General features: G+C 35.8%; 3 protein-coding genes across 3 annotated transcripts; all 3 read left to right on the forward strand.

Moving 5' to 3' along the window:
* Positions 1-22766: 22766 nt before the first annotated feature.
* On the forward strand, positions 22767-26196 carry LOC133323581 (calcium permeable stress-gated cation channel 1). Its single transcript, XM_061532495.1, has 3 exons — positions 22767-23763; positions 24754-26083; positions 26117-26196. The coding sequence occupies exons 1-3, from the start codon at positions 22780-22782 to the stop codon at positions 26194-26196; spliced, it is 2394 nt and encodes a 797-aa protein (XP_061388479.1). The 5' UTR covers positions 22767-22779.
* Positions 26197-34954: 8758 nt separating this feature from the next.
* On the forward strand, positions 34955-39151 carry LOC133323586 ((Lyso)-N-acylphosphatidylethanolamine lipase). Its single transcript, XM_061532500.1, has 2 exons — positions 34955-35048; positions 37916-39151. The coding sequence occupies exons 1-2, from the start codon at positions 34980-34982 to the stop codon at positions 39149-39151; spliced, it is 1305 nt and encodes a 434-aa protein (XP_061388484.1). The 5' UTR covers positions 34955-34979.
* A 3430-nt stretch (positions 39152-42581) lies between these two features.
* LOC133323580 (lysosomal aspartic protease) lies at positions 42582-43849 on the forward strand. The gene is made up of 2 exons (XM_061532494.1): positions 42582-43528; positions 43599-43849. The coding sequence occupies exons 1-2, from the start codon at positions 42598-42600 to the stop codon at positions 43838-43840; spliced, it is 1173 nt and encodes a 390-aa protein (XP_061388478.1). The 5' UTR covers positions 42582-42597; the 3' UTR covers positions 43841-43849.
* Positions 43850-72089: the final 28240 nt, after the last annotated feature.

The following is a 72089-nucleotide window of genomic DNA, read 5'->3' on the forward strand; positions in this document are numbered from 1 at the left end:
TGAGAACGGACCTCTCAAATATGGCCTCTTCGGATTAGGAAGAGCCTTACCAGTCGAAAATTGTTCGTATAAACGCTTAATGGTGTTCTTAGAAGGCGCACTTCTCACATTTTTGAATGTTTTAAAAGCACGTTGAGTTTTCACAATTGACTTCTTCTGTTGATTGTAAATTTCAACTATTTCAGAGCGCTCGCGTGGCGTGTATTGGTTCATCTGGAATCTGCTTGGACTGACGCTTCAAACGCGGTATGTCATTAAGCGATGTGACATCTCTGTCAAAAGTTATGGCGTTGCCAGATGGGTCCGTCGAATATGGGCAACCCTGTATTTATACAAACACGGCCATCAAAGCCAACGAAATTAAAACTCATCAGAAAAAGTGATAAACATAAATTGTTCTACAATATCCAGTTTGTGGGCATGTTTGTGCTTAGCCTGCAGTTATTCCCAATATCTCCTACCATGTATGTTGTGACAAATTGGGCGACTCCACATCTAGAAAATTGCGATAAATAATTAAATACCAGTTGTCGGTTATATTGAATCGATTTTTTCATTATTTATTATTTTTTTAACAATTAAGTCAGTAGGTTTAGTTGCAACAGGTTGTGGTTTGACTTAAATTCAATTAAAATAGTCTCGTGTAGATCATTAGAATATCGTCTATGGATGTTATTTAATTTTAAGTTTTTAAGTGGCCATTAAAGTATTAAGAAAAACTGGTATAGCTTCTGGAAAATTGCCCAACAACTACCCATGCAATTGTGCAGAAGTTGGCCACGCCCCTCCATTATATTTGACCACAGTAAACAATTATCTGATGCAAATTAATTGACAATTAACACCGCATAAACCACGTTATGCAATTTTCTACAACACAAACCGCATTCTCATATTTTTTTGCCATCACTGTCAATGTGACAAAGAAAAGCCTAAGAACACCCCAATTAGATGTTTGATGGACATTTGTGGGTTTGAAGTATTTCCATCCGTTCTAAATGAAGTTGTTTTCAGTTTCATTGCGGCGCCTCAAGCTGTCTTTTCTGTTAAACTGTCACTGTCGCTTCCTGTCCCCCATTGACACTGTTGAGATTTATTGTGTCATTCATTCACCACTGGGTCTATTGTCTATCTCATCACATTGTTGTGTTTACTCTTCAAGCTCCAGGTTGTAAGCTTACAATTTCAGTATTTGTGTCACTTGAATAAACTGTTTTGTGTTGCGGTTTGACGAATTGATCCGCATAAGTATTCCAAACCACAAATTACCATATGTCAGCTGTGTGTCACCTATCTAGAGGGGATGACAGACAAATTCCATTGCAAAGAAATTGGCGTGTGGTTGACAAATTTTGAAAATAGTAGAAATCAATAACAAGTAAAAAAGTAGATGAGTTCGACCGGACCGACATTACCTACCTTACCTAAAATCAGTATGAGGGGCTAAGCCATGGTAAATCGCTGCCAAAAGAAACGAATTACCAAAATACAACCACCTTACTTACTTAGCTGGCTTTTGACAGAACATTTGTTCCAAAGGCCGAGCTTAAAAGAGATTTCCAGGTGTATCCGTCTTGTGTGCAGCTCTTCCAACTTGAAAGACCATTGTAAGAAGAAGGGAGACGCATTGTTGATGAATGTTTCTTTAACACTGATTTTATTTTACTTAAGTGTAACACTGCCTAATAATGCCTAGCTTATTTATTCTAGACAATGTTATTATCACCAAACTCTTTCATTTTCACACAACCCCGTGTGCGTTGGAGTTTCCCACCATGTTTGTCATAATTTTCACAACAATTATCTGGAAGGGATATCATCCGATGCAATTGCCCCCAGCTGCGGGTCGTAAAATCCGGCAGATTGTGTGAGCCTATCACACACAGTACCTGTTCCATCTTCCAACAGTATAATTACTTTCTTAGCTGTCTTTTGACAGCTAAGCCTTGTTCCAAAGGCCCAGCTTACAAAATATTTCCAGGCGCGTCAGTATTGTGCGCAACTCATCTAATTATAAAGACCATGTTCCGAAAATTTGTCTTCCACTTGATCTTTCCATCGAATTCGTGGTCTTCCTCTTCTGGGTGAATCGTCAGTTGGCTCGCTTTAATATGCCACTTTTGAGCTGGGGCGTCCTCGATATCTCTGACTATGTCGATGTCCGAGAATATATGGTAAAATTTATGGTTCATTCGACGGCGATATTTACCGTCTTCCCATAGATCTTTTTCTCTCAACAATCCAAGAGTTGCCTCATCTGCGCAAGTACCCATGCTTCAAATCCATACAACAGCACGGGTTATATCAGCGTCTTGTAGAGTGTGAGTTTGGTTTGGCAAGAAGTGGCCTTGTTTTTGAAATACTTATTCAGACCATAGACATGGCTTTAAACACCTCTGAACGGATAGGCATGTCGAATGCGGCTTTATAGTCGACGAATGGGTGAAATGTGTCGATGTGGTTCTTTTCAAGGATTTGGCGCAAAGTGAAAATTTGATCAATGATGGATTTGCCAGGATTGAAGCCACATGGGTATGGTCCAGTAATGTCATTAACCATTGGCTTCAATCTTTCTCAAAGTACCCTGGATAGCACTTTATAGGCGATGGGAAAGAGACTAATTCCTCTATAGTTGGCACATATCGTCTTGTCTTTATTTTTGTGCACGGGACACAGGATGCTGAGGTTCCAATCATTGGGTATGTATCCCCCTAGCCAAATTGTACTAATCAATTGGTGCATAATCCTGACCAGCATCTGACCACCGGTCTTGAATAGTTCGGCTGGTAATCCATCGGCAGCTGCTGCTTTATTATTCCTCAGCCGACTAATTGATATTCTGACCTCATCTTGGCTAGGTGGTATACGATTTATAAAATCATCTCTTATTGATTCTGGGGTATCCTCTTCACCGTCACCATTTGGCACCAGAAGCTTTTAAAATGCTCCTTCCAGATTGATTCTGGGGTATCCTCTTATTGATTCTGGGGTATCCTCTTATTGATTCTGTGGTATCCTCTTCACCGTCACCATTTGGTACCAGAAGCTTTTAAAAATGTTCCTTCCAGATCCTTAACACGATATCTGTTCCGAAATGTTGTCTTCCACTTAAAATTTCCATGGTATTTGTGGTCTTCCCCTTCTGTGTGAACCTGCAGTTGACTCGCTTTTATATGAGTTTTGAGCTGGGACATCCTCATCCATTCTCACAACATGATCTAGCCAACGTTGTCGCTGCAGCTCGATACGGCTGACTATATTGATGTCCGAGAATAGATGGTACAACTCATAGTTAATTCGATATTCACCGATATCCTAGAGATGACTCATCTGCTTGCGCAAGTACCCATATTTCATATCCATACAACATAAGCGTCTTGTAGAGCGTGAGTTTGGTCTGGCGGCCTTGCTTTTGAGTTGCTTACTCCGACCATAGTAGCATCTGTTGGCCAACACTATTCTTCTCCGGATTTCAAAGCTGATGTTATTAGTTTTGTTCATAGCGGTACCGATGTATATAAAATCGCCGTAGGCAAATTGGCAGACTCCTTCTCAATTTGTTCAAAAGTGGATGTTACTGCTCGCAATGTTCGGCCCGATTATATCGATTTTTTTCGGCGTAGGCGATTAACGTGTCTTGTTTGGTGTACATAGTGCCATTTCTGTTCGCCTTTGCCTCTCGTATGACCTTTTCCAGCAGGAAACTGCTGACCTTGTGCCACTTAAAGTTATCCTGCATAATTTTGCTGAATGCCAAACGCAGACATGGCTTTAAACACTTTTGAGCGGATTGGTCTGTAAAATGCGGCTTTTTAGTCGACGAAAAGGTGTATGTATTTTTCGTGGATCATTTCCAGTGTGCAAATCTGGTCAGTGGTGGATTTGCCAGGTCTGAAGTCGCATTGGTATGGTCCAATATTGTCACTGACCATTGGCTTCAGTCGTTCACACAGCACGCTGGATAGCCTTTATATGCGATGGGAAGGCACATATCGTCTTGTCTCCTTTATTGTGCACAGGGCACAGGATGCTGAGCTTCCAATCATTGGGCATATATTCCTCTAGCCAAAGTGTACTAATCAGCTGGTTCATGTTCCTGACCAACATCTGACCACCGGTCTTCTTCAGCCGATAATTGTTATTCTGACCTCATCTTGGCTAGGTGGTTACAATCTACAACGTCATCTCTTATTGGTTCTGGGGTATCTTCTACACCATCGCCATTTGAGACTAGGAGCTTTGCAAAATGTTCCTTCCAAATCCTCAACACGCTGTCTGTATCTGTACCAGTTTTCCTTCTTCATCCCTACAGGAGAATGTGCCCGCACCAAAGCTGTCGGTTTGGTAAAATTTCCGGATCTCATTCTGACTCCTGTACATCTCGATTTGCTCACGCGCACGTTTTTCTTGTTTTTCTTTTTCTGAAAATGCGTTTCTCCTATCTCCTTTTCTCCCGATAATTCTCTCTCTCATTACGTGCTGATAATGCCTGCAGGGTTGCCCTATACCAGGCACGAGCAGAGCGTAAAAAATCGGTTCTAACGCATTTGTCTATGTGTGTGTATCAATGGGTTTTCTGTTTGTTCAGTTGAATGTGTGTGAGAGAACAATGATATTTGCTCTCGCGAGAGTGCACGCGTGCAGGGGTTCGCCCAATACTGTCCAATACGCTGCAATCTTCAATGGGCAATTCTTTGACATGTGCTTTTATATTACTATCGGGACAAGGAGTGCTTTCGTCAAGCTGGTAGGTAAGTTGAGAGAAGTAGGCTTCTGCTATATGTAGAGATGGTATTTACCGGGTAAATACCCAAGGGCGGGTAAATACCCATTTGCGGTTATTTATTTGAGTATTTACTACAGTGACTCGGTAATACAACATCTTACACCCTATTTCCGGGTTTCTGTTATCAAATCGATTTAGAAAGGATAGTTTTACGATACTTTAAAGACGTGGGTAAATACCCGAGTTTTTACCCAAAAATTGGGTATAAACTCATTAACTGCTGAACCATTAGACATAGGCGGCCAAAATTTTGCACACATGTTTCTAATGTCAAAGCAAATATAGAAATCCACCATGGGGTCCCTGGGTCCAAGTTTTGATATAGCCCCCATATAATTATATCTCCCGATTTAAGGTATTTTTTGTCTATTAGACACATTTTACAACCAAATTAGCTGTAATTTGGCACAGAGTGTTCTTTTTGAGTACAAACTGTCCATGCAAATTTTTATGTATGTAGGTCCACGTTTACTGGCAGCCCCCATACAAATGGTATAAACTCATTGAGTATTTACCCAAAAATTGGGTATAAACTCATTAACTGCCGAACCACTTGACATAGGGGGCCAAAATTTTGTATACACGTTTTTAATGTCAAAGCAAATATAGAAATCCAACATGGGGTCCCTGGGTCCAAGTTTTGATATAGCTCCCATATAACCCAAAATTTTATTACTTTCCTGCTCGAAATCCAAAAATCGAAGAAAATTTTTCAATTTCCATCAAACTTTTTTCTGACACACAAATTGTCTTTTAAATTGTACTACAGAAGTATTTGATATATTTTATCTGTTCCCATACTGCAATAATCTTTTTTTACTACGATAACGAATGTTCCTTTATGATATCGAAGAAAATAGTAAAATCTAGTAGATTCTTGCAGTACGGGAATAGATAAAAATGCAGTTGCCCCAATATCTTACATCCCACTACTAAATATTTGAAATAAAACTCAATTTTAAATTACAATATTTTTTTCTATTTCATATTATTGTGATATCCAATAATAACTAATAAATTGGTTCCGTTAGAATTACAGGGGGCTGTGGCGGTATCTTCCTGCTGCTGTTGTCTTGCGGCGAACGTAATATTGTTGTACTTGCGGATCCCAATCCATTTGGTGGTGGTGTCAATGCAGATAACAGGCGATTGAATAAATTCAATGGACCCGATAAAAAGAAACCATCGGCGGGGACTAATGAATTTCCGACAATCAAAATAGCCATCACAACTATAAAATTTAATAATTTCATAGCGCCACCGTTCTCTGCAAATTGAAACTAAAAATTACGCAATATTTGAAAGACAGTTTTGAGCTTTTGTACTGCCAAACACCCAAAATGGGAAACATTATTCGCCTTGTCAAAAATTTCAGATAAGATATAACAACAGTAATTACACGTTATTTCATCAAGCAAAGCTATGCAGTGAGAACAAAAACTGATATAAGCAGCTCTTGTGTTTTGTTTAATCAAAAAAGATATCTGATGCAAAAAAATGACAATATTTTGAACCACTTTCTGAAATCAGTGATGGATCTAGGTAGTTGCATTAGCAATCTCGGCCGAACCGAACTTTTTATACCCTCCACCATGTGGTGAGCATTAAAAATACCCAAGGTGATGGCATGGGGCTATACCAAAACATGGAACCACATTACAAATTGTCTTCCACCAAGAACCCCGAATGCTGAATTACAGTCATTTTGGTTGGAAAATGCACCTAGACCCATTAAAACACTTAAACTGGAGAGGGATTTTTATATGTAGGTCAATCCATAGACTTAAAAAAAATTCAGAGAAGTTTTTTACCCACCAAGAACAATTACAGTAATTTTGTTTAGAAAATGCATCTAGCCCCATTAAAATTTTCATTAAAGGGCTATGTCAGAACAAGGACGTACATTGAAATCCGAAATGCCAAAATACAGACACTCCGACTGGAAAATGCGACAAAAGGAAGCGGCAGAACTTCTACATACAGCTGCCACTTCCTTTTGTCACATTTTCCAATCGAAGTGTCTGTATTTTGGCATTTCGGCAGAACTTCTATAAACAGCTGCCGCTTCCTTTTGTCGCATTTTCAAATCGAAGTGTCGGTATTTTGGCAGGGATATTGCCAAGCTCACGGCAAAAAATAAGAGAAGTATCTGAGGCATAAATGCGAGAACGAAGGTTGCTTCTAAAATTAACCCCGATCTTCCCGCTACATCCTCGAAGCACCGAAGGTAATAAGGTCTCCAGAAGAGCAGGCGAATGCAAAAACCGCAAATACAAAGAGAAAGATAGATTAATTCCAAGTCAAAGCTGAGTCTAACATCAAGATGCCGTAAGTACGAACGAAGGTAATCAGAAAGCATTACATAGACAAAGGCGGAAAATGACCAAAATGAATCGTAGAAAAAAAATGAAGAGCAGATGGATAATCCACGGAACCATCGAAGAGGATTAGGTCTCCAGAAGAGCAGGCGAATGCAAGAACCACAACCACAAAGAGAAATATATGTGAATCCCAAGTCAAAGTGGCTGTAGTATCAATAAGATGAACGCCGCTTCGGAATATTTCATAAAGTTGGGCGACGGTTGCCAAAAAGGAGATCAGCAACTGCAATTCAAAGCTGGCTCTGTTATCAAGAAGACGAGACTTGGAATCTTACGTAGAGTCTGTGAATCCCAAAAGAAAATACAAGGCAGCAAAATGACAGACAGCAAACAATGACAAGGAGCCGCAAGTGTTTGTGGGAAAGCATTACAGAGGGGGGCTCTGCTACGCAGTAATCGACGATAATATTACTTTGAACAAATTTAAGAAGGAGATCGACATAGAAGTCAACTACAAGATCATATCGTTTAGTACAGCTGTCATGCATGAAAACAACATCCTCATTGCGACTTTTCAAGAACCGAAGCTGACCAACACTTGTACCCTATCCTCCTTCGAGAATTACAATATCATTTGTGGAGACAGGGATAGGGACTATGGTGAGGATCTCGCATGGATTATCTGGCGGCTTCTTATATGATCTTTTCCTAGATGCATCCGAATTCTGGTATTGAAATTGTCAATGTTTATATTCCATCCGCCAACAGCATTAAGGAATGTTATCAATCAAGCATTATCCATCCGTGCATAATCAATCTGTGTGAAATCGCCAGATTTCAAGCATAATCCATGCTTGAAATCTGGTGATTTCGACGCTCATCATGCTATATGGGTTTATCAACTTCGGTATTCTTATTGCGAACCAGATAGCCGCATCAGATTTCGCCTCCATTAACATGCTCTCCGGACATTACTATTGTCAGTTCATCGCTCCATCCATGTACCTCCTGTCAAATCAAGGTCGCTTAAAATTCCGACCATATTCCCATCCTGATCACTTTAGAAAAACTCGAGCCTGGAGCCCGACCAGCGTGCACTCATGAATTATAATAAAGCCAACACGCTTCACAAAATTCATTGTGTTCTAAAATTCATTATGTTCTATGCAACACCTGTGCCACCATGTGTCAGAAAAGCGACAAAACGCTTCGTTCCTGCATGGGACCAAATTATCCAACCAGAGCACCTAGATTGGCACAGCAAGGCGATCAATTTCTTGCCGAAAACCCCGCTGATGACAGAATACCGCAGCTAAGCGCTGACAAAAATGCTTTAGTCCTTGAACATAGGCGCTCTAAATGGATAGAATACGTTATCCAGAGATCCAAGAATCTTAAACACGACTTGCAACCCCTATCACTCACAGCCAGCGAAAAAGAGGCAATTATTTCCAAATCCAAGTCTGCAAAGCCTTAGGTCCAGACGGTATTTCCACGTTCATATTAAAGAAGCTTGCTGCAATAGGGGTGGGTTATCTGAACCAAATCCTCGAATTATTGATTTCACAGTTTGCAATTCCTGATATTTGGAAAGATGCCCGGATTAGTCCAATTCTACAACCTGATAAATCCGCTACTAAGGGGGAATCCTACCACCCGATTTCTCTTCTTTCATCTGTAGCTCTATTGCTTCCGTCCCTGAAACACCATTTCGGTCTTGCTACCCACCAAAACACAGTTTCAGGAAGACGATGGCTTTGGAAGAAATTATTTTCAAGATTTCGAATGGCCTCAATCAGCGACGAATTCCTGTACAGACCATTGTGTCCGTAATATCTGTCCAAGGCGTTCGATGTGGTCGATCATTTTGAACTGATATCCAACACAACAAATTCCACCCTTCTAAGAGATATCAAGCGTCGGCCTGCCGCTTACCTTAATGGTTGGCAAGCCTTCCTTGAGTTCCTTGAGAATGAGATGAGAGTACCGCAAGTCGTTGTCCTATCTCCCAATTCATTAAATATTTATTTTGCGAAACTAGCCATTCCTCAGTGGTGTCATAAGCCAATGACTGTACGGTTATTTCGTCCGGGCTTAACATTGACGGCGTATGTGCAACAATTTCCAACTACTTAGCCACCATCATCAACTTTTCCGGGAGCGCAAGTTGATAACTTTATCAACTGTGTTACTTTTCACTTCATGGACGCGAGAATTTAATTTAGAACATGACGTTTCCATCAAAAGTAGGCGTACACTCAACGTCCATAATCCAAAAATCATTGGAGTGGACTTTGATAACCTCATCTTCTCAACCAGAAGATGAAACCTAGGAATAAAGTTCTAAAAGCTTTGGCTAGCACCTCATTGGGCAAGGATAAAGAAATGTTGGTAACGACATACAAGGGCATCGATTGTACCATCATTAATTATTTTGCCAGGGTCTGGACAAATTCCTTAGCAACACACAATGAAGATCCTGGCAAACTACTCAAAATAATGCACTCCGAATTGCAACCGGGAGTGTGTAGATGACGAGTGTCGATCACATCTTAACTAACTAGAAAGCTCCTGCTATCTGCCATGTCATCAGATTTCAGGCACTATCGTGATGGCATCCATGAAGCCATTCCATCGGTTGCCAACAGCTCGTCGATAGCCAACACGATAAAATCCGTGCATTAACAGGCTGTCTCCTAAGCCATAAATGGCTATAGATGCAACAAAGTCCTACTCCAACATTCTCCTGCAATTTCGGACAGTGAGAGGCTTCTTCCTAGGCAAACCAGTTCGGTACTCTCACAACAAAAATCCGGTTATAGCAATGTTCTCAATTCGAATCGAGAGCGGATTGTCGCCGGAATTGTAAATAGGTATCCCTTCTGCCAGCAAAGCCCTCACGACACACTCCATCTATTCAATTTTCCGCCCAAGCCTAGAAGTATATTGTCCATAGACTTATTGCTAAAAACAATAGATGTGACATAATTTAACCGGCTACCCTCTTCAAATCCTAAATCAGGAAAGAACTTTCGCCGAGAGTTTACAACAATTCTTGAGAAATTCATGACCTAAAAGACATGAGGGGGACATAAATGAAAAAGACTGAAGAACTTCGTGAAAAATACAGAATTCCAAGAAGTATAAAGAGACGAATCTCAAACTTTCATCAAACTTTTTCCATTTTTCACAGTCCAACTGTTGGACATCTGTTCCCTGAGTTATTTCATAATTTATATAATTTTAATTTCTATTTCTTTTTTTAATAATTTCCTAGTGGAAAATGTTTTTTTTTTTTTTAATTATCCAATTAAAATTTCAAGTTGTTAGCATTTTTTTTTTAATCAAATAAAATTTATTTTAATGGGGTTTTCTCTTCAACATTAGTTTCCTTTTCCAAATTCTCATAGTACGAAGCAGGATATTTGGGTGTTGGGACAACTTTTCCATTGAACATATCCACTTGAGGCTTGTTCACCGTTGAAAGTACCACCGGAATTTTTGATGGCAATTTTGATGGAATTTTATTCGCCAATTGTTGGCTGAATGTCAGCTCAATGGGTGCGACGGACGAAGTGGGTTTCTTCGATGGCGGCGCTGGACGATTAGCAAGATATTGACTTAATGGTGATCCGACGGGACGATTAATTTGTATAAAATTTTGACGTTCTGCCGTGGGTAGAGCTACAGCCATGCTAACAGCAATGGCAAAGTTGAAGACTATAAAATTCAATTTCATTTTGACTCAAATATCTGCAAAGCAAAAAATGGAACTGACAAAATGGCAGGGTTAGAATGAGGGTTTATATAGTTTATATTTGATGAAATAAACAAAAATTCGATGACATTAGAGAAATTATCAAATGATTATTACTTTTTGGGGGGAAATATTTCAATTATCTCACAATGGATGTGTTAACTTTTCCAATCGATGGTTGTAATTTCGTAAATTCGCACTAAGATAAGATATAAGTTAGCAAGCTGATAGGAAATGTTAAAGTTTTGTGATCGGCTTTCAATTAATAGAGAATACACTGGCATAAAAAAAGAACGAGATTTCTTCACTTAGAAGTGGTAATACTAATAGGCAAATTATTGACGAAATATTGGTAAAACATTATGAGAAGAAACTTAGACGGTGTCTAAAGCGAAACGTATAGCTGTTCGTATTCCATTGCTGTTAAAATTGAAGCAACAGCTATCAGTAACATCTATATCCGCTAACCAACACCTATTTCATGTAAGCCTAAAAGTATGCAACGGTTAAAGGGCGCCCTCTATTAAGTATTACATACCACATATTTCATTGGTTGTAATGTAAAATTAGTGTTGTATATGTAACCAAAAACAAAGACATAAAATATATAAAAAGATAGGACATTTGATAGTCGAAGTTTAAATGAAGATGTCAGTGTGGTATAACATACTGTTAATATTTGAGTGAAATTGTGTTGTTACTCTCTGAAATGCAGTGTAATTTTTGGGAAAAGCTAGCTTTCAGAGTGTAAAAATATTCTCTCACTTGAGGAATGACTGAAACAGAAACATATTCTTGATGCATAGACCATAGACTAATGAATGTATAGACCAGTGTTGAACAGAGCTAAATTGAGAGTAAGTGTGGGAGAGCGCAACTGAGAGATCATCATCAAAAATGAATGATCTTCATTAGTCTATGTTACAGGTCTTTGATTATGTTATGTCACGATATGGTGACATAACCATAGACTAATGAAAATATAGACGACCAAATGCTCTCACCAGTCCTCTCTGAATTGAGTCTGATGAATGCGCTACTCAATTTTTAATGCTAATACACATATAAAAACATGAAAGAAAATTAGGCAATTTTCCCCAAAAAACGTCTTTAAAAATTTTTGAGTTTTTTTATTTTGAGTCACTTGACCGCGCATTTTTTGAGTATTTCGTCGTCTATATCTTCATTAGTCTATGCATCAAAAATATGTTTCTGTTTCAGTCATTCCTCAAGTGAGAGAATATTTTTACACTCTGAAAGCTAGCTTTTCCCAAAAATTACACTGAATTTCAGAGAGTAACAATACAATTTCACTCAAATATTAACAGTATGTTATGTCACGATCAGTGTTGCCGAAAATGGGCATTTATGCCCAAAAGTGGGCATAAATAATGTAAAATTTACGACTTGAGCAGATTTTGGGCATTTTTTTCGTTCCCGGCACATTTACATTTTTTTCTATATTTCTACATGCCCTACACAAATATGTTGTGAGAAATTTTATTTTCCCAAGAGTTTGTAAAACAGCGAAATATTACTCCAAGACCACCGATATATTTCGACTAGCTGATTCGATTTACACATGTTTTTCCCCCGTCTGTCCATTATAATTTGTATTTATGGATTAATGGCCATTTGTATGTGAATTCGGTTCTACTCAAAGACGACTACTACACTGCGTATCATAACTATATATGAACTTTTTATTCAATTGGTATGTTAGTTGATATATACAATGGACCCATTAAGTTATTGTACACAATAAAATCATCAAACTCTCCCTTATTTTGAATAAGTTCAAAAATTCTGCCCATCATACTGTCTATCAAATTTTGTTCGCAAATATTCATCAATAATCACTCCTTTGGTTTAAACACAGTTTGGTATTGGTGGTTTTCTGCATCGACACGAAGAGTCAAGATTCCCCATATGTTCTCAATCGGATTCTGGTAGGAAGTTGGAATATTTTTTGATTTTAACCATTAAGTATGGCGACTTTTATGAACTGACGAATTGCCCTGCTGAAAAACGAGTCTTTCCAAGACTTAAACGTACTCCATTGAATTCATTTGACAACTAGGAAATGCCAAATCAAAATGCTCCCATGACAATTAAAGAATCGCCACTGAAATTTTGTTGTATGGAATATCGTGGTTCCTTCCGTAGATCTCTCCAAAAACAATTTTAACCATCTGGGCCATCAAGATTGAGTCTGTCTATGGTATAACTCATCGAAATAGTCATTTTGGACCCTATATAGTAGACATGTCCGCCTTTCTGATTACTAGGCTCTAAATGAGTTGAGAGAGATCGCCAAAATTTTACATAAATTTGTCTTTTGCCTGAAGGCAGATCAAGTTCCAAAATGGGTTATATCGGTCTACGTTTAGGCATACCGCCTATATAAATTTCGGTATAATGCCTTTTTACCAAATACACTGTAATTTGGCACACTGTGTTCTTATTGAGCACCAAATCTCTCCAACAAAAATTATCAACATAAGTTCCGTCCCAGAATCTAGACCTGGCAAATCCATCATTGACCATACTTTCACTCTGCGCCAAATCCTGGAAAACACCCACGAAAACATATCGACACATTCCACCTATTCGTCGCATATGAAACCCGCATTCGACAGCCATATCCGTTCAGAGGTGTATAAAGAGATGTCTGCGTTTGGCATTCCTGCATTCTAGCAGTAAATGGCGAGAAGGCCAAGCTGATGGCATCAACGCGCAAAACATCCAGTTGGCTCGGACCAACTATGGATCTTGAGTACTACAGCCTCGATGTAGTCAAAAATGTTATATATAGAAGGATAGTGTTGGCCAACAACTACTACCATGTTCTGAGTTAGCAGTTCATAGACAAGGCCACCTCATGCCAGACCAAACGCACACTCTACAATACGCTGTTACTACGCGTGCTGTTATATGGATCTGAAGCATGGGTACTTTCGTAAGCAGATGAGGCAGCTCTTGGAGTGTTTGAGAGAAAAATTCTCCGAAAGATCTATGGGCCGATCTGCGTTGACGGTGAATATCGCCATCGAATGAACCATGTGTTGTACCATATATTCTCGGAAATCGACATAGTCAGACAGATCGAGCTACAGCGACTACTTTGGCTAGGTCATCTTATGAGAATGGATGAGGATTCCCCAGCTCACGCAGAATGGGGAGGCCACGAATTAGATGGAAAGATCAACTAGAAGAGAACATTTCAAAATATGATCTTACAAATTGAAATAGCTGCGCACAATAGAATTGGCTGTAATTTGATATGTTGGGTTCCTTCCGCCAAAAATTATCAATATTGGTCCAATAATTCCGGTATTTTGGTATGCGCCAAAAAAGACGCATCCGCATTTTTTTTACAATGAAAGTACGCATTTCTAATTTTTCCGTTGTAAAAAATTGCCGATGCGTCTTTTTTGAACACCTGTTTTTATATGAAGGAGTTGCCGGATCGAAATAATATTTAACAGGTGTTCATAACAGAGATGGAAGTTTCCAAAACACTTAACTTTTTCCTGTTTATACCGCGCTTTCTGTGCGAGGGTAAGAACTTTCCGAACTGCCTTCCTAGAATATCCTGTGAATGAACTATCCTACTTGAACCAAACTTTGCACAACCTAATATTTTCACCATATCTAAGTAATGTTGTAAGATGGACTTATCCACTCCTTTTAGTATCTCCTCACAAAGGGTCAACATTTCGAAGACTTGTAGGTCGCATATGGATGACACATGGTAATGTATTTACCTTACATGGATCAAGGTTGAATATGGTACCCGGTGGTCCACTGCTTCTGGTACCTTCCCCGAAAATTGTCGTTTTGAAAATCTGTTAATTCAGTATCAAGATAAAATTATGTTTGATTGATTGGTTTTCCAAACCGACCTAAAATTCTAATGTGGGGTCCATAGGGCAACCTTATCTGGAACCTGTCCAAACTTTATATACAGGGAACAATAAAAACACAGGTATTATTCCTTAGACATACGCCTCCAACCATAGGCTGAGGGAATATATCTGTCGGCAACACCGACTGATACTATTTTACATGTTGTAGTAGTTTTTGATAACGTTTATGCGTTGTGAGAAAGTTAAGCGATCCATTTTCGTCAATTGGTCTGTTCCCGTGTACTGCAAAAAAAATCTACTAGATTTTACTTTTTTCTTCAATATCAGAAAGGAAAATTCGTTTTTTTGTTTTGCAGTACGAGAACAGACCAAATGTTTGACTTTCAACTAAAAAAAAATAATTGATTTAACATCATAATTTGAAAGATGTCGAATTTCAGTCCCATACTTTTAAAACCACGATATGGATAACCCTTTACCATGATTCCAATTATTATTTTCAACGATATTTAAATCCCTTTTTAAATCATCAATAATAACGAACCTTTCATTTCTAGAACGTTGGCACACAACCGGAAAGCACAATCGAAACGATTAATCGATAACAAATTCCAATTAGAGCCATGACGATAACAACATTCTACTTTGCTTGCCTATTTAGAGCGATTAGTGTAACTTTGACAGCCACTCTATACAAAACAAAATCAGCCAGCAGCTGTCATGGTCGGGCCAAAACAACAACACACACTAGCGCAGTAGTAGTGGAGGAATAGAAAAAGAAAATAATAAATATTTAATATAATGAACTAATAAAAAGTGGTGGTAAATGTAATTAAAAAACAAAAAAAGAAATAACGACAACAAACCAAAATAGAAATAAAAAAACAATTTAGTATATTTTTGAATAGGTAAGAAGAAGAGCAAGTGAAGAAAACATGAAATAATTAATAATAATTATTTAAAAAAGAAATGGAAATTACAATTCATGCAAAACGACAACGACGTTTTAACTACTCTCAACTAGAAAAGGCAATGTGAAGAAATCATTATCGTGTAGTCAGTGGCGGCGACGACGACGACGGGCTGTTTTTTGAACGGGGTGGTGGTGGTGTTGGTAAATATTAGAGTGAATGATGGATGGTGGTCGGTTGGTTGGTTGGTAAAAACAAACGTAATTTTGCACAAAAAACCAAATAATTTGAAAAAAAAATATGAAATTGTGCTGCGTGGCAATTTTATCGTTTGCTTATTTTGATGTGAAGTGGTGTTTTCTACAAAAACTTCATATAAAAAGGAAAACTCTTTGAAGTTGAAGGTTTTCCCTGATTTGAAATTCTATCTATCAATAGTCTGTGGTTTTGCAATGCAGTCGGTTAAGAACCCATAGCTACAACAACTACGCGTCTAATTAACGATAAGTTTTTTTGTTGTTGTTTTGTATTCAAACACTTCAGTGGTTGTTGGTGAAGTGTTGGGGTGCCCTCTCCAACTATAGGTTCCCCATTGATTTTCCCATTTACACATGGGTGAGTGACTTAAAATCTGTTTGTGACATATGTAAACGATTCCCCCTTTCCTGTTTTTGCTTTAGTTAGCCAACCGCGGAGACGCCATACGGAATGAGATTTCCAGACCTACAATTTTTTCTATGACAGGCAATGCAAAATTGGAAGATTATTGCATACTGTTGGCATTTTTTTATTCTGCTACCTATTTGTTTGTTGTCGCTGTTGTCATTTACCTTGGTTTGAGCCAATATATGAATATAAAAAGCCATAAAACCAGTCTATTTGTTGTCTGTGTTCGGCTGTGTTTCACATCCCCATTGCCCCCCTTCCTTCCATCTCTGGCAACTTCAGCAATTCATTTTGTTAGATGATTCATCTTTTTTCATATTGTTGTTTTTGTTTTGTTTTCGAAACGCTAAATATTTTTATTGTGCATTACAAGATTTTGTTTTTTTTTTCAACTAATATTCGATGTGAATGTACGATTATTTCATTGCATGGTTTTCCATCTTCTTTTTTAATGGTATTGCAAAAGGAAAAAAAATTTTCCACTTAGACTCTTCCATACATCCACATTTCTTCTTTTTAGTTTATTTTTTCAAATCATTTGCTGGCAACTTCTTCTTGTGCACTTGGTCATTTATTTATTTATTACGAAAAAAATATATCGTGGTATATTTGTTGTATTTTTAAACATACTGGTCATGTGTCGCATTTCCTTTGTTGTTGTTGCTATTGTGCTACTTTTTTTGTTCTTCAATTTATTAATACCTCATAATTTCTCCCCAAAAAAATAACGACATTTAAATATCAAACAGTGTTTTTTGTTTATCATTTAATTGTGCTGGCCTTCTTTTTGTCGGTGTGGGTATTAGGAGGCGTTAAGATAGTAACACTAATTTCAATTGTATCTCTCCAGGGTTGTCGTATGGCATTTAATGTTGTTGATCGGCAGTTTGGATGTGATTTGTCATAGAGATATGATATATTAGATTCCAAAGTGTAGCATAGTTTTAGGAAAATTTTAGATTTTATGCTAAGTTAGGCTCAGTCGACATAATTTTATGTCTTCCGGGATATTGCAATTTTTTTATTTAATCCATAGCATTCTGCATACTATGGTCGGATTTTTATACCCTTTACCACACTGTGGAACAGGGTATTATGTCTTTGTGCATATGTTTGTAACAGGCAAAAGGAATCGAGATAGACACATGACTTCGTCCGATTTAATGTAAATAGTCCATATATATCTTTCGTTTTGAACAAAATTTTGCATAGTGTAATGAATTGAGTCTTGAATGGCGTGTGTTATGTTTCGTGAAAATCGGTTGAGATTTAGATATAGATTCTATGTATACTTTCGTCCGATTTTATGTAAATGGGGCACCAAAGTCCCTTTAAATCTATCGGCTGTATCGAATTTTGGTACAGCGCACTGAATTAAGTCTAGAATGATGTTGAGATTTAGATATAGATCTCATATATATTTTCGTCCGATTTTATTTTAATATATATATTATGTAAATGGAAATGGTACACTAAAGACCTGATTTAGATTAAAGGGGGTTATATGGGGACTACAACTGAAAGCGAGCGAATATTAATAATTTTTGGTAGAGGGATTTGTTACCATATGCGAATACAAAATACCAAATTACAGCGTATTCGGTTGAAATACGCGCTCAAGAACCCAAAAATAACGAAAATTGAAGGGTACGCTTATATGAGGGCTACAATTGACCTATATTTATAATTTTGGAGTAATTTGCTAGCCATAAGGTACAAAGAACCGCCTCGATTCTAATAACTGCCCTTAAGGCCTATGTGTCTCAGCATTGTCAGGCAGCGCATAGTGCCCTAAGGCTGCATGAACAAAATCTATGGCGAATTTGTACCTACGGGCATGGATGTATCCTGAACGAACTAGGTATAACATTGAACCAACGCGTAAAACTAAGCGACTATATATCAGCAGTCCTGAGATTTGACTATATAGATGTCGTTATCCTCAGTAGAGGCTACCCTTGAGCTTACCTACAAGCTGTAGTGTTTTCCTAGTAAAAATCTTCGCGATTTGGAAGGCAGTGGAATTGATAACAAGCCTCGATGCAGAGATCGTTGAACCGGTGACTATATTTGTGGATAGTCAGGCGGCTCTTAAAGCCATCAAATCCTGTAATATCAAATCTGAGGTCGTCCTTGAGTGTAGAGCAGTTTTGGAAACACTCACTTACATCTATCGGCTGTGTCTTGGCTGGGTACCAAGACACCGTGACATCGAGAATAATGAAAAAGCAGACGAATTAGCGAGACGAGGATCTCAATTTACAGATCTAGCAATCGATTGCTCAATCAAACCACCAATCTGCAGTCTTTTTCGAAACTTTGAGGCGTTCTTCGACAAACGAGCTAATAAAGTCCGGCACAACGAACCTAGGTTCAATGTGTCAAGATCTATCTGGCCGACTCTGTTAACCAAGAGAACAAACTCACTGTTGAACCTGTGTAAAGCTAAAATCAGGGCAATATCAGGGCCTTTACCAGTAAATGGAACCATGATGTTACTGATTACTGCAGACTCTGTGCTGACGAGGAAGAGACAGAGACAATTGAGCATCTCCTGTGTCGGTGTCCAGTTCTGGCATGGGTGCTCACTTTCCACCGTCTCTAAGCTTATTTTCAACTATGGAACCTGCTTTAATCTACAACATCATTAGAAACATAAAGTGGTTAGGAAAGTGCAACCTTAGCACGTAATATATTTTCTGTCCAATTTATATATACCATCGAAACTATTCCCACCTTCCTCCTAATACTTTTTATTAGCTATATGTTATGTATGTTTTATCTACAGGATATTGTACATATAGCTAATCTTGTATGTACCCAAAATGGTGAATGGTATCATATAGTTGGTACCGTCCAATTTTTTAACTTTCCTTACTGGTTTATAGTTGATTTTCTCATCTACCAATTGTTACAATGTTTATCGTTTAATTTTTTGGACAAACTGGATAACATGTTTACCTTATCTGGCCTTACCTAGACTGGTTGTTTTACAACATTTGTTTAATGTAGATAAACTTGTACAAGCATTTTACATCATGGGAATAATATTTTAACATAATGTGGATGCTGATGGAATATTCATTTCCTTCAATAAAATTTGAAATTATTTGTTTTATTTATTTATTTTTTCTAAAAACGCTACAAAATATCATTTTCTCTATATCGTAAAATGATAGACTTAATTTTGCAAACATTTATATGGTCATTGTTAGTCCAATTACTAATTATTTTAGAAGATTTTACCCCATTCAATTTTACCTAATATTTGTCATATTTGAACAATGATAATATTTACCCATTGTCACTTTCACAATAACAGTCCAATTGACCATTGTGTTTGTCCCCCTCTCTCTCCATCTCTCTCTCTCTCTCTCTCTGAAATAATTTTTCTAATATATAATATTACTATAATTTCAATGCAATCATGTTAATGCACTTATATTCATGCATTTCTAATTAATTTCGACCTAAATTGATAACACAATAAGGAAAAATACAATAAAATATATATGTAAATAAAAAAATTGTTTTTGTAAACATTCGGTTCCCAAGCATGCAAAATTATTTAATATACACACACCATTGTCACTTGGCGGAAAATTGCAGCAATAATAAAACCATCAACAATTTTTTATCACTTTCTTTGCTCCAGAGTGCAGCAGACATGTCGGCATAATTTCAATACAAAATAATAGATACTCTACTGTTGTCGTCATCGGTCAACAAGAAATCTCATCGCATGTGGAATGTCGGGTTGCGGCGCTGACTCTGATCAAAAAAAAACATGAATGTGCCGGGGTATTATGTTTACGTTCTTATCTCGAAGTTATGAAATTTATTAGAGCATCTCTCATTTGGTGTCATTGGTTGTTGAGACAATGTAGGGCCATTGTTTAGAACAAAAAATAGGAACTTGATTTTTCTTTGTATAATTTTGATGCGAAAAATTGAAGTAAAAATGTTATAAAGTTAAAACTTTAGATTAAAATGGGCTCTATTCCCGGAATAACATAACAGCAGCTCTATTCGCCGATCTTCCATGTATTGTTGTCTGTGAGAAGAGAAAGAAGGAAAGAAGAGAGTGTGGGGTTATTTTTGAGGAACAACACACCATTTAAAAGAGGAAGAATTAGTCTTCACTAACATCCGATATGGAAATACGATTTATAATCCCGTACCTTTTCCAAGATGATTTCCATTTCAACTTGAGTCTTTAAAGTTAAATCTCCGCTCAAATAAATTTCTATATATTCTGTACCCAGATATTTTATACCTGACCAAAAAATTTACCTCACAGAGCTGTTCTATTTATACTCCGCGACATGATTGTCTTAAGTCTATCGCTATATGCGCGGCAGAGGCAGCACTCAGATTGTATTAATCGGTTGAAGAACAATAAAGCAGCAGGTGCCGATGGATTACCAGCCGAACTATTCAAGACCGGTGGAATGATGCTGGTCAGGAGTCTGCACCAGCTGATTAGTACCGTTTGGCTAGAGAAATGCATGCCCAATGATTGGAACCTCAGCATTCTGTGTCGCGTGCACAAAAAAGGAGACAAGACGATATGTGCAACTATAGAGAATTAATTAGAATTAATCTCCTCCCCATCGCATATAAAGTGCTATCCAGCGTGCCGTATGAACGACTGAAACCAATGGTCAATGACATTATTGGACCCACATCGACACATTTTACCTATTCGTCGACTATAAAGCCGCATTTAACAGCCCTATCCGTTCAGAGGTGTTTAAAGTCATGTCTGTGTTTGGCATTCCGGCAAAATTAATACGGCTATGCAGGATAACGTTAAGTGGTACAAGGTCTGCAGTTAAAGTCGGAAAGTACCTCTTGGAGCCCTTCAATACCGTATGAGGATTCAGACAAGGTCAGAGTTTGTTGTTGTAGCAACCCTATTGCTTTTACACAATAGGCTGAAGTGACAGACGTTGGCCGAGTAAGACTCGGGTCGTTTCGGATCGTAGACCCCTCTATTATGGAAACGGGTGACAGTTTGACCTGTTTAACATCCTGCTGGAAAAGGTCATACGAGATGCAAATGTGTGCAAAAAATGGCACTCTATACACCAAGCAGCATATGTTACTCGCCTACGCCGACGACAGCGTCGAACGAATTTGAATGAATTAGGATGGAGTCTGCCAAAGTGGGAGTGACAGTAAATAGCGAGATGACCAATCTGATGGTACCAAGCGCAAAACGTCCAGAAGACTAGGACCAACTGTGGAACTTGAAAACTACAGCTTCGATGTAGTGAACGATTTTATTACCTCGGTACCGCCATAAACAAAACTAATAACATCAGCTTTGAAGGAGGAAAATAGTGTTATCAAACAGATGCTACTATGGTCTGAGTAAGCAACTCAAAAGCAAGACCACCTCTCGCCAGACCAAACTCACGCTCTACAAGACGCTGATATTACCGAGCAGTCGTATGGATCTGAAGCATGGGTACTTGCGCAAGCAGATGAGGCAGCTCTTGGAGTGTTTGAGAGAACATTTTCCGGAAGATCTATGGGCCAATCTGAGTCGACGAGGAATATCGCTGTCACATGAACCATGAGCTATACCATCTATTCTCGAACATCCATCGATATAGTCAGACGGATCGAGCTGCAGCGACTACGTTGGCTAGGTCTGTTGTTTGACTCCGATAAAACACTTGCATGAGTAGACGAAGATTCCGTTATTTTTCAACAATTCCAATTGGAAGATGTCACAATGTCCAAATGGAATTTCAATGGTGCAAGTTTGACTCCGATTTATGTGATCTGCAGTTGTAAACCCCAGATTTGTTTACTATGGTTGTTGTTGTAACAGGTTGGCTGTTGACGAAAGTTCTTTCCTGAAAAATGTGATAGAAGAAAACGGAAGAAGGAAAAGGAAAATATATTAATTAATTAATTAGGTGAGAAAACCTCTAATGGCTTTAGCCATGGACGATAGTGTGAAATGGTATGGTGAAATTTAAAGCCTATTAGTGAAAATTACTACCTCGGCTTCGAGATTTACCCATAGACCATTGCTGTGACACATTCTGACTATTACCAATATTAATTTTATGGTTATCATCATCTACGAAAATTTTTACCATAATGTAAACTCATCTTCAGCCGCTCCTCTCGGAGACATTTAAAACTTTATTTACAACAGAAAGGAAGTTAGACTTATTTAAAGTCACGATTGCTTCCTTTCCCAGCTATCCCATTAGCTCCAATTTTGTAAACTTTTATAATAATATTTTATGACTAAATATTAATTAATATTCTTATGATTAAAACATGATTTAATAATATTCTTTTATTCTAATTAATTCCCATTTTTTCTTCATTTTCATTGCAGTATTTGGTGAATCAACAGAAAAATCAATTCTGAAGAAAGAAAAAAACTCCGCCCACAAAAAAAAAACCAAACCAACAAACGAACAGAAAATAACTCCAAACAGCCATGGAGTCATTTTTCAATTTTCGAAGTTTTGATGATGGCTCAAGCTACAATTGTTCGGTGACCAATAAAACAACAGTTATTACCAATGCCTACAATGGTATACCCGAAACATTAATTCTAAACGTATCGGCCTGGGTCCTACTTATAATTCTATTCACTGTGTTACGGCATCATGCTGGCGATTATGGCCGTTTGGCATTGGTTAACAATGGTGGCAATCGTAAACGATGGACTGAAATTTTCTATTCACGTGGTACCAGCCTCATTGAACAACCTCACACGTCCAGTAATGGAGCAGCAGCACACAGAGATGATTCGCAACCATCATCGAGTACCAATGCTAATGGGTTGGATGAACCCCGTGGTAGTATTACCTCACATTCAACAGCCGACTCAACACCATTATCACCCATTAGCTATGATCAGGGTATATTCTCATGGATAATGATAACACTGAAGTTGAGAAAAGAACAAGTTCTGCTGCACACAGGACCCGATGCTGTCTACTATCTGTCGTTTCAAAAACATTTAATGTTGGTTATGGCCATTATAACGGCAATTTCATTGGTTGTCATACTGCCGGTGAATTTTCTCAATGGTCCGGCGAATAATGTCAACGATGTTAATTCATTTGCTCGCACAACAATGTCAAATATACCACCCGATTCGGCATGGTTGTGGGTACATGTCATTGTTGCGATTATATATGTACCTCTGATTGTTTTGATAATGCGTCGTTCTTCGGGTCGTAATGCATTTAAGAAAGCTGCCACACGTACCATAATGATAACAAATATATCACCCAATGATCGTAATAAGACGGTGATTAGGAATTATATACAGGAATTGTTTCCTGATGTTAGCATCGAAGATGTCCAGGTCGCCTATAACATATCGAAACTTTATGTCCGCAATGCTGAATATGAAAGGGTGTGGGATGCAAAAATGTATTGTGAACAACATCGGGATCGTGATAGTTTGGTGGTGAGTAGAATTTTGGGAAAAATATTTTTATACCCTTCACCACACTGTGGTGCATATGTTTGTAACAGGTAAAAGTCCCTAAATATCTTTCGATTTGCCCATATATATTTTCGTCCGATTTTACATAAATGGTGCACTGAAGTCCCCAAATATCTTTCAATATAAACGAAATTTAGCATAGTGTACTGAATTAAGTCCATAATGATGTGTGTTAAGTTGTGTGAAAATCGGCTCAGATTTAGATATAGCTCCCATTTAATGGTGCGCCAAAGTCCCTAAATATCTTTCGATTAGCACGAAATTTGGCATACCGTACTAAAATAAGTCTAGAATGATGTGTGCTAAGTTTCGTGGAAATCGGTTCAGATTTAGATATACCTCCGATATATATTTTCGTCCGATTCAAGATAAATTATGTGCCAAAGTCCCTAAATATCTTTCGATATGAACGAAATTTGGAGTAGCGTACTGAATTGAGTCTATAATGATGTGTGATAAGTTTCGTGAAATCGGTTCATATTTAGATATGACTCCCATTTATATTCTCGTCCGTTTCAAGGTAAATGGTGCGCCAAAGTCCCTAAATATCTTTCGATATGAACGAAATTTGGAGTAGCGTACTGAATTGAGTCTATAATGATGTGTGCTAGGTTTCATGAAAATCGGTTCAATTTTAGATATAGCTCCCATATATATTTTCGTCCGAATTAATAGAAATGGTGCACCAAATTTCTTATATGACTTTCGTTCGATTTCATGTCAATGTTCTTTCGAAAAGGCGACGTCTGTTAGGAGAATATGTAGAATATACGCAAAGTGGTGAAGGGTAGCATATAGTCGGCCCAGCCCAGAAAAATATTTCCCAAGCTGAGTGCAGATTTTCTGCTCTTCTTCGTTTTTTTTTTTGTATTGTTGTATAATTACCTCTATATTCAAAATATCCCCATCCTTATTCTAACCATTTATTAATTACCCCCCAATCTCTTTCAGGTGCGCACACAAACGTGTTCGTGTAAAACCGAAAATGCCTACGAATATTATCAACGTGAAGAACGTGCCTTGCATGGTGATGTTTGCCGGCTAAGGGCTGCTGCCCTAAACGAACCACTGGGCATTGCTTTCCTCACCGTGTCCACAGTGCAGGAAGCACAAAATATTGTTGCACATTTTACACCGGGAACCTATAGACAATGGCATCTATCCTTCGCACCCTCACCTAATGATTTATTTTGGGAAAATCTTAATGTTAGTCGTGGTCATTGGATGTTGAAATGGCTCACGGTGAATATTATCTTGTTTGTGACGCTATTCTTCTTAACCACTCCCGCCATGGTGGTTAATCTTCTGAACAGTGTGGCTTTGGCCAGAGATAAAATCTTCACTCTATCACCTTTAGTATCGGAATTTTTACCTACTCTTATGCTGTGGATTTTGTCCATTCTGATGCCGGTCATTGTTGCGTTCTCCGACAAATGGATGAGCCATTACACGAAGTCGAAACAGAACTATTCCATAATGACGAAATGTTTTGGTTATTTGTTATTTATGATTTTGATATTACCCTCATTGGGTTTAACATCAGCCCAAGCGCTATTGGAATGGTCGGTCAGCGATGAATCGCTACGTTGGGAATGTTTCTTTGTACCCGATCGCGGTTCGTTCTATGTCAATTATATTATAACTTCGGCTTTTATCGGTACCTCATTGGAATTGCTGAGATTCCCCGAATTGATTGTGTACATTTATATGTTGATAACGGCCAAGTCGAAGGCGGAAACACCCTATATTCGTAAATCTATATTGCTGGAATTTCCCTTCGGAACCCACTACGCCTGGTCAACATTGGTCTTTACCATTTCCACTGTGTACAGTGTCTTCTGTCCCCTGATTATGCCCTTCGCCATGGTCTATGTGTGCTTTAAACATTTTGTCGATCGCTATAATCTCTATTTTGCCTATGGCCCGTCGAATATGATCTCACGCAATGGCGGTAAGATACACTCAACCGCTGTAACAATGACGAAATTTTCGGTGGTGATTTTGTTGCTAGTTATGGCTATGATATCGGCAGTCAGAGGCTCAGGCATGGCTAGAGCCATAATTCTAAGTATAACCTTAATAATAACTTTGACCTTATTTACCTTTATGTCACCCATAAAACGTTGTACACAGGCACGAAGACCCAGCATTGTTGAAATTGCTGGTCCAACTCCGGTCTATATACCGGATGTTTTAAAGCCTAGAAATGCCCACAATGCCACACCAATGGGACCACATTCATATAATGGTTCGGGTACAACATCAATTCCCGCGGCAAATAGTTCGGGTGTGGCGGGTGGTGCGACTTCTGGAGTTTTTGGAGGTTATGGTTCAGATTCAGTGTCCGATTTTGATGCCAGTTCCCAGTGTAGTGTCAATAATGTAGATGCTTAAACGGAATACAGAAGCTTGTGAGCAGATTGAACGAACACAACAATCAGACCAGTAAAATAGAGACCTCAAAATAGAATACTTTTCCTCTGGAATATTTTGGTTTTTTCCCATCGCTCTAAAAGTCGTTTTGATTTGATTTTAACATGACTTAGTCAGCAACGGGGCCAGAAGTGCAATTTTGAAAGTATTTCGGTTTGTCCTACCAGTAAACTAAGTAGAGCTGTATTACGGTGTCCTATCTTTTCAAAATTTTCGAAAGCAGACACTGCAAATTTTCTTGAAAGAATTCTAAGTTTATCGGGTTTTTTCTTCACTAACTTCCTAAATTTTAATAATCTGAAAACAATGTTGATGGTCGGAATTGTCGAAAACAGATCTGATTTGATTTTTCATTAAATAAGTCGGATGATAGAGAAAGTTTCATTAAAAAATCGAAGTGAAAAACATGTACTCTCAGTTTTGTAATGTACTTTCGGCTTCTCTATTTGATAACTACGGCATGTCTCATATTTTTTTTTTTTTTTTTTTTTGTCATTACCTTTTCTACTGCAAAATAATCAAATTAAAAAAGACAATTACTTCATATTAACCCGTCAATTTCTATAAAAAAAAACATGCTGAACAGTTTTTTCTTAACAACTGGCATCATAGGCTCCCTTGTGTTAAATACTTATATATATATTTTTTAATATAACATTTACTTAACTCTATACTATAGTTTATAGTTAAGTAACCTAGATCACAAATTAACGTTTCGGCAGAGAAAATTACACATTTTATTTAATTTTTATTTTATATCTAACATCAATTAATTTGTTGTGGCCTCAAAAAAAGTGATTATATCAAAAAAGACTTTAGTTCTGATTTGTCTCGCCTTATATTTTTTATAAGCCCATATTTATTGTGTTTCCCTTTGCGGTTGAAAATTAAAAAAAAATGTCAACCAAAATTTTCTATTTCAACTATTTGTAAATACTAAAAAACAACTGAACTCTACTTTTTAAGCTTTTCTCTCCTATATTTAATTATGCTTACATCTCTTCCTATTTTTTTTCGTTTATTACTTTTTTTAATTAGATAATTTAAGTGAAATTGTATATAGTCTACATTTACATACAAACACAAATATATATATGCGTATATGTATCTTATAATATTTTTTCAAGATATATAAATAAAGAATATGCTTAAGAAAATGTTGTTTTAATTTTTTAAAGATGCTTTGACCTCTATATAATGGTTTATCCATTTCGTGGTTTCAAAAGTATGGGATTTAAATTCTTTATCTGTGAAACGAAGTTGTTAAACCATTTTTTATACCCTCCACCATGGTGTTTTTCTGTTTGTAACTCATTTAAATAATCATTTCCGTCAATCGTCAAAATGTGGGAGAAATTCTATTCCTACGGAAAGCATTTCTCTCGAGAGAAAAATCCAGAGAACAACAAAGAACTTCTACAAGATTGTCAAGAAGGCAATTGCGAGATAGTTCCAATCCTCTTGAATTGACAAATCATTGTAAGTGCATAAAAGTTACGTTTTTTGCTGAAGGTGGATATCAAACTGGCTTTGGAAAGTTTCTGATGTTAGTATGGCACTATCAACATTTAGTTCTATCCTCTCCTTTGTCCTAAGTGGATTAAGTATTCACTGCGTCTCTTCATCAGACGATTTAATTTCAATAAGATTATAGATAGCTTCTTCGGTGCTTGATAATTGTTTCTTCTTGTTTGGGCCGTCTCCTGTTCCTGTTTTGTTTTTTGACTTTTTTGTCAGCCTAAACCTATTTTATAGTACGTTTACATTTAACCAGGGGGGCTACTCTGTATTGCGATGCGTGAGAAAAATTGTAACGCATCGCGTAATTGGTACTCTCTAATTCGTTTTCGTATCTCCTTTCGCATCTACTTTACGCAAATGTGGCATCACCGCACTCTGTAATACGAAAACGCATGTCAAACTCGTTCGTTAAGCGCAAATATCTTGCGTTAACAAAATAGCAAACGCAAAGGAAGCGAAACATATAAGTAAGCTCCATTAAAGGTTTTATTTACAGCAAAAAAGTCACAGTTACAGGCTCAGCAACGTCAGTTCCTAATTTCAGTAGATTTTATGGGGCAACACAGTGATTTGGCAAAGGGACAGTTGCAGAGTTCAAATACGAAACAACGCGCCAACAATTTGTGGACAAAACTGTCTGATGACCTCAATTCAAATTGACCTCCTGTAAAAGATGTCGGTGGTTGGAAAAAGTAATATATTATTTTTTTTATATAAAATGTGAAACTATGTGTGCATATTTATAGGTTGGTGTTGATAACCACCTTGTCCAAGCAATTTCAAAGCAGCGGCCTCTTTTATTGGAGTTGGAATTGTTATGGATATATTTCAAACGATGAGCGTTTAAAAAATACATAAACGAATCTTTATTGAGACATTTTATATAAATCTATAAAAATTAAATATTTGAAAACATTTGTCACATAATAAATTCGTACTTATATTTTCATACCCGTGGTCACTTAGGGAGAGTATATTTGATAGATCTCATAAAATTCTTTTTTTTTTAATTCGTTCACTCGTACCACACAAAAATATGTTTTCATTTACAATTTTTTGACGTTTCCTTTTGTCATTCTTCGTTATTGTTTACTTTGTGGCGACAGTGTTGCCCTATTTTCAATTTAGTTTGCGAATGCGTTTGCGTGAACGTTACAGAGTACCAAATTGTACTCTTAACGCATTTAGCTTTCGCATCGCACTTGCTTTCGCAACGCAATACAGAGTAACCCCCCAGATTTCCGTAACCCAGTGGGTTTCAATTGGGTTGACCTATTTGTTTGCATTCATCTAGCCAAATTGTGCTAATCAGCTGGTGCATGCTCCTGACCAGCATCTGGCCCTCAGTCTTGAATAGTTCGGCTGGTAACCCATCGGCTCCTGCTGCTTTGTTGTTCTTGAGCCGATTAATTGATTTTATGACCTCATCTTGGATAGGTGGTATACACTCTATACCATCATCTCTAATTGGTTCTGGGGTATCTCTTTCATCGCCACTATTTGATACCAGAAGCTTTTCGAAATGCTGTCACCAGGTTTCCTTCTTCATCTCTACAGGAGGATGTGCCTGCACCAAAGACTTCGGTTTAATGTTTTACTAATAAAATTTCCGGACTTCATTCTGACTCCTGTACATTGCTCACGCTCACGTTTTTCTTTTCTTTCTTTCTTTCTTCTTTTTTCTGAAAACACGTTTCTCCTCTCTCCTTTTCTCCCGATAATTCTCCATCATGTTACGTTAATTCTCCATCACGTATAGGGCAACACGCAGACAGTAGCAATGTCTGCGTGTTGCCCTATACGCTGCGTTTTTCACATCAGTAGCATTACGACACTCCTGATCGTACCATGGGTTTCTTTGTGGTGGTTTTTGGTACCCAATTGTTCCTTTTGCTGCAGTTTGTAGGGAGTAGGCAATTCTTTGCCATTGTGCTTCTATACTATTATCGGGACAAGAAGTGCTTTCTTCAAGCAGATGGGTAAGTTGAGCGGAGTTGTGTTTGCAGCTTTTCGACGTCGAGTTTCCGTGTTGTATTAGATCGCACCTTTGCTGCAACATTAAGACAGGTGCGTACCTTGGCTGCCACAAGGTAATGATAAGAATCGATATTCGCTCCTCGGATCGATCGGAGGTCTAAAACACTGGATGAATGCCTTCCGTCTATCACATGATCAATTTGATTTCTCGTTACTTGATCAGGAGAGATCCAGGTGGCCTTATGTATATCGAGATGCTTGAATCTGGTGGCTGAATTTTCCGACGGTGGGGCCAAAGATATTTTCCCTCCCAATTTTTGCATTAAAATCCCCTAGCAGATTTTTAATGTCATGGCCAGGGCAACGGTCATATGCTGTTTCTAGGCGCTCGTAAAATATGTCTTTGGTCTGTTCATCTACTGGAGTGAATCTGGAGACAAGGTCTTTTATTCTCCTGGTAACCATAAATCCGCAGCCAAATTCATGTCTCGTTTCATGAGAGCTATAATACAGGGCGTAATCGTCTGATTTACTTACGCCTGTCCCTTTCCATTGCATTTCCTATGGGGAAATAATACCGGCTTTGTACTTCTTGAGTATATCCGCCAAAGCGAACATTGCGCCTGTTCTGTACAACGTGCGCACATTCCAAGCGCAGATCGTAGTCCTTTATACATTTGCGGGGGTCGTCAACATTATGGGGGTTTGGTTTTCTTTTTCTTAGCTTTATCATAGGGGGGCAACTAACCCGACGCCTCAACCCATTTTTTTACAGTTCTTATGGGTGGACTCGCGGCTCATTATTTCATCGTGGGTGATGAGAATATCTCCCCAGGAGGCATCGCAGGGAGGTCAGTTTCCACAATTGAGATTAAAGATGGACCAAAATAAGCCTGGACTTCGCCATGTTAAAGCCAATTAGAGCCGTTACTTGGTATCTATCATCCCCTACGCCAACCAATATAATATAAAAAAACAGCATGGCCAACAACTTATATTAACTTATATAACAAAACAATTCAAACAAAGAATAAACTAAATAAATTAAAAATACATAACAGTCAATAACTCTACAAAATGAAATTTAATGCAAACAGCTAATATAACAAATTAAAAAAAAAGAACCCCAATCCACCGCACTTTACCTAACTTTCGCTAAGAAAAGTGGAGGGGAAAGAAAGCATAAGGAATCCTACATAAAATAAACTATATATCCCTCTCGAACCCAAGAGCAATACTAGAGCAACACACATCATGTATGTATAAATCTATAATATAAATGCAATTGAACTTAAATAAAGGTGGCTCCCCAGCCAAGAATTAGAAAAAGGCAAAGTAACACTATGCAACCTGTAATCAACGATTTCTTCAAAGCCAACTTCATCAAATACGAGACAAATGTACAAACAATTCCCTCCTATACGCAAAAGTAGAAAAGGTAAAGGCCATTGGTGCAAACACATTGACAAAATTTTTTATGAAGATCCAATCAATTTCACAGTCAATAGAAAATTCTACATCGTTTCATTTATTTGATCCTTAAAACTGAGAAGTGATTCCATCATATCAAACGTCGAGTTCCATCGAGTGATATTATCAATTGGTGGCAAACGAATATCTACAGGGCATCGACCGCTTTTTATGCTAGTCCGTAAAAGTTTTACAACTTTTCTACAATCTTCCAGTTTACATTGCATGTCCTTAAAACAATCATTAGCTGCCTATTGGATAGTGTATGCTGCGCATCGTACTACTGTCATTACCAAGTTTAGTCGGCCGTGTACCAGCTCGTAATAATTATTCTCATTGTCAGGTATTAGGTGTGTCTGGTTACTTTTCCAGTAACATTTCTTCAGTAAGTTCTAGTTCAGAGAGTAAGTCTTGATTTAGATTAGGCGAGTTTACTTGCGGCAAGTCTTTGTTTGTAGGAGAGAGGGGCAAGGGGTATAGAAATGAAAATCAAATTGCTCGTACCGACAATTTTCTGGCAATTCGTTTTGTGTATTTCGTATTTGTTGACATTTTATATATATTTAAATGTGAAAAAACAACAAATAAAAAAATATTTTGGAAACCGAATTGCCTTGTATAGACGCATGGAGCAAGTTCAAAAGAGAACGATAAAAATTGCCGCAAGTAAACTCGCCTAATATAAATCAGTACTAAGCCTTTTTTACTTTCTTTTGCGATAATACTGAAAAAAGTAAACATACAACATTTAGTAAGATTTAGCAAATAAACAGCTAATTCAAGAAATCATTTCATTTGCGCCAAAATAAACAACAAACAAAGGACGAACACAATTATTTGTATTGGATTTAATATTAAAAATAAAATGAATAGTAAAAGAAAAATTGATCTGGTATGTTCTCCGGGAACCTGCATCAATACATTGCCCTCTATTTGAAACTTGCCTAAACATATATAATGAATTAGTTTCTAATTTAATGAAACTCTGGTAGCAACATGCGAATTAAATGACAAATGTCGAAATTTGACAAATTTGAATTTAATTCTCATATGTAAGTTTCGCACCAGGGCGGAATAAATACAAGTTATCAACGTACGACCTTTGTAAAGCCACATGAGCCGCTTAACCAACGGCGAAACGCGTCGCATAATGATGGTGGGTACGTAAATTCTTCTCCTGGCTTTCCTTTTAATTGCAAAACTTAGATCATCAAGCTCGACTCGAAAGAGTATAAATAATCACTTAAAATTTTTAATATTGTTTGAAAAACAATTTATTCAAATGAATTCGCAACACATTTATAAGAGCCATCAACACAATTCCAAAACGGCTGCGCAAAAAACATGTGTATACCAGAAGAAATTTAGGTGTGTGATTTGCTACAACAAAAATGAAAGAGACTGTTCATAGAATGAAGACAAAGACATTGGCAAATTTGATTTCAATGGGTCTATTTTTCAGGAAATTTTAAACAGCGAACGTGAGCCGTTAAATTGGCGAATACGCATAATTATCTTTCCTGGCTTTCCTTTTAATTGGAATAATTTAAGGAGAGTATAAATAATCACTTAAAATTTTTAATATTGTTTGAAAAACAATTTATTCAAATGAATTCATTTATAAGAGCAAAATTACACGACTTTCAGCATATTCACTTGATTTGATGAAGCGATTCGTAGAAAGACTTGGCGATTTCAATGGGTCTATTTTTCAGGAAATTTTAAACAGCGAACGTGAGTTTAATTGAATAGTATATATAATAAGGAGGGTTTATCGGGCCAAAACTTTACTCTACACCTGGAACACATAGGGGGTAGTTTTTTTATTTTTTTTTTTTTTTTTTGTAGTTATAGGTCCTAGTTATAAGTGCACATCAAATTATAGATACAACTATTCGCTACAGCAAGTGTCGGGTGCAAACACTATTTATCTCATTTACTACATTTTACATTTACTGATTATTTGTTAATTACAATTACATATCTAAAGAATATTTAAGCATTTAGCATCCCCATTTTATGTAATTATATTAGAATAATACATGATAGTTTTAAGTGTCCCTGATATTTATTGTTAATACCATATCTTTAATGAAATGAATGAAGTCTCAATAAATACAAATCAAATCATCAACAATTTATGTGTTCAATAATGTTTTTTGAATTTCGAATTTCGTAACCCAGTGGGTTTCAATTGTCAATTCCTTTGCATATATGTCAAATAAATCCTCATAAAGTAGGTTAACCCGGTAAAAAGTTCTAATGTATGTGTCGTTTAAATTAAATTGATTTTCATATGGTTCAATTATTGGCTTCAAATACAGATCGTCGTCGAAAATTTGGAATGGAATATTTTTTACAGTCACCATTCCAACACAACACTTTAAAAAATATATATTTTTCACTTTGCCCATTTTACTGCGTATCAGAACAAAATATAAAAATACCGACTGCGTGTATGTATGTATCACAATAAACTAAACACAATGTGCATTCGCGAACATTTTCGGTCATTCTTTGCCCTTTGCGAATGAATGTCAGAAATGATTTCAAACACCACCGCAACGAACGATCGTTATTGTGTGCTCTCTTTCTTTTGTAATGTTTATGCGAACATTCTTTTGGCGAATGCTCCTTTGGTAAAGAATTTACCGCCATAAATGAAATGAGCACAAAAAGAAAAGAATGTATTTTGGATCATTCGCGAGTGAAATCTTGCGCACCCTGCTCAAAAATTAATTCTATGCATATTGTGAAAAGGAACCATGGGTCTATCTCGGTTCCTCTTGCCTGTTAAGCGGTGTACACACTATCATTCTTGACTGTCCACTTTTTTATCGATTACTGACTGTCCAACAACCATAAATATTTTTGTGGTTGCCTGATGAATGACAAACATGTGAGGCCACACTATCAACAAGCAAAATTTGGGCAAGAGTGTCATTCAAAAATGCTAGTGTGCACACCGCATTACAAACATATGCACAAAGGGTATAACAATTGCACTTTCTTTGGGTCACTGTGCTTCAATCGCCATCAAAAAAATCGATTTTTTTCTTAACACTAATTTTTGTCGATTAGTCAACAATCGGCCTACGAATCCCACAACACAAATAGTAGAAACAAAACAAAACATGATAATTACTGTAAAACAAAAAAAAAAAACAACTAGACGAGTTGTTGTTTTTGTGCTGAAGGGGGGTGCAAAACCAATTTTAATCAATTTTTTCTAACATTCGAGAACTCACAACAACAATAACAGCGGTACTCCTCCGGCAACAGTATTTTTCTGTGTGACAAACAAACAAAGCGTGTGACTTAGAACCTCTACCCCCAATAACAGCAATAACAGACGGAATAAAATGATAAAAAAGTAAATAATACTCTTCTCACAGAGAACTACTCATATTTCTTGTAAATACGTTGCACTGCAAGAAGGAAGGAAAACACAAACAACAAAACAAAAATAGTCATAATAGTCGTTTGTTCGCAGTCATTCTGACAATGAAAAATATTATTTTGCCTCCGACGACATTCTGATTCTAAATTTATTGTTGATCGCTCGTTACTACGGGGCATGCAATTGTGGTGAAATCATTATTAAATTTAAAGAATAATCAATAATTTGTTTTAAATTTTTTGCTTATAGAGAAAACAGAAAGAAAGCCAAATAAAAAAAAATTGCAAAGTAAAATTAAGAAAATTGTAAAACACCAATAAAAAGAATTCACATAAAACAGAGGAGAATAAAAACAAAACAAAAATATATATCAAAGATGACTCTGGCACAGACAAACTATTGTCAATCTGTTGCTATTTCAAGTAAAGAGGGAATGGACGTAGAGGTAAGCATCACAGCTAGCAAAACATAAGAAACGTATATTTGGTTTTTTTCCTGTCGAACTGTCCGAATCAAGTGTGCAACAACGTCAATATTTAACACAACAACAACAAAAACGTAGTCTACAACGTAATAGAGATCCGTCACCAGGAAGCAAATTTCATAAAAACAAAAAATCTGAATATCTGAGCCGCAAATACAATGGGAACGTCATAGACCGTCCGTTTGCATATTTCACCCCTCCAAGCAAAACGATTGAGTAATAATTTAAATAATTTACATTGTTATTATTGGTTTCACACCCAGCCACCACACATCGATCCCTGACTATGATCCCAGTTTTTTTGTAAATTACGTTAAATAACTTTGTTAAATATTAAAGGGCAAATTCATTTTTTTTAATATGAGAATTCAACAATGACGTTATATGGTATTAGATAAGAGTAAAATGACTGGCAAATAGGTGAATGTGTACCTATTTCGTATTATTTTCAAATATGCAATTGCAGAATGTCGTTCAAGATAGAGCTATTGGAATGATACATGAATATTTAAATTGATAATTTATCCCTTGCATTATTCAAAATACATATTTTAGTAAATTGTCCATTATTGTTGCAAATCACAAGCAATATTGTGAAATTAATAATTACACCGAAAATTGCTATGTACAAGGGCGAAGTATGTGTGTGCGTGCCATTTTTATAACCTGCATCATAAAGTGATAATTTCAGACACATAAGTTCTACTTGTCTAGACAATTTTCCTATCAGGTTCTTTGGGTATAGTCCCCAAACAAAGGTCCAGCCTATTTATGCGGATCTTGGTATTTTAGTTATTTTGAAGGTCCACCTTAAGATGGAGAATATAAAAGGGTCGACCGGTTTTATTTTATACATGATTACATTCGTTGTAACCGTTGTGAATCAATTGAAAAAATAGAAACAAATGACGGGAAAAATAATGCCGCCCTGAGATCTGCGACAGGGTGCCTCTTTATGACGCCAGTGGACCATTTACATGAGGAGGCAATGGTCTTACCCGTACATCGGTGTTATCGCGGGAATCATCCATGCTATCACCCACCCAGGCATGTAAAGAGAGACCTACATTATCGAGAGAGAGAGAGAGTTCAATAGGCTTATCGAGCAGGAATTACGAGCATTCGCACGGAATTACCAGCATTCGCAGTAACCCAGGCAATGGAGTCCACCCACAACCTATAGCAGCAGAAGAACGACAGCTGCTTAGACAAACGAGATCAGGGTGGTGCAGTCGCCTCAATTCGTATTGGCCCCGAATTGACGGCGCGGTACCCAATTAAGGTCAGTGTGCGGACTATAAAAGATAACCCCTAGTTCAACAGGCTTATTGAGCAGGAATTACTAGCATTCACACGGAAGCAGTGACCCAGGCAATGGAGTCCACTCACAACCTGTAGCAGCAGAATAAGGACAGCTGCCTAGACAAACGAGAGTGTTTTTAGCCCAATTAACATCAGGATGATGCAGCCGCCTCAATTCGTATTGGGCCCGAATTGACTGCACGGTACCTAACACATGTCCTGTGTCCGGACTTCGACCTCACGATAGGCTGCATCTCTTCAACGGTCATGCTAAACCCACTCACCTATCTCCGGTATCGTTTTGGACGCAGCCGGTACATATTGCAACCTTCCTGAATCTGGAAAGAGGGGAGTCAGAACTGAAATAATGGAAAATACAACAAACATGTAGACAGTTGCTACACCAAAACCAACAATGTACCTGTGGTCCCCCTACTGAAGACAGGCAAGGGTGCCAGTAAATGTGAATCGGGTGCCAGGTCGTTGTCCCTCCTCCCCAGCATTAGTGAAAGCTATCATCAACATGGTTTCCGTACGTAACACAGCACAACAACAGCATTGCACGCCATCTCCACACTTTGAAGTCGAGGACTTAACTAGAACCGGCGTACCATAGCTTCTGATGCCATTATGCGCCTATATCTCCGATTTAGCAGCCGTCTTTCTCGCAAGGAATATGAAAATATCCGCAACGAAATGTTCGCCAATATTGTTTACCATGTGAACTACGGGGATAAGAATGCCTTTGAATGTACAGGTCTAGGTGCACACAATTCCGATCTCAATCCAATTCTCGTGGTAACATCCGTCAGCATGTTCAAATCGTTGAAATATAATAAGAAAGTCCTCAAGTCGCTTACCGGCGTCTCTTAGGCGCTGAAACCATGTTGACTGATTGGTCGGTCTGTGGCCAAATATTCTGTACCCCGAATACTAGTGCTACTCAATGAATAGGTACCCAGAATTCTTGGGAACTCATTCGACAGAATGTTCAAATCGTCCGCTCAAACCACAGCCATACTTCTAACATTGATAATTACAGGTAGTGAGATTTGACACCCAATAAGAGATTTGGCACCCAAAAAATACCAAAACAGTCAATTCGGCTGAAAAACGTGTCAAATATGCCGAATATTGGGGGTCATCATTATATGCAACCCTGAAACATGGCTCACTAATTATAATTTGTTGATAGTGAGATTTGACACACCAAAATACAGATTTATCCCAAACATATATAAATATTGCAATCTATATCGTGAATCCGGTCCTAGGATTTCTGACTGAACAAAGTCACAATATTCATTAAACTTCTATAGCACTTATTAGTTCCTCTTCTCGAATTTCTGAAGAAATCGGGGATAAATAGGTTTCAGATTGGTTCACCATAGGTTAAAATAGATTCAGATATAGCAAGCATATATAAATTCGTCAGGTTATCTGTAAAACATCACGAAATTATTTACATGGCTTCAAAATGATACTAATTTTTGTTACATTTCCATTTTTTTCTTCCACAACAAAAGGACTACAAACCCAAAGGATTTTGGTTATTTAGACTTCTACGCAATTGGACAACAAGTTCTCCGACCATGTTAAGAGCCGTCGAAAAGAAAATTCTTTCCTTTCTGAAAACACCATATCGTGGATTTTTTGTTGACATTGGTCCAGCCATTGGGGAGTCGGATAAAATATGGACCGTCAGCTTTAATACAGAATCAAAAGAAGTGCCATTGGTAATGTTGCATGGCTTGGGTGCTGGTGTTGCATTGTGGGTTATGAATTTTGATGCTTTGGCCAAAGATCGTCCAGTCTATGCCATTGATATTTTGGGCTTTGGTCGTAGTTCACGGCCAAAGTTTAGCAATGATGCCTTGACATGTGAAAAACAATTTGTTAAATCGGTGGAAGAATGGAGACGTGAAATGAATATTAAAAATATGATTTTACTAGGACATTCTATGGGTGGATTTATTGCATCAAGTTATGCTCTCTCGTATCCGGATAGAGTTAAACATCTGATATTGGCCGATCCCTGGGGTTTTCCCGAAAAGCCCTCTGATGCATTGTCCAGCAAACAAATACCATTATGGGTGAGAGCATTGGCTCATGCTTTGACCCCGTTAAATCCCTTATGGGCTCTCCGTGCAGCTGGACCATTTGGACAATGGGTTGTGCAGAAAACTAGACCAGATATTATGCGTAAATTTTCCACCACCATTGAGGATGATATCAACCTAATACCACAGTATATACATCAATGTAATGCCCAGAATCCAAGTGGCGAATCGGCTTTCCATACAATGATGGAATCGTTTGGCTGGGCCAAACATCCCATGATCCATCGTATTAAAGATGTACGTCACGATATACCGATGACATTCATTTATGGAACCCGCTCCTGGATCGATTCATCTTCGGGTGAAAAAATCAAAGCACAACGTGGTGATTCAGTGGTTGATATTAAAGTTGTTAATGGTGCGGGTCATCATGTTTATGCCGATAAACCGGAAATCTTTAATCGTTATGTCAACGAAACATGTGATTTATATAAAATGCGCCCGTTGATCAGAGATTCCACGGAATCGGATGAAGAACATGCCAACACGTCGGGTCCCGAGGCACATTCCAAGGAAACCGAAGCCACGGAAGCCGAATCGGAATCATCGAGAAAATCACAAACAAATACTACGAATGTGACAAAGCAAACGAACGAAAGTGACGCTAACTCCTCGACAACAGACAGCAATCGCATCCAATGATGGTTATTTCAATATGGTTATGAAATGTTTCATCAATTATTTTCTAATTCTAATAGCTCTTAATAAAGTAACTGTGTATTATATTTTACTTTTAGAATAGTACAATTTAATATTTCATTATTGTTTTTTTGTTCTTCATCCTGAGAATAGTATTAAATTTAAATGAATTTTCTTTGAGAAGAAGAAAGAAAAAACTAACATAATTTAGAAAACTATTCTTTTATTATAATCTATGTCTGGGATATTCTGGAATACTAATGAAAATGTTTTTTTTTTCTCTTTAGTAAAACGAAATTAAAAATTTCAATTGCTCCAATAAAAAAACAAATCCCATTCATAGATAATTGTAACCAATATATTATTTTTATTTAATAATCAATTTCAATATATATTTGAAATTGTAAATTTGATTTGCTTACCACAAAAAGTAATAGTATATATACACTAAATAATCACACAATATATATACTCCTCCCCCCAAAACATATTATACATCATTTTGTACTACACAATTGAATTAGAAATATTATTTTATTGTTGTTATATTAGTTGGTAATGAAATTTAAAAGAAACATTTTTAAAAGAAAAAATCTACATATTTTTTGTATAAGATTAAATCAATTTTGCAAACCATATTTTGGTATTAAATAATAAATATAATAAGCCAATGCTTAATGTTATTGTATAAAATGTTTATTTTTTATTGTTGCATTGCATGAGGTAGTATCCTAAGAATATTATTAATATTGATTTTAAATGTCGGTCTAAAAGTATGCTTTAAAATCATGTGATACACAGTATTTCAAGATTAGCTTCGGTTTGGGGATGTGCCGTCACTAATGTGGCTGCAGTACTCTGACATCGTCAGGTCCATTGTGATCATCCACGAAAGGAAAATATCCGCCCCACAAGGCAATGCTGAACTTAAGGCCTCTGGGTCTCAGCATTAAGTGTCAGGCGGCGCGTAGTACCCTAATGCTGCTCTTAAAGCCATCAAACGGCTCTTAAAGCCATCAAATCGTCCTCAAGTGTAGTGGGTAGTTTATCCTTTATTAAGTTAAGCACTTCATATAGATTTTGTAATTTATCTTTAATGGGCCTGAAGGCTTCGAATTATAAGTTAAATAAAATTATAAGTTAAATAAAATTGCACTTTCTCAACCACTTAAGGTTTCTAATGATGCTGTAGATTAAAGCAGGTTCCATAGTTGAATATAATCTTAGACACGGTGGAAAGTCAGCAACCACCAGTATGTGCCCCCTGTAAGCCAGGGCTGGACTGTGACGCAGAAGACGCTCAATTGTCTCCGTCACTTCCTCGTCAACGTAGAGTCTACAATAATCAATTGTATCAAGATCCCATTTACTAGTAAATGCCCTGATATTACAGTGATCAGTAATGATTCCTGTCATCACTCTAATTTCAACTTTGCTCAGGTTCAAAAATGAGTGCGTTCTTTTGGTAGACAGAGGCGGCCAAATGGATCTTGACACGTTGTGCCAAAGTTCGTTCTTTTGGTAGACAGAGTTGGCCAAATGGATCTTGACACGTTGCACATAGCTTCGTTGTGTCAAAGTTCGTAGGCTCTTTCGTCGAAGAATGCCTCAAAATTCCGGTAAAAATGACAAATGGTTGAGTCATCAGTTGCTAAATCTGTCTAGCTAGTTCGTCCGCTCTTTCGTTACCCAATATGTCACAATGTCCTAGTACCCAACACAACTGATAGCTGTAAGATCTTCCAAAGCTGCTCTACACTTGAGGACGGCCTCAGATTTGATATAACAAGATTTGATGGCTTTATGAGCCGCTTGACTATCCACAAAGATAGTCACCGGGTCAACGACCTCTGCATCCAGACGTTTTATCAATTCCGCTGCCTTCCAAATCGCGAAGAGTTCAGCTTGGAAAACACTACAGTTGCAATCCAGCTTGTAGGTTAACTTAAGGCCTAGCCTTTCACAGTAGACGCCCGCCCCCGTACCTTCTTCCATCTTGGATCCCTCTGTATAAAAGGCCAGACCGCCCAGAGGAGGGTTACTTCGGTTCCAGTCGCCCCTACTAGGAATAACATCTACATCGTCAAATCTCAGGATTGGTGATATATAGTCGCTTAGTTTAACGCGTTGGTCCAACACATACCTGGTTCGTTCAAAATACTACCATGCCCAAAGGTACAGTTTCGCCAGAGGTTTTGTTCATGCAGCCATAGGGCGCTGTGCGCGGCCTGACACTTAATGCTGAGGCCCAGAGGCTTAAAGTTCAGCATTGCGTTCAGAGCTGCTTGTGGCGTGCTCCTTCTGGCTCCTGTAACTAAAATCGAGGCGGCTCTTTGTACCTTGTCTAATTTACTGGATGTCGACTTGAGGCGCAGACAGTTCCACTACACAAGAGAACCATAGGATAGGATGGGCCTTACCACGGTGTTATACAACCAGTGTATAGTCGATGGTTTTAGACCCCAGCTTTTCCCAATGGAGTTCTTGCATGCATAGAGTGCAATCAGCGCCCTCTTCGCCCGTTCCTCAGCGTTCCTATTCCAGTTGACAGGATTGTGCCAAGGTACTTTGCTTCGGGAGATAGATGAAGTTGCACTCCATCCAGTGTAGTGGAGCAAAAACTCCGAGCTTACGCTTCCTAGTGCACATTACCAGGTATGTCTTTGTTGGATTTACATCAAGGCCGTTATCTACATAATGCAATATGAATTTATTTCCCCTTGGTTCTAATTAGCGTTCGCGTTGAGCGTTTTTTGTTATCGCGTTAACGCACGCAAAAAGTTAAAATATATTTAACTTCAAAGCGCAGCGCACATCAACTTCATGCGTTAGTGTTATCGTTTTGTGTTAGCCCTTTAGAGTTTTGGTGTAAAACAAGAAACAAAAAGTTTGAAATAAAAAACTCTGATGACATGAATTAAGAATAATGTTGTACGAACTGGTTAATTAATGTACGTAATTCTGAGAGCGAACTATGTTGTTCGAATGCCCGTCAGAACATGGCATAAGCCCTTTTCGTAAAAATTGATATTGTGTACTACGCCTAATAATCAAGTGTGATAATTTATATCGATTTAATAATATCGATATCTTGAATATATTATCGATGAATTGACATCTGCAATGTTTTTTGTTTTTTTGCGAAAATTATTCCAATCTATTATTCCGCAATTAAATTTCATCGAGAAAACAACGACTTTGTTTAAGAACCTGAGAGAAGAACCACCACACAAAATATAGCCACAAAGAAAAGGTATGTATGTCGTCAAAATGTGCAATACAATGTAATTCTTATTAGAAAATACTTCGTTTTTAATTTTCTGTTTTCCTTGGAATTAATATGGCTTCCACACTTAAATGTTAACAGTTATTTAAACAAAGAAAAGAACAAAGTAATGACCTCTGCCTCTTTCTTTCGACCCCCTCTCTTCTTTTTTGCAGTGGAAAACATGATTAAATTCGTCATTCTAATAAGCTTACTCAGCTTATTGCTCCCGGTGAGCTTTGCTGAGGAGAAATTAATACGCGTTCCCATTAAGAAAATTAAATCGGCACGAAAACATTTCTACGAGGTGGGCACAGAGCTGCAACAATTGCGTTTGAAATATGGATTTGGTGGTGTTACACCCGAGCCATTGTCAAATTATTTGGATGCGCAATATTATGGGCCCATTTCCATTGGCACACCACCACAAAATTTCAAGGTAGTTTTCGATACCGGCTCGTCGAACTTATGGGTGCCAAGTAAGAAATGCCATTTGACAAATATTGCCTGCCTTATGCACAACAAATACGATGCCAGCAAGTCCAAGACCTTTAAGGAAAACGGCACTGACTTTGCCATACACTATGGCTCGGGTAGCCTTTCGGGATATTTGTCTACGGATACGGTTAATATTGGTGGTTTGGATATTAAAGATCAAACCTTTGCCGAAGCTTTGAGTGAACCCGGTTTGGTATTTGTTGCTGCCAAATTTGATGGTATCTTGGGTTTGGGCTATAGCTCCATATCGGTGGATGGTGTTAAACCACCATTCTATCAGATGTATGAACAGGGTTTGATATCGCAACCCGTATTCTCATTCTATTTAAATCGTGATCCCAAAGCACCCGAAGGTGGTGAAATCATTTTTGGTGGCTCTGATCCTGAGCACTATACTGGTGATTTTACATATTTGCCCGTTACACGCAAGGCTTATTGGCAAATCAAAATGGATTCGGCATCAATGGGTGATTTGAAATTGTGTCAAGGTGGTTGCCAAGTAATTGCCGATACCGGTACTTCATTGATAGCTTTGCCACCCACTGAAGCAACATCTATAAATCAGGCAATTGGTGGTACGCCCATTATGGGTGGTCAATATATGGTGTCTTGTGATGGTAAGCTTTAGATAAATATATATTTTTAGTAATAGGTCTTTGTAATATGAGATTTTTCTGTTTTTCTTAGCTATTCCCAATTTACCGATTATCAAGTTTGTGCTCGGCGGCAAAACATTCGAACTTGAGGGCAAAGACTATGTATTGCGTGTGGCTCAAATGGGTAAAACAATTTGTCTGTCTGGTTTCATGGGTATTGAAATACCACCACCCAATGGCCCTCTATGGATTTTGGGTGATGTTTTCATTGGTAAATATTATACCGAATTTGATATGGGCAATGATCGTGTTGGTTTTGCTAATGCCAAGTAAACAACATCAAAGTGTTCCATCATTATGATGAAGAATAATATTAATGTACGGAAAAGTCAAGTTTCTTTGTTAAATTTTATCGAAATATTTTGAATTTGTTTTTGTATTAATAGTAATAAACATTTGTTTGTATGGCTTTGTTAAAAAAAAAAATGTGAAATGATGGACTGTATCGTATTTAATGCATTATAACAATAATAAAGATTAAATTTAATCAATTAGCGTGGTTTGTTATTTTGGGACTGCAAAATAAAACAAAATGTCCATTGTTTGTTGTCTTCATCATATGCTAATTTTCTTTTTTGGTGGGTACCTTTAAATAATTTTGCTCTTTGTTATTGTGAGTCATTTGAGTTTGTATGTCCATCCACTTGCATTACATATTTATTTCAATCAATTGCTGGTGGTGGTAGTACATTGTCTGAAATCAACAATCAGAATTATTAAACAGGCCATGCCGATATTTTACCACAGTAAAGTATAGCTATTTATTTAAATTTTGCATGACGAAGCCTATAGACTTGATTTCTATGTAAAATGGAATCATTGAGGGATTCTACTGTATATAATCAGAAGCTAAACTAATAAACGGAATCAAATTCTAAATGTTTTACGATAAACTAAACTACTAATTAAAACTACTTAATTCGATGCTTCCAAAACATTCTAAAGCATTTAATATAACGAATTGAATAAAAGTGTACGATATATAGTATAAATAGCAATCTATAAAATCTTGTTAATTGTTTGGGACAGGGATAATGGAATATCCCCGAATGACTCTAATTTTCCTTAATAAACCTATACATCAATAATATTGATATATGAATAATATTGCGGCATATACAATTCATATTAAACATTTTTGTTTACAGCTGCCATGATAACTTATTGAACTTTGTTTAAAATGAAAACAGAAATAAAGTGTTCGCTTTTCAATTATTATTTTTTATGTGCATATGTCCAATGACCATTAACAGATAATGAATACTTTTGCCTTGAATGCACATTGAAATCGAAAAGAAAATAAATTAATCGTTTCGTATTGCAATAATTTTTAATATTTTCAAGGGAGACGATGAAATGCGAGTGTAGGCATAGATTATTTAGAACTATTTTTAAGGGTCATTTTCTAGGGCGCGTATTTTCTAAATAATATTTGTATCAATGCCCATCGTAGGCGAGAAATTTTAAGAGCTTAGTTTTTAATATTTTGAAGCGGTCAATTCAGACATATATTTTATATTTCGAGAATTCTTAGGACCATTGTAATCTTGGATTTTTTGTTAAAGTATTTTTCTAGGGTCATTGTAGACGTTTAAACATTTTTTTCTAAATGCAATGGTTTTAAGAACATTTTTTCTATTGCTATTTTTTACAGAAGAAGAAATTTTGTTTTTCTTGTAAGTTAAATCATCGACTATACACTGGATGTATAACACCTTGGTAAGGCAGCTATGGTTATCTTGTCTGGTTGTACTGCCTGCGCCACAAGTCAACATTCAGCAAACTAGACAAGGTAAAAATAGCCGCCTCGATTCTAATAACAGGAGCAGAACGCAATGCTGAACTTTATGGCCTCTGGGCCTCAGCATTAAGTGTATGTCCGCTCGTAGTGCCCTAAGGCTGCATGAACAAAATCTTTGGCGATATTGTACCTACGGGCATGATTGTATCTTGAACGAACCAGTTATGACATTGGATCAACGCGTAAAACTACGCGACTATATATCACCAGTCCTCAGATTTGACAATATAGATGTCATTATCCCTAGTAGAGACGACTGGAAACGTAGCAACCCTCCTCTGGACGGTCTGGATAGACAGATCCAAGATGGAAGAAAGTACAGGGGCTGGCGTCTACAGTGAAAGGCTAGGCATTGAACTTACCTACAAGCTGGATAGCAACTGTTTTCCAAGCTGAAATCTTTGCTATTTGGAAGGTAGCGGAATTGATAAAAAGATGCAGAGTTGAACCGGTGACTATCTTTGTGGATAGTCAGGCGGCTCTTAAAGTCATCAATATCCTGTATTCATTTTCATCCTCGAGTGTAGAACAGCTTTGGAAGAACTTGCTTATAGCTATTGGCTGTGTTGCGTACCAGGACACCGTGACATCATGGGTAATAAAAGAGCAGACGAATAAGCTAGACGATCTAACAATCAAGATCTATTTGGCCGACTCTGACTACCAAAAGGACACACTCACTGTTGAACCTGAGCAAAACTGAATTAAGAGTAATGACAGGAGTCATTACTGGTCATTGCAACATCAGGGCCTTTACCAGAAAATGGGACCATGATGTTACTGATTACTGCAGACTCTGTGCTAACGAGGAGGAGAAGACGGAGACAATTGAGCATCTCCTGTGTCGCTGTCCAGTTCTGGCCTACAGACGGCACATACTAGTGGTTGCTCACTTTCCACCGTCTCTAAGCTTCTTTTCAACTATGGAACCTTTACAGCTTTAATCTACAACATCATTAGAAACCTAAAGTGGTTAGGAAAGTGCAACCTTAGCACGTAATATGTTTTTCTGTCCAATTTCTTTAGCCATCGAAACTATTCGCACCATCCTCCTAATAATAATATCAATAATAATAGCTTCTTTTTCTTTGTACCCGTGATTTGTAGAAGATTGAAAAATAAAAAAAGGAAAACAATTTTTGTTTTAAATATACAAAATTCAATCTTTTTTATTTTTATAAGTAGTTCTTTCAAATGGGATTTTTTTAATTATTTAACAAATAAGTATGTAATATAATTTTTATTTTTGGCAAAAACTTATAATTATTATATTCTAAAATCTTTAACTTATTTTACAAATATTTGTAAATTTATATTAAATATACATTTGTTGGTTATTTTTCTATACAACGGCAATGGTAGAAACAAGTGAAAAAATTATACAAAGTGTTATTAATAAATTAAGTTAAAAAAAGCAAATGATTGTGAAAAAAGTAATGATATTCTATAAAAATAATTGTAGCTTATTTTTTAAGTATTTATAAAATACAGAACACCAGTTTGGCGTAATATAAATAAATAATGTACAAGAAGTTGGAACGAGACTTACAAATAAATTTAATGTTTTTTTTTTTTTGAATAATAATTAAAAATATAGATTTTTATTTAACAATATTCTGTATGAAGTAGTATTGACATTTTAAAATAAAGACTGTGAACCATGAAATCTAACATTTCACCAAGGAAACTGTAATTTTACCAACGGTCCCCTGATAATGTTGTAGCCCTAGCCCTATTGCTTTTACACAATGGACTGAAGAGCCACACGTAGGGCGAGAAAGGTTCGAAAAGTTTCAGACCCTTCTGTCCATATTTACACAATAAAGAATATTGAAATTGAATTGAAAATAAATTTTTGTTCGCGTAGCCGAATTTTCCCACCCGTCCATAGTTCGGCTATTGAGAACATAATTATTTAATTTCAGTGAAATTTTTCACCATAGAACAGATTATAAATTCCCGGGTGAAGGCTAATTCAAAATTAATTTTAAGTATAAGAGAACATTTTTCCCTAGCCGAATTTTCCGCCCATAGGAGAAAGTCTGAGAATCGCCGACGGAAGGTCTGCTTTTTATTGAAACATATGGTCTGTCCCCGTACTGCAAGAATCTTTTCCCAAGCTTATCAAATCAAAATGCATATTTTGTGTTGGCTTGTAATAAATTACTATGTTATGGATGAGACAGAAATTTTTCTGACATTTCAAATAAACACAATCACTTGTTGCGTTTTTTATATTTGACAGAAGAAGCCACTATCTACAGAGTTGTTTTTTTTTTTATTCACCTGAAATTGTCCTTCCACCTTGTAATATTGTACCATGAGAAATTTCATGGTATTCCCTGTTGGATTTTCGGAAGAAAGCACATCATTCTTATTGATTTTTCGCGTTTTTGTAACTTTTTGAAGAAATATTTTTGAAGAAATATCAAATAAACACACTTGTTGCAGAAGAAGCCACTATCTACAGAGTTGCATTATTTGTTATTCACCTCAAGTTGCCCTACCACCTTGCATTATTGTACCATGGGACTTTAACATTTCTTACATTACTGCATCGGATTTTGTTGCTGTATTTGCTTGAGGAAATCCCATTTTTTCCGATGCACAAAACTTTTAAACATTGCCTGGGTACGTGGTTCCAATTCATAGGTGGGCTTAAACGAACGCAAACGATTAAAACAATTCACATAGCCAAAACGCTGCAAACGCAATATCGAACATGCGGCAGCTTCCTGAATTATTTTACGTGAAAAGGCATTTAGGAATCGCGAAAATAATTCCAAATACACTTCCACATTCCAATCTTGGGGAAATGGTTTAACAATTATCGATATAATCTCCAATAGCGCCGAGATGCGAATATCATAATCAGTATTTTGTAATGCCTGATCGAAAAATTCATTAGCCAAGGGCAGAAGATGGGGTTTTATGAGAATATTCTCGGCCTTGAGGGGATACAGGCGATACGAAAATAAACCAAAAGCAAAGGTGATGTTATCATTTAGCTTCGAACTTTTTAGCTTTTCTACCAGGTTTGCAATGACATCATTGACTTGGGGTTTATAGGCTTCGTAATGATATTCAAAACGTAATTTTGATATTAGAGATTTACCCCGCAAATCGGTATTTGCCATATCGTATTTCGTGCACATGAGGCAATGTTGTATGACGGTGATGAGGGCATCTGAACGATCATAGACGGGATCTTCACGTGGTGGCAGAACACTTGGATACCACATCAGTAGCTCGTGTATCATGTTTATCGCCTTGATGGCATAGAAGTAAAGGCATTTGGCCAAAAACAAACGACCCGGATGTAAATGTAGTTGGGGTTCTAGAAATTTACACGTTATCAAATATAACTGGGTGAGGTGCAGACAACCCTGTAGAGATATTTTTTCCGCCTGTTGACAATTAAATAAAAGAGATTCGATTTTTTGCTGCAAGTGTTGACAACAATTGGGTTGTAGCACCACCATAACATGTTTCAGTAGATAGAAAATACGCTGCAAGGGCAGATTTAAATGTCGCGGTGGCATTTCTTGTATTACCGAGGGTAATTCATTTTCCTTCACCTCCGCGGCATCTGATTCTTTGACAATTTTCAATATGCTATGATAGAACAAATCAAAATCTATAGACTGCTGCTGCTTTTGTAATTTCAGTACAATTTTCGAAGCATGAACATCGGGATCTAACTGCAAAGGATTGCAACAATAACTTTTCAAGCTGTCATAATAGAAGGTGGTTAGGGATTTTTGCCGCTTTGAGAAAGTTTCCTCGTTCAGACATTTTTTGGCTGTCACCGCATTGTGATGAAACGTGGAATAGTTATTTATTAAACTTTCCATAAGGGAATTATGTTTACGCTGTGGTCTGTGTTCGGGTAAAAGTTCTAAAGGTATATCAAGGGTGGTTGTGTTAAGGACATCCACCATTTCGGTATCATTTTGTGGTGACATGGGTGAATCGTAATTGTCATCGTTACTGGGGGAGGGTTGTGATGTTGGACTTTGTGGTGATAATATTTCTTGTGGTTTATTATTGTGTACTATAAAGGTAGTGTCCATGGGGGGCAAGGGGGGATTGGAATTTTTGTGTTTCTCATCGTTTTTGTTTACGAAGGAGGTTTTGCTTGTTTCTGGCAAATCAGTGTTAGAGTTATTAGAATCGATTTTTTGTGAGGTATTTTGGATTGCCTTAATTTTATTCACCAGAAAAGTTTTGTCGCTGAAAATAAGATTTTTGTCATCCTGGATTTTGGATTTTGTTTCTTCAATTTTGTGCACCAGAAAAGTTTTGTCATCCTGTACTTTTGATTTTGTTTCTTCAAATTTGTTTACACTAAAAGTTTCGTGGCAAATTTCATTATCCTTGATATCCTTTGGTTTACTATTCTCAGTACTACCCGCCATGATATTTGTTGTATTATATTTTTCCTTTGCAACTTCATCTAACTCCCTAAAGAAACCTATGTTTTTGGCAATCTTTTCCTCTTCTACAATTTCATCAGTTTTGCCTTGTGACTTCTTCGTTTTCTTAATTGTGTTTTTCATATCAATATTATTTGTCATATTTTGCCTATTACTTATTCTAGTATATTTACCAATTTCTACCGGAGAAACACTTAACTTAATGGATTTTTCCAAAATAATTTGTTTGGCCTTAATGCGTTCGGAACGTTTACAGGGTGGTGGTTGGCCGATTGCCTCCGGTTGACATTCACTTTTTCGTTTGCGACCACGTCGACTTCGTGTTAAAGGTTCTTCAGGTGTTGACTTTAGTATTACATCGGAATCACCACAACCATTTTGTAAGATATCCTCCACAATCGGGCACATGGATTCGGTTAGGATGTCATTGCATAGAGAACTGTTAAGTATTGAACTAACTTCACATGGATTTATACTGTCATTAGAGTCCTGTATCTTGGATGTTGATGGTGATTTATCCATGTCCATATTATTTATACTATCATCAGAGCCATGGATCTTGGATGTTGATGGTGATTTCGTCATTCCCATATTATTTATACTGTCATTAGAGTACTGCATCCTGGATGTTGATTTTGATTTATCCATGTCCACCACATTGCTTGAATTTGTTGTAGTATTCATGGTTTGAGTTGCTGGCGGTTGGGGTGGCAAAGACTCATCCTTTTCCATAACAATTTCTTCATGATCTTCTTCACCTAAATCTTCATCAATTACCAGTTCATCGTAAGGTGAACGAGTGTCTCTTATTGGGGTTTCAATTTCTGTATAATCGGATGAAATCTCAATAACTGAACTATCCTCTTCAGTACTGACTGAGGACTCGACTACACAAATATCAGATTTGTTTGTGGAAACATCATTATGGGTTTGATATTTAATAGAATCGGGGAATGATACTTGCGGTACAACAAGTTTAGTTTCTTGCGGCTTTGTTATGTTGGCAGTGCCCATTCCAACTTGGCCACATGAAATTGTATTTATTTTCTCAAATTTTTCTTTTTCCGCTTGGAAAGCAATCTCCTTTTTATCACCATCATTGCAGGCCTGCGATGTGAGTTGTATTCCTGAGAAATTTTCCGATGTAATAGGCTGGCCAATTTTCTTGGTCTCAACGTGTATTGCTGAATTTTCGGAATGGACAAATGATGTATTGTTTGGTTTACCAATATCTTCGATATCAGACTCTGAATCTGTGGACATTTTGGTACTTGAATCCTGGGAAATTGAGGTAATATTTTGAACGGCTTTGTTGTCCAGCATATTTGTATACTCAGAATGTACTTCTCTCTGAGTAAATGATGAACAATTGAATGATTCTTTACTATCATAATTACAGGTTTGGGATGTTAATAGCCTCTTTGATCGATCAGCTGATGTTGGAGACTGAACAATGTTTTTTGTATCCATGTGTATTGGTGAATTTCCGGAATGCACAAATGAGGTGTTGTTTGATATTTTATTATCTTCGATATCGGACGAATGTGCGGACATTTTGGTACTTGAATCCATGTTGAGATCCTGGGAAATTGAGGTATTATTTAATTTATTTAGAATCGCTTTGTTGTCCAGCATATTCCTATTCTCAGAATGTAGTTCTCTCTGGGTAAATGATGAAGAATTGAATGATTCTTTACTATCATAATTACAGGTTTGGGATGTGAATAGCCTCTTTGATCGATCAGCTGATGTTGAAATCTGAATTGGCGAATTTCCGGAATGCACAAATGATGTGTTGTTTTCGACACTTTCCCCATTACCGGTTTCGGGCATTGACCTGTAAACATTTTCCTTTTTTTGATTTATTCTTGAAGCCATAGGCTCTCTGTCTCTTTCTACAAAATCTAAGGGTTCCTTGCATGCTTGTATTTTTGATTTAATTGGAGAGCAGGTAATCTCTTCGGCATTTATGTTTACATTATTGGAAGATACTGTTGTAATATTTGATAAAATAACCGGAGCGGAATTTACAGCATTTAATTCTCTGGCCATTTTTGGTGAAGATTGTAAAGATATATGGTCTGAAGTTTGCAAAGTTTTAGTTTCATTGTTTATATTTCCATATTTATGATGATCGGGATAGAAAACAATTTCTTCTTGAATATTTAATTTAGGCAATGGATGTCTGGGTTTAGGGCGATAATTTAGGAGCTCCCTAACTTTACAGCTTTTAGAAATTCCAGACGTTTCAGATTCCCTTTCATAACTGGAAATTGCTTCTTTAATCATTTTTTCTGGTGTTGTCTTACATATCTCCATGGATTGTTCATTTAGATAATCACATCCCCCCACCACCTCATTACCACTCATCTCCATAGAGACACTTTCATGATCATCTTCCGATGAGGATATTTCAAAATCTTTGTCAAAATCAATTGGTGGTATATTATCTACAGTTCCGTCATCATTCGTTGTGATGGAAGGATTTTGTTCTAGTTCTTTTTCAATAATTGATTCGAATATCGATTGATTCTCTTTATCCATTGTTTCGAGAAGTAGTGTAGGAGCTAAGGAGCTGCTGGTCATCATCATGGACATTTCCACATTTCTCAGTATGGGTGTAGATATTTCGGGTATTGAAAACAAGGTTTCATTGGTAGATGTATTTGAATTATCTGTGGGTGTCTTTCCCACATATGATATATCGTTTGCAGGCCCTTCTTCTCCTTGTGATGTTTCGATCGAAATATAATTTGGACTATTTCCACCGCCCATCTGCAGCATTGCTTTTGAACAACGGCTGTCTTCATTATATGTTATATTCTTTTTTAGATGATCATCTTCAAAATTTTCATCGGTATCCGTATCAGATGTGTCACCGAACAGTGAAGTATATAATTCCTTTTTCTTGATAGATTTCACTGGCTTTTTCAACTTTTCACTGGGTTTTGTAAAAGAAAAGTTTTTGCTTGCAATTTGTTGTGAGTGCGGAAGTTGTTCACGGGATTTTTCAGCATGTAGAAGTAATTGACTATTTGCCGGATATGAGTGTAGTTTTTGTTTCAGTTTATTGCTACAAAATGGTTTTGTTTTATATTTGTTGCCATCATTGGAAACTGAGAATGAATCTGAATTTGAGTCAGCAACTGGATTATTAGAAATTGAATCTCTTTTGAATGCCATAGATTCTGGGGATGCATTTAACGAACCTGTGGTGTTCTGGCTAGCAACATGTTCATCTAGAACTTTTTCTTTATAAGCATTTTGTTCGCATTCACCACCTCGTTCGTTCATATTTAAACCAATTGGCATAGTATTGTTGTTTTCACTCCTTACAGTTACATTATTGTGAGGTAAATAGACAGGTTTTAAATATGTTTGCTTTGTTAAAGGTTCAGTGCAAGGACTGATACCTTCTGCTTGCAATTCTTCTTCTTCCTCTTCGAATTCTCCATTTCCATAATCATCGATTGATGATGATGTCTCACGTGAATCTTGTGACAATTCACATTGTGAATAACTATTACATGGCAGAATTATTGGGTGGGAATTTGTATTTCTGGGCTGCAATACTTTTTCGTGTTCTTCTTCTAGATTCTCATAATCATTCGTGTAGTTAACGACTGATGCAGCCCCATCATAATCTCGTGACATTTCGTACTGAGTGTAGTTTTCAGTATCTGATTCTTTTGGTATTATTTTTGATTGCTCACAATCCTCTTCGTTATATTTAATTTCATTCCTTCCAATTATTTCCTTTAAAAAATCAATTGCAGTTTCTTGAGGTGGAGGTGTAGTTATATCTTCATTTTCGGATTTTCCTTTTGTTTTGCACTTCTTTTTCTTGATTTTCTCGCCTTTTAACAAACGTTTAAGATGTTTTCGTTTGGACTTGTTCATTTTTAATTCTGGAAATATCTCCTTGATATCTTCTAATAATTTGGAATCACATTTTTGTTTTGATGGTTTATTTCGATGTTTCACACTTTTTATTTTTTTATTTATATGGGCAGAAATGCATTGAATTTCAGCATTTTCGGGAATTGGAATTTCTGCACTGCTAAAAGGCGTCATTGAATTTTCTGATGTGTTAGCTGAAAAAAAAAACAAACCAAAATGTTAATAAAGATAGACTAAACAAAATGAATAGTTAACAAGTAAAGGCGTCGTTATGTTAGGCCGGTCCGAACTAGTATACCAACCAATAGGTTGACATTCCAAATATCTAACAAGTGAAAAAGCTTTAGAGTAACTTCGGGTAATGTGGACCACCATTTTTTTTTTTTTTTTGATATTGTGGGCGTAACAACGGTAAAAAATAAAAACAAATTGTTTTCACAGCATAGTAGATTTGCTGGCTAAATATATTCCTGGTCAAATAATATATTTGTCTATAAAAATGTTATTGCATTATTGTTCAAAAAACTCTAAACTGCGAATAAAAATAAATTGGAGGGTAATGTGGACCAGTATGTGTGGGTAATGAGGATCAGTAACGCAACAATGTATGCGTTTATGTTTTGGAATAGCCCCCATTTAAGTGTACCGCCCCATTTACGGCATTTTGAAGGTTCTTGCTTCATTATCTAACCGAAGCACCTGTAATTTCGCATATCGAGTTTTTAGAGGATTGGATACCTCCTCGCATATTAAATGCGCCAATGTTTCAAACTCGTCCTCATAAAAAGGTCCCAATTTTTATAGTGGTCCATATTACCTGACATAGAATTTTTTTATTTATAATTAATTATCGGCTTCAAAAATGAATAAAAATTAAAAATCGCCGATTATAATTACTGCTAAACGTATATTTTTGTTAAAGAAAACAAGAAAACCACATAACTTCTTTATATTCGAGAAAAACCAAGTGTTCGACTATTGTTCTAAAAAATTTTCAAATCACACTATTACAATCTGAGCTACATTTTCTACTATTAAATTTTCAACTTTGCAATTAATTATTAAAAACCAAGCTTGATGTTTGTTTTCACTAATTAGGAAAACATTTATCAAGGCGGCATTGACATGTTTCAATCATTTTCTTAGATATGGGGGGGTGGTCCACATTAGACGCCTGGTCCACATTACCCGAAGTTACTTTGGATACCCTCCACCATAGATATACGGACAAGTACTAAAAATTAGAATATAGGGAACATACCAAAAAGTGCACTTATACCAACATTTCTATAAACCGATTATGTAAACTATAATACAAATTTCAGAAATTTTTAATGGATAATTATACCCCAAGTTTATGGCAAATAAGGGTTGACATCCTTTGGACCAAATTTGTTTTAGAAAATGCTAATTTCATCCAAACTTTGCGGGTTATAGTTCATATATAGTTCATTATCGAACCTTACGTTCTATTTTTTTTTCTCGATATCCTCCACAGGTGAAATGATTACAACAGAGTCTTAGAACCAAATCCAAAACGCGGAACAAATTAGATGACTATTTTAATATAAAAAAGAGAGTAATATGGGGACTACTCCAAAAAGGGCGAGAATATTAATAATCTTTGGTGGGGAGATTTAGTATCATATACGACTACAAAACACCAAATTGCAGCGAATTCGGTAGAAAAACGCGGTCAAGAACTCCAAATACCCATATATGAGGGCTACATTCATAATTTTTTTTTGTGGAAAGATTTGGCACCTTTTAAGAACTGAAAGTACCAAATCGGTGGAAAAATACGATCAAAACCCCCCAATATAATGAAAATTAGAGGGTACCGTTATATGGGGCGCTACAAAAAAAAAGTTGACCAATACTTATATTTTTTATACCCAATAATTTTTAAGTACCCAATAAGAACCCAATGGACCAAATTTCAGCGAATTCAGTTGAAAACCGCGCTCAAGAACCCTAAAATACCCAAAATTGAGGGGTACCATTATATTGGAGCTATGCCTAAACGTGGACCGATATAAAAACGTGGAGCGATAAAAGTCCTTAATAATATTCTTTAAAAATCCTCATCATTTTAAAAAATCCTTAAAAATACTATTTAAAAATCCTCATCTTTTTAAAAAGTCCTTAAAAATATTATTTAAAAATCCACGGATTTTTAAAAAGTCCTTAAAAATATTCTTTAAAAATCCACGGATTTTTAAAAAGTCCTTAAAAATATTCTTTAAAAATCCACGCCTTTTTTGAAAGTCCTTAAAAACATTCTTTAAAAATCCACGCCTTTTTAAAAAGTCCTTAAAAATATTCTTTAAAAATCCACGCCTTTTTTGAAAGTCCTTAAAAACATTCATTAAAAATCCACGCCTTTTTCAAAAGTCCATTAAAGTATTCTTTAAAAATCCACGCCTTTTTCAAAAGTCCATTAAAGTATTCTTTAAAAATCCACGCCTTTTTCAAAAGTCCATTAAAGTATTCTTTAAAAATCCACGCCTTTTTATAATATGGAAACTTTCGAGTTAATCCGAATAAATTTTGGTACTTTTCTGAACCATTTACAACAAATCGAAGTCCAATAATAAAAATTCAAAAAAAACTTTCAAAATTATATAAATTTTTATAACATATTTGCTTCGAAATAAAAAAACTTGGTTTCTTTACCTTCTTCATTGATAATTTCTGCAGTCGAAGCTTCCATTTCCATTTCATCACTCTCTAAGCTGGTAGCAATTGTTCTCCTTGCTTCCGGACGTACAATATTCGTTGAGGTAAGAATAGAATTTTCATTAAAGTGCAAAGGACTTGTACCAACACTATGAGTATTACTGCCTATTAAAAAAATAAAATAATAAATATTAATTAAAAAATTGAAAATACAATCCAATAATAATGCATACCTTCACATCTGTGATGTTGTGACCGTGTATTATTGTTAAATTCTTGCTGGGATAAAGATTGATTTGTGACAGAGGTTTCTCTTGCAGCAGACACTGAACTATCATAGATTTCTCTTAACCAATTGTGAAATTGTTGCTGATTAATTGAGTCCTGGGTGGCGGCAGCAATGCCTGCATTGCTACTACCATTTGTTGTATGCAATAAACCCAATACCATTCTACCGAATATATGCCAAAGTTCATGAAATGTTGGATTTACACTACTAATATTACTACTACTAGTACTGCTATGATTTAAAATTGAATTGGAATTGATGGCAGACACTAATAAAGGATTCGTTGAAATATTAGTTGTGGCCGAAGGAACTAGAGTAGATGTGGCGGAGCCGGAGGCGGCGGCGGGTGGAGTGTTTTCATTTTGGCTAGAGGTAGCATTTGGTGTGGGCGATGGAGATGGTGTAACCATTTCCTGTTTTATGACGGTGCTATTTGTTTCTGCAGACATTCCACATGCTGCTGCGTTTCTTTTTGCTTTGTTACGCGGTATAAAATCAATTGGTCGTCTTATGTTACACAACCATGTACAGGTTCCAATTGTTTTGCACGTCTGTTTAACTTCCTGTTGTACATCTATTAACGGTGACACGGGATTAATATTTTGCCAGGGTGTAAATTCGCGTAGAATATCATCAATGGCGGGTGACGTTGTTTGCAAATCGGAACAATTTGTTCCCACATTACGATAACTAATAAAACATGATGTTGTGGTGCTGCGCGTAGTCATGGTGCTAATATGTTGGGTACCCTGAGTACGTAACTCCACACAGCACTGAACACTTTGATTCCGTGTCTCCGGTGGTTTCACTGGCCGTTTCTCTTCTATTATCGGATCACATTGTGTGCAGGCATCTTGTTTGGATATTTTCGGTGTTCTGATACGAGTAGACGCCTTTGGAGGACTATTAAGCCTATTCCGAGATGAAAGATATTTTATTTTGAATTTAGCACAATATTCTTTTAGTTCCTCCACTAAGTTGCGTTCAACGAAATGCTTTAATGAATCGTCCGCATCCAATCGGTGAATAAGCCGCAAGTATTTTGTAACCAATTCATTGTAATCCAGAGGTCGACCTTTTTGATCTTCCAGAGATGCTTCAAATTGATCACATTGCAGTGACTTGACCACCAAATCGGTTTCAACCTTTTCATATTTCTTCTGCAGCTCTGCCAATGCTTTGGCTTTCATTTCGTGCTGTTGCTTTTCATCGGCATAGAGTTTTTGAATATTTAGTGCAGTGGTTTGGAAATCCTTGAGCTGGCTGTGTAATTGTAAGTTATCACATTTCAGATTTTGTATTTCCTTCATTAGGCGATCAGCGCTGGCGATCTTCTGGGCCCATTCCATGCGTTTTCTGCTGGAGCTACCAGTTGTTCCCTTTGTTGGCACATACACATAATGATTGTTCCCGGGTATTGGCGTCGTGTTTACAACCTTTTCCACATTGTTACCGGATTTCGGTGGTGTGCTTTGCAAAAAATCCAAATTCAAGTCACTAAAATCAAAATCTGCCATTTTTCGCGCAAATAATTTCTTCTTTGGCTATCGCGATAAAATTGTTAACAAATTCTAATTCTCGATTGATATCTATTGTTTTACATTAAGATTCAATCCATTCAATTATGATATGGAGCTGAAGAATTGGAACACATTTTAATTCAAAATAATCTCGAAAATTAAAGGCACGACCATATCATTCCCGTTGTTATTATGCTCGTAAACACACACATTTTTTCCATGCCGTAAAGGTAAACGTTTTTTTTGACGTTTAATATGTCAAGTAATGCCGCTACTAAAGGCGAGTACACACTTGCTTGTTGGGCAGTCAGTAATCGATAAAAGAGTTGACAGTCAAAAATGGCATTACTTGACATATTAGGCTTGTTCCTTTACTCAATAATTTATACAAATTATTACAAAATGTTGTTCGTTTACCCAAAAGTCCACTAAAAGAGAGTGAATTGAGAGGGCAGATTTGACAGTTGTGTTACTGAGTACTATTTGCAAATTCTTACAAGGAAAAATTTACTCAGTAAGAATTTTTTTGTACCACCAGCTGATATTTAATCAGTACGTATGTTTTGTAGACAAAGAACATCGTTCTCAAGCAAATTTATTGTTTTGTGAAATTTATATTGATTTTGTATCATTAAAAATTAAAATGGGTGAAGAAAGCGCAATATAAATTATCAGCTTGTTTTCCATTCTTCTAATAAAAATGCTGCTTTTTTGTATGCGCCAAATTGTTTGTTGTTTTAATCAACTGCGCCGATACAACCTTTTTACTAGATGTCGTTCATTTACTTTTTGCAATTTTCTCTTTTGAATCGTGTCAGGTTTGATATGATACAATTTAACATGGGCAGACAGACGGACGGACATGCAAAGTCGACTCAGAAACTGATTATATTTACCGGGCTAACCTCATCTATGAGGATTTATTTGACATATATGTGAAATACTGTACACTAAATCCAGTACAATATAATGCATTACCAAATAAAAAAGAATAGAACTTATATTGTTGAACAATAAGAAAGGAGCAAAAAGGTCGCACAAAGTTTAAAAAGTGGCAAAATTAGAAGATAATAAAAAAGTTGCACATATAGTCACAAGTCATCAAAAAGGTTGCAAATTGCGACTTTAGTCGCACAACGGTAACCCTGCTTCTGATTGTAAAGTTTTAATAGAAAAATGTGCTAAGTCTGCTTTTCCACTGGCAAATTTTTATTTGGCAAATACTGAGTTTGTAGGCGAGAGGGGTGCGAGGAAGAAAAACAAAAATTTGCCTGTTCAGAATTTGCCGTACACGCAAATTCAGCTTTGCTCTGTTTGTTGAAAACAATTTTGTTGACATTTCCTTTTGAACCTATTCGTTTTACTGACACACAGCCGGCTTTTGTTTACAAACCTGTTGCTTTAATTAGTGCAAGTGAAATTTAATTTTTAATTTTTGCAATTTATATAATAAAATATATAAAAAATAAATGAAATATTAAAAAAAAATCTTTAAAATGCAAACACTTTTGACTTTTATTTTCTTTCTTTTGTATTTTGATTCGCAAATTTGGCAAAGAAAAATTTGCTAATGGAAAAGCAAGCGAAAATTTCAAAAGAGAAAACAAAAAATTTGCCAAATAAAAATCTGCCTGTGGAAAAGCAGACTAACTGCTTTGGTCCGCACAAATCAACTTTTTTGGATTGTCCTACAAGAAAGAAGTTCTTAGAAATTAGGCAGAAATTTCAGCCGAGACGTCAAACTAGGCCAACGGTACAACACAATAACAGTGCAAATTACAATAATATGCTCCCCCAGGGTGTAAATTCGCGTAGAATATCATCAATGGCGGGTGACGTTGTTTGCAAATCGGAACAATTTGTTCCCACATTACGATAACTAATAAAACATGATGTTGTGGTGCTGCGCGTAGTCATGGTGCTAATATGTTGGGTACCCTGAGTACGTAACTCCACACAGCACTGAACACTTTGATTCCGTGTCTCCGGTGGTTTCACTGGCCGTTTCTCTTCTATTATCGGATCACATTGTGTGCAGGCATCTTGTTTGGATATTTTCGGTGTTCTGATACGAGTAGACGCCTTTGGAGGACTATTAAGCCTATTCCGAGATGAAAGATATTTTATTTTGAATTTAGCACAATATTCTTTTAGTTCCTCCACTAAGTTGCGTTCAACGAAATGCTTTAATGAATCGTCCGCATCCAATCGGTGAATAAGCCGCAAGTATTTTGTAACCAATTCATTGTAATCCAGAGGTCGACCTTTTTGATCTTCCAGAGATGCTTCAAATTGATCACATTGCAGTGACTTGACCACCAAATCGGTTTCAACCTTTTCATATTTCTTCTGCAGCTCTGCCAATGCTTTGGCTTTCATTTCGTGCTGTTGCTTTTCATCGGCATAGAGTTTTTGAATATTTAGTGCAGTGGTTTGGAAATCCTTGAGCTGGCTGTGTAATTGTAAGTTATCACATTTCAGATTTTGTATTTCCTTCATTAGGCGATCAGCGCTGGCGATCTTCTGGGCCCATTCCATGCGTTTTCTGCTGGAGCTACCAGTTGTTCCCTTTGTTGGCACATACACATAATGATTGTTCCCGGGTATTGGCGTCGTGTTTACAACCTTTTCCACATTGTTACCGGATTTCGGTGGTGTGCTTTGCAAAAAATCCAAATTCAAGTCACTAAAATCAAAATCTGCCATTTTTCGCGCAAATAATTTCTTCTTTGGCTATCGCGATAATTGTTAACAAATTCTAATTCTCGATTGATATCTATTGTTTTACATTAAGATTCAATCCATTCAATTATGATATGGAGCTGAAGAATTGGAACACATTTTAATTCAAAATAATCTCGAAAATTAAAGGCACGACCATATCATTCCCGTTGTTATTATGCTCGTAAACACACACATTTTTTCCATGCCGTAAAGGTAAACGTTTTTTTTGACGTTTAATATGTCAAGTAATGCCGCTACTAAAGGCGAGTACACACTTGCTTGTTGGGCAGTCAGTAATCGATAAAAGAGTTGACAGTCAAAAATGGCATTACTTGACATATTAGGCTTGTTCCTTTACTCAATAATTTATACAAATTATTACAAAATGTTGTTCGTTTACCCAAAAGTCCACTAAAAGAGAGTGAATTGAGAGGGCAGATTTGACAGTTGTGTTACTGAGTACTATTTGCAAATTCTTACAAGGAAAAATTTACTCAGTAAGAATTTTTTTGTACCACCAGCTGATATTTAATCAGTACGTATGTTTTGTAGACAAAGAACATCGTTCTCAAGCAAATTTATTGTTTTGTGAAATTTATATTGATTTTGTATCATTAAAAATTAAAATGGGTGAAGAAAGCGCAATATAAATTATCAGCTTGTTTTCCATTCTTCTAATAAAAATGCTGCTTTTTTGTATGCGCCAAATTGTTTGTTGTTTTAATCAACTGCGCCGATACAACCTTTTTACTAGATGTCGTTCATTTACTTTTTGCAATTTTCTCTTTTGAATCGTGTCAGGTTTGATATGATACAATTTAACATGGGCAGACAGACGGACGGACATGCAAAGTCGACTCAGAAACTGATTATATTTACCGGGCTAACCTCATCTATGAGGATTTATTTGACATATATGTGAAATACTGTACACTAAATCCAGTACAATATAATGCATTACCAAATAAAAAAGAATAGAACTTATATTGTTGAACAATAAGAAAGGAGCAAAAAGGTCACAAAGTTTAAAAAGTGGCAAAATTAGAAGATAATAAAAAAGTTGCACATATAGTCACAAGTCATCAAAAAGGTTGCAAATTGCGACTTTAGTCGCACAACGGTAACCCTGCTTCTGATTGTAAAGTTTTAATAGAAAAATGTGCTAAGTCTGCTTTTCCACTGGCAAATTTTTATTTGGCAAATACTGAGTTTGTAGGCGAGAGGGGTGCGAGGAAGAAAAACAAAAATTTGCCTGTTCAGAATTTGCCGTACACGCAAATTCAGCTTTGCTCTGTTTGTTGAAAACAATTTTGTTGACATTTCCTTTTGAACCTATTCGTTTTACTGACACACAGCCGGCTTTTGTTTACAAACCTGTTGCTTTAATTAGTGCAAGTGAAATTTAATTTTTAATTTTTGCAATTTATATAATAAAATATATAAAAAATAAATGAAATATTAAAAAAAAATCTTTAAAATGCAAACACTTTTGACTTTTATTTTCTTTCTTTTGTATTTTGATTCGCAAATTTGGCAAAGAAAAATTTGCTAATGGAAAAGCAAGCGAAAATTTCAAAAGAGAAAACAAAAAATTTGCCAAATAAAAATCTGCCTGTGGAAAAGCAGACTAACTGCTTTGGTCCGCACAAATCAACTTTTTTGGATTGTCCTACAAGAAAGAAGTTCTTAGAAATTAGGCAGAAATTTCAGCCGAGACGTCAAACTAGGCCAACGGTACAACACAATAACAGTGCAAATTACAATAATATGTTCCCAAACACGCTTAATCAAGAAGTTCCACGTTCCATCGGATGGAATATACCTCAACAAAATCAGCAAAATACATTATTTTCTTTAGAAGAAATGAAAAATTTAACCGTTGAGTTAATTTCAAATTTAAGCAAGTGCAAGTCAAAGGCAGATCAATTTGAAGTTATTACTTCTTTGGCTTTTAAATTTTTGTATTGAGTATTACCCAATTAAATATAGTTTCATGGAATGCGAGAGGTGCTCGAAGCAAACTTAATGAACTATTTTATTTTCTGGAAACCCAAAATATTAATATCTGTCTGCTTAACGAGACATGGCTAAACAGTAGTTGTTCGGTTAAGAACCGAAATTTTACATGCTACAGAAAAGACCGTCAAGATCGAAGACGTGGTGGAGTTGCTATTCTAGTCAAAAAAGGTATAGAACACCGTTTATTGCCTAGTGTAAATACCTCTTTAATTGAAAATATTGGTATACGAGTTTTTCCGGCAACCATGCTCTAGATATTTACTCCTGTTATTTCCCAGGAGGCAATAGAAATCTCGCATCAAAAAAAGTTTGCTTTTCCTCCGACCTGAGAAAATTCATCGCCACACGCAACAAATTTATAATCGGAGGTGATTTTAATTCGAGGCATGCGTACTGGGGCTGTAATAGAAGCAATACATGGGGAAATATTCTCTATGAAAAACTTCAACTTAATAACGTACAAATTTTATTTTCACTTGATTGTTCATACATTCCCGCTGATCACAAAGACAACCGTCAAATCTTGATCTGTACATAACAAATTCGTCTCAACTTGTTCGACAAGTTAAAACATTAAACAACCTCGGCTCCAATAACCTACTCCTATTTTGTAAAGTTGGGTTTAGTGTGACATCAAGAGAAAATCATTTTCATAACTACAAGAAAGCGGATTGGAACAAGTATCGTCAGTATATTAAGAGGAATATACCTACATCTTTCTCCGAAAATACCCCCATAGAGGAAAATCAAATTGATTCAACATTGGAGAGTTTTACTCGAATTATAAAATATGCTGTTGACCAATGTATATTGCAGAAATTTTAAACGTTTTCGTGATGCAGATGATCGATATCAAATGAACAGGCTTAACAAAATAATTAAGGAAGAAATGACAAATCACAGGAATAAATCGTGGAATGAAATCCTATCGAAATTAGACAAAGGATCTAAACCATTTTGGAACATCTCTAAAGTTTTGAAAAGAAAAAACAAACAAATTCCTACAATCTTATATAATAACACTGCATATTATACATCTTAAGAAAATGCAATATTTTAGCAGAGCATTTTCAAAATAATCACTCTTTGTCGAATCACTTGAGCGATATAATGACTATAGAAGAGGTAAATAAATGTGTTTGTGAGGTTGAACAAATTAATGGCAGAGTCTCCAATATGTTTTTAGCAAATTCGGATGAAATTGGCAATTTATTAAAACAACTAAAAAACTAAAAAGCTCCTGGCTACGATGATATAAATAACTTATGATTGAAAAACCTGCCCTTAAATGGAGTTAAATATTTATCATTCATCTTAAATTCTTGCTTAAGTTTATGTTATTTCCCTCATACATGGAAGTGCTCTAAAATTATACCAATACCAAAAGCAAACAAAACTGGAGATTCGACATCGGATTATAGACCAATCAACTTACTTTCTTCCTTAAGTAAGGTGTATGAAAAAATCATAAAAGATAAAATCTTACAATTTATTGATCGGCACAACATTATTCCTCCACAACAATTTGGATTTAGAAAGGAACACAACACATCACAACCTTTGTTAAAAATAAGGGATATTGTTCACGATAACTTCTCCTCTGGCAATGTCACCGGAATGGTTCTACTCGACATTAAATCAGCCTTCGATTCCGTTTGGCATAATGGCCTCATTTACAAGATTTACAAGCTAAACTTTCCCATAGAAATAATTAAAATAATAATGAGTTTTTTACGTGAACGTTCATTCTTTGTCTCAATCGGCTCATGTTACTCTGAAAGGAGGTTGCCCTCAAGGATCTTGTCTTTCTCCCATACTGTACAACATTTATACGTCAGACATTCCCAAATTACAAGGCTGTACTGTCTCGCTGTTTGCTGATAATACTTCAATTCTTTGTTCAGTCTGTTTTAGTAATAATATAATTGTTTCCCTAGAAGCAGCGTTACTGGAGTTAAGCAATTATTTTTCAAAATGGAAAATTCTTCTAAACAATGAGAAAACTGAAGCGATATATTTCACAAGGAAACGTTGCACAAGCTTTATTCCTCAGCGACCATTACATTTTCACAATAAGGTCATATGGAAGAGTAATGTAAAGTATCTTGGAGTAATCCTTGATACTCGAATAAATTTCAAGAGCCACATTCCTCACATTGTTGACAAAATCAATAAAATTACAAGAATGATGTATCCATTAATAAACCGGAACTAAATATAGAAAATAAAATCTTTATTTATTAAGGTATTTTCCTTCCTGTGATATTTTATGGAGCTCCAGTGTGGTCGTCTTCAGCTAAATGTCACATTAAAAAACTGCAAATCTGCCAGAACAAGATTCTCAAAATCATATATAACCTTCCATGGTTATATTCCACGAAACGACTACACCATTTGACGAGTTTTAGGCTTGTTCAGCAGAAGGTTAAGAGGCTGACTGAAAATTTCATTTTGAGATGTCAAATGTCCCAATATCAACATATTAATGAACTAAATCCATTGTAATTTTATCTACTTAATGTATTCTTCTTCTCCCATAACTAACATGGTACAATTATAAAAGGTAACAGCAAGTCCCAGCTGATTTGATTCCAACGTAAGACTAGTGTCAATATGAATTTGACAAATTATGTTCTTAAAAATCACCCAACAGGAAAATTGGGAACGCATTCAATTTGTAATTGTTCTTTATTAAATGTGCTCCCGAATTCAACTTACTCAATCTGCCTGCTGGTAAAGTTTGAGAAAGCAAGTCTTTCTTCAAGGAACAACTCGCTATTCCCTGCATTTTCATATGTGTTACACATATATATGGCAATGGCTCAATTATAGGAAATATGTGGAAGCCATAGAAATATAAATTTGATAGATTTTCATTCATGTTTTTCAATTTTTATTGTGAGGATTCGAAAATATTTCATTTTCAAAATAAAAATAATTTGATGATAATTTGTTTGTTTGTTTACATTTTTCTGTCAATTGAGTTGACACTAGTAGAACTTACAACAACAAATTTCCATGTGGTTGTTGTATCGTTTTTTGTACAACAACACTTGCTGTTACCTTCTATTATTATACCATGCATAACTAATTAGAGAGTTTTTTTGCGAAATTTTCCTGTAATATTAAATATTAACTATCATACCCAACATTGTTATAAAAATAAACATAATTATAAAGTAGAAAAGGGATTTTAAATTCTTAACCTCTTGTATATATATTATATGTTTTCTTAACTATTATCTATATTACTCGCTATAAAAAAAGAAATTGAAATTGAATTAAAATTTTAACAAATAACTTCAAAATTTAATGGAATATTAGGTTTTCTTTTTAAAATCAAATTGGGTGTATGATTTACATATTGATTCATTCACAAATCATACATTTCTTCTTACAAATGTTGTAAAATTCATCTTCAAACAAATCGATTCTCGTATATATTTTGTTATAGTTGCTATGACCTATCTTGAATAATAGTGCCATTGTTTAAATGCGATATCACCAATTAATATACGTCCATGTTTAAGCTTAAGACATGTAAAAATGCATTGCTGTGCTCCTAATGCATTGACAATTATTTCTAAACACTTCCTAAAACGATTAGTCAAAAGTCGACTTACATCTCCCTAATATCTCATTTCCGTTCTTGTACAATTAAACGTGAGAGATGCAGCACGTTGTAACTCAATATTGTGGAAAAAATAAAGAAGTGGAAAAACCTGAGGCCACGTGAATGATAAATCATAGCATTTTTTAGTGAAATGCTACTTGGAATTGAAAACCCCATCTGTAAAGGTAAGCTTCGCATTTGTTTTAAAATGGTATTTAAGAAAATAGTTTATGATGATAATTCAAAAGTAGACAAGCATATACCTGAATAGTGTTTTAATTAACACTATTTGTTGATTACTTTCGTCTGATCTATTTTCTTTAAACACAATTGTGTTAATCGAATGTGCAAAAAATAAATTAAATTAATTTACTGTTTTGTAAATTTTATTTTAGATTTTTCAGTTTAACACTGATGTAACTATCGCAGAATATGGTTGCCCGTTATAATGGGAAAAGGTGTGTAAAGTAATATCTTAATAAAAAATGTTTAAAGGCAATGATGAGCTTTTAGTTATCCCTGTCATAAAGAATGTCTTGATGATACAACTAAACTGAAAAAATATATTTCTTCGTTGCTATTAATTTTTTTTTTTTTCATTACTTGATTTGGTTAACTAATGTTTTGTTTTTCTTTTTTAGGATTTAGACACAATCCTCCGTGGTCAAAACATGCTGTGTTTGCTTGTACTAATGGGAACATTGTGGTAAGTTATTTTTTGAAAAATTAATCAACTAAAATTTGTATACATCTTTTTTACATGATGCTTTTCTATACCGCCCCAGTCTGACATATTTGGTGTTGATTGGTTTTTTTTTCTGATATCAATTACAATTATACACATGATTTGTTTGTTAAAGAAATAAGAATAGAAATCTAATAATTTGTTTGTTTCTTTTTTGTAGGTGATGTATCCCTTTACATTTAGCTTACCTGATAGCTGAAAATGTTTCCAACGAAGCAATAATGTATGTAGTCTTTTATTTTAATTTATGACCAGATACAATCTGATCTAATTTTGAGTACATGATGCTTTTCTATACCGCCCCAGTCTGACATATTTGGTGTTGATTGGTTTTTCTCACTGATATCAATTACAATAATACATAATAATTTATTTGTTAACGGAAAATAACATTTAATACTAAATTTGCTTCCTTTTTGTAGGTGACGTTATCTCCAGTATTTGATTTAACTTAAAGCTGACAATGCTTCCAACGGATCACCGAGGTATGTAGTCTTATTTTGGTGTTTTTGAATCAGAAATTATCTGAGAAAAAGTCGTCAATTTTTGAGTACATGATGCTTTCTATACCGCCCCAGTCTGACATATTTGGTGTTGATTGGTTTTTATCTACTGATTTCAAAATACACATTAGAAATACTGGGTAACTTTTATTTATTTTCAACATAAATTATTAATAATTTATTTTTTCATATTTGCAGGATACTGATTTGACGACTCCCCAAAATACTTCATATACATGGAAAATTTTTGACCGTATTCCTATTAAAAAAAGGTATGTATTTTAATTTATTTTATGTTTTTTTATTTATTTTATGATGATATTTATAGTAGACAAGCATATAACAGAATTATATTGTGTTGATTACTTTTCGTCTGATTTATTAGATAAAAAACAAAATGAATCGACACAAAAATATTGAAAATAATTCTTTTATATTAACACGTGTTTGTTTTATTTCAGATCATTTCCCAAGAAAACACGTGATTTCATTTCCAAAGTGTTCCAATACAAACAAAAGGTTGGTATTTAATTTTGGCGTATTACATTTTCTCTATCAGGCAATGATGAGCTTTTAGTTATCCCTGTCATAAAGAATATCTTGATGATACCTATACACTGAAATTGCCTACTAGAAAAATTGTAAAATATATCTCCATTATTAGTATTATTTATTTATCACTATCTTATTTGCTTTGTTTCAGTTTGCTGGGATCGATATGGAATCTATATTTGTGGAACGTTAAACTACATGTGGCATGCAGAGAAGAAACCTATTTAAAATAAGGTACGTCTGCATTTTGCAAACGATTTTAATTGGGTTTACAAAAAATTGAGGAACGAAACATGATATATGGAAAATATAAAAAAAAATTAACATTCAATACATTAGTATGATTTAAAGGCAATGTTATAGTTAATTTAAAAATTAAATATACCCATGGTACAATTATTCAAGGTAGGCCATAGCACATTATAAATTAAAATTTTTTCATACAGTGGCTTGTTATGCCAAATTCATATACAAAATGTGTAACTGTGTGTGTAATGCTTTGAAAAATATAAAAAAATATATTCAAAAATCGTTTTGTTTGAGGATGAATTTTACAACATTTGTAAGAAGAAATATATGATTTATGAATGAATCAAAATGTAAATCATATCCCCAACTCGATTTTGAAAAGTAAACCTGACATTCCATTCATTTTTCCCGTTTTTGGTAAAATGTTAAAAATATGTCAAATGAACCAGAACGACTTGTTGCATTTGTTATCATTTATTCTGACATTATTACCCATAAGGTAGAGGTGTATTTTCTCCTTTCTGACAAAAGCTACCCGACCTTGTATAATTGTACCATGAATATATCTTAAGTGTGTATAGATTTGCTGAGAAAAATTGAAACGTCTCAAATTTTAGTTTTGAAATCTTTTGTTTTTTTTTTGGGCTAGATTCTCGTATACGAAATAAATTAAAATTTGAATATAAAATTGTTGTTTTGTGGCTTTTTGAATCGCTCTAGGCCTTTGGGCTACATAATCGTTTATAAAATAAATTGAATTGAAAATTTATAGGAAAAAATCGAAATATATTATGATGTGTTTGTATACCGCCCCAGTCTGAATATAACAGTGCTGATTGGTTAATTAAATCTGATTATATATCCAATAAGACATAATGTTAAACATTTAAATGTGTGTTTTACTTTTTTACTAATGAATTTTTCTATACATCTTCTCTTTACTTTCAGATTGAATAACGTTGGGTTGTTTACAAATCTCGTGCCTGCAGATTCATATAATTTCATTAAAGGTTAGTATTGATACAAAAAAGTAAACTACTAGTTATAATTTCTTATAAAATTTTAAATGATGTCATTGTTACCGCCCCAGTCTGAGATGTTGTGCGGATTGGTTATTTATTTTTCTGAAACATTAGTAACAAACAAAATGTTGTTATAAAAACATTCAATAAATTTAACTAATCGAATATATTTTTTATTTTATAATTTCAGTTATATAATCAGCTCAAGAAACTATTCCAGTCTCTTCAAATTATAAATTTGTTGACAAAATGAAAGGTCAGTACTGCAATGCGTTGGTTACATATTAGCTAAAAAATATAATGATGATAATTTACAGTAGACAAGCATATAACTGAATTACACACTATGTTGATTACCTTCGTCTGATACATTTATAACTAAAATAATTATATTTTTTCTTTTTTTGAAATGTAACTAATTGTAGTTATTTCTTTACAGCTTCCATCCAAATGCCATAACATAAAATATGATGTAGAATCAACAGCAATCTTTAAAAAGGTAACTATAAATATTTTCTGTTTTTGTTGTATCACATTCTGTTGTAAAGGCAATGATGAGCTTTTAGTTATCCCTGTCATAAGATTAATATTTTGATGATAGAACTAAACTGATATAAATATTATTTTATTTACAATTTGTAATCTATCTTGTAAAATTATGATACTTATTTAAGTTTTTTTTTTTCAGAAAGTTCGTGATTTCAGATTATGGAAGTTCGTGAAATCAACACAAAAATTAAATGAAATGAATATTAATGTATAAAAACTACATTTTAAAATATATTATAAATAAATATATAACAAAATTAAATGTTTTTTATTTTTTTTATTAAACTAAGAACTATAATTTTTACATGGCATACGATATAGGCAAAAACGAAGTTATCTTTTAAAATATTAAGCATTATTAGGGAGAGTTCTCGCTTGTGAAAAATGTTTCCTTTCCCTAAGCGGATTCGAATTTTCGAAAATGTTGGTTGAAAAAAAATTCGTGTTGCCGTATTGTAAGTTAAGTGCAACACACATTGCCGCATTACTGTAGAAAGAGATTCTCACCAGGGTGCGCAAAAATTCGCTCGCGAATGAATTAAAATACATTATTTTCGTGTTGTTTGGTATACAGAGTGCCATTTCTGGGAACAAGTCGAGTTTAGGGGCTCATCTTCGATTTTTCTGAAATTTTTGTCACAGATAGACCTCGTCTCCCTGATCACGAAAATATATGACTTTCATGGGGGAAGTCCATAATTCCCGAGATATGGATCTCTAAAGTTCCGAAATTCCTATGCTCATAACTTCGTTATTTATGAATCGGTGAAGGTAATATTGGTATGATTGTAAATCGTACACATTATATTTCCGTGGATTTAAGACTTTCTCCTATGGACAGGCGGAAATTTTCCTTTATATCAAATTTTTTCATATATAAACATGTTTCTCTAAATATCCGTCAATATTACCATTATCGGCCCATAAATGTCCAAGTTATGAGCATATGAATTCCTGAACTTCGGAGGTCCATATCTCGGGAAATATGGGTTCTCCCATGTCATATATTTTCGTGATCAGGGAGACGAGATCTACCTGTGGTAAAAATTTCAGAAAAATCGGAGATGAGCCCCTAAACTCAACTTAAGCCCTCAAAACAAGTGCAAATAACTTTAATTTATTTTCAGGATTTCGTAAATCCACATCATATAAAGTGCGTATGTAAATGCGTTATTCAAATCAACTATACGTTTTATTAAAACACGTATTTCGTCGTCTTGCTATCCACTGCAAAATGATTACTTATCGTTCTATTCACTGCAGAATGATTACTCATCGTGCTATTCACTGTCCCATTCTGTGAATAAATCTGTTCAAAGAGTTCCATTCAGTGAATAGTGCATAGTTTATTTTTTCTTTTTCTTTTCTTTTTTTCTTCGATTTGATTTTTATCTAAATTTCGCCACTTCCCATTTTCATTTGAGGGACTCACTCTCAAGTTCTTCAAGTAAATTGTATATTTGTTCTTCCCCAAATCTAAGAAACAAGAAGAAGAACAACAGTAACAATCAACGATATGTTTTCATATCGTTTGCCAAATGGTGGTCTCATCACCAAAACCTATATAACTGCCGATGGACAAATCAAATTTGATCCACCCGTTTATGAACAACGATATAGCACAACAGTACGTATTATAGAAGATCCATGTTGGAAGGTGCCATTGAAAAAGGTACGTACCGAACAGTTGTCAGATGATGTATGAGAATTTAGGTAAAAAGTTCATAGCATTGATTGACATTGTTATCTGTCTCCCTGTTTTTTTTATAGATTGTAGATTTTGGTTGTGCTGAAGTACGTTTACTGCAATTAATAAGGAGAATACCCTTTGTGGAACACATTTTGGAGGTAAGATTTAATTTGGGACCTATTATTTGCATTCTGTCTAGAGAAGACCTGCAGGTGAATTTAGTTCTGTTGA

This window comes from Musca vetustissima, unplaced genomic scaffold (genome assembly GCF_032173495.1).
Source record: "Musca vetustissima isolate MV318-11 ecotype Yass unplaced genomic scaffold, APGP_CSIRO_Mvet_v1 utg755, whole genome shotgun sequence".
NCBI lineage: Eukaryota > Metazoa > Arthropoda > Insecta > Diptera > Muscidae > Musca > Musca vetustissima.

Excerpts from the sequence above, each read along its gene's own strand:
- LOC133323580 (XM_061532494.1), top strand. The coding sequence starts at position 42,598 with ATGATTAAATTCGTCATTCTAATAAGCTTACTCAGCTTATTGCTCCCG. Across the intron at positions 43,529-43,598 it reads ATATATGGTGTCTTGTGATG|CTATTCCCAATTTACCGATT; the intron begins GTAAGCTTTAGA and ends TGTTTTTCTTAG.
- LOC133323586 (XM_061532500.1), top strand. The coding sequence starts at position 34,980 with ATGACTCTGGCACAGACAAACTATTGTCAATCTGTTGCTATTTCAAGT. Across the intron at positions 35,049-37,915 it reads AAGAGGGAATGGACGTAGAG|GACTACAAACCCAAAGGATT; the intron begins GTAAGCATCACA and ends CCACAACAAAAG.
- LOC133323581 (XM_061532495.1), top strand. The coding sequence starts at position 22,780 with ATGGAGTCATTTTTCAATTTTCGAAGTTTTGATGATGGCTCAAGCTAC. Across the intron at positions 23,764-24,753 it reads GGGATCGTGATAGTTTGGTG|GTGCGCACACAAACGTGTTC; the intron begins GTGAGTAGAATT and ends AATCTCTTTCAG. Across the intron at positions 26,084-26,116 it reads ATCAATTCCCGCGGCAAATA|TTTTTGGAGGTTATGGTTCA; the intron begins GTTCGGGTGTGG and ends CGACTTCTGGAG.